Here is a 72089-nt window from a genome sequence, read left to right on the forward strand (position 1 = left end):
ACAAACTGAATCTTGTCAGAGGACTCCCTAATCTGAAATTCAAATCAGATGCTCTTTGTGAAGCATGTCAGAAGGGCAAGTTCTCCAAACCTGCATTCAAGTCTAAGAATGTTGTTTCTACTTCAAGGCCATTAGAACTCTTGCACATTGATCTGTTTGGACCAGTCAAAACAGCATCTGTCAGAGGAAAGAAATATGGATTAGTCATCGTAGATGATTATAGCCGCTGGACATGGGTAAAATTCTTGAAACACAAGGATGAGACTCATTCAGTGTTCTTTGATTTCTGCATTCAGATTCAATCTGAAAAAGAGTGTAAAATCATAAAGGTCAGAAGTGATCATGGTGGTGAATTTGAGAACAGATCCTTTGAAGAATTCTTCAAAGAAAATGGTATTGCCCATGATTTCTCTTGTCCTAGAACTCCACAGCAAAATGGGGTTGTAGAACGAAAGAATAGGACTCTGCAAGAAATGGCCAGAACCATGATCAATGAAACCAATATGGCTAAGCATTTCTGGGCAGAAGCAATAAACACTGCATGCTATATTCAGAATAGAATCTCTATCAGACCTATTCTAAATAAGACTCCCTATGAATTGTGGAAGAATAGAAAGCCCAACATTTCATATTTCCATCCTTTTGGATGTGTATGCTTTATTCTGAACACTAAAGATTATCTTGGTAAGTTTGATTCCAAAGCACAGAAATGTTTCCTTCTTGGATATTCTGAACGCTCAAAAGGCTACAGAGTATACAATACTGAAACATTGATTGTAGAAGAATCAATCAATATCAGGTTTGATGATAAGCTTGGTTCTGAAAAACCAAAGCAGTATGATAATTTTGCAGATTGTGATATTGATATATCAGAAGTTGTTGAGCCAAGAAGCAACGCATCAGAAGCAGAGCTTCTCAGAAGCAAAGAATCTGAAGATCAAGTATCAGCTTCTCTGGAGGATCTAAGCATTTCTGAAGAACCATCTGTCAGAAGATCATCCAGACTCATATCTGGTCATTCAGAAGATGTCATTCTTAGAAAGAAGGATGATCCAATCAGAACAAGAGCATTCCTTAAGAACAATGCAGACTGTCAATTAGGTCTTGTATCTTTGATCGAGCCAACTTCTGTTGATCATGCTCTAGAAGATCCAGACTGGATAATTGCTATGCAAGAAGAACTGAATCAGTTTACAAGGAATGATGTTTGGGATCTTGTTCCTAGACCAGATGGATTCAATATAATTGGTACAAAATGGGTCTTCAGAAACAAGCTCAGTGAGAAAGGTGAAGTGGTAAGGAACAAAGCCAGACTGGTGGCTCAGGGTTATAGTCAGCAAGAAGGGATTGATTATACAGAAACCTTCGCACCAGTGGCCAGGTTAGAGTCTATTCGTCTATTAATTTCTTTTGCCACTCAACATAACATCACTCTTTATCAGATGGATGTCAAGAGTGCCTTCTTAAATGGTTATATAGATGAAGAAGTTTATGTCCATCAACCTCCTGGTTTTGAAGACTCTATGTCTCCTAATCATGTTTTTAAACTTAAGAAATCATTGTATGGATTGAAACAGGCTCCCAGAGCTTGGTATGAACGCTTAAGTTCTTTCCTTCTGGATAATGGTTTCAATAGAGGAAAAGTGGACACTACTCTCTTTTGTAAAACCTTTAAAAGGGATATTTTAATTTGTCAAATATATGTAGATGATATTATTTTTGGAACATCTAATGCTACACTTGGAAAGGAGTTTGCTAAGTCTATGCAGGCTGAGTTTGAAATGAGCATGATGGGAGAACTCAAGTATTTCCTTGGAATACAAATAAATCAAACATCAGAAGGAACGTATGTTCATCAAACCAAGTATGTGAAGGAACTTCTGAAGAAGTTTAATCTTCTAGACTGCAAAGAAGCCAAAACTCCTATGCATCCAACATGCATCCTAGGTAAGGATGAGGTAAGTAAGAAGGTAGATCAGAAGTTATACAGAGGTATGATTGGATCTCTTCTATATCTGACTGCTTCTAGACCTGACATTCTGTTCAGTGTTTGTTTGTGTGCTAGATTCCAATCAGATCCTAGAGAATCTCATTTAACTGCTGTTAAGAGAATTCTAAGGTATCTGAAAGGTACTACTAATGTTGGTTTAGTTTACAGAAAATCTAAAGAATACAACTTAGTAGGATTCTGTGATGCTGATTATGCTGGAGACAGAATTGAAAGAAAAAGTACTTCAGGAAGTTGCCAATTTCTTGGAAGTCATTTGATCTCCTGGTACAGCAAGAAGCAAGCAACTATTGCTCTATCAACAACAGAAGCAGAATATGTCGCTGCTGCTGGCTGTAGTACACAGATGCTCTGGATGAAGAGTCAGTTGGAAGATTATCAGATATTTAAGAGTAACATTCCTATATTCTGTGATAATACTTCTGCTATATGTTTATCTAAGAATCCTATTCTTCATTCAAAAGCTAAACATATTGAGATTAAACATCATTTCATAAGGGACTATGTTCAGAAGGGTGTTATATCTTTAAACTTTGTTGATACAGACCATCAATGGGCTGATATCTTTACAAAACCCCTGGCTGAAGATAGGTTTAAGTTCATTCTGAAGAACATCAGTATGGATTTATGCCCAGAATGAGAAGATGAGAAGTTCTCATGTATGAGTATCTTCTGAAATGAATGTGGAACATTTTTTTTGGTCAGAAGTTCTGATTGAATTCTTTTAGAAATTATGATTCGGTTATTACTAACGTTTCATTGTCTAAGTTGATTCAGAACCTCTTTTAAAGCAAAACAGCCGTTACGTTTTTATCTCGGGATGGTAAACCTGTCGTTACTATTCATTGATAAACGCGCGTGCAGTTGAAGGGACGCCGACCATAGGTAACTGTGCTAGTCACCTCATTTGTCTTTATTATCTCTCCTCTTTTCACGCAACATTAAATGTTTTTCTTAAATTGCTTCACTTTATTTTCTTTTAAATACTCTTCAAAATGGTTTTTTGTTTTCCTATCTCTCTGTTTTCCTCTTAAAGATTTTTTTTCTCTCTCTCTCTCTCTCTCGTTTTTCATCTCTTCTCTCAAAACCTAGCGTTCACCCTAAGCCTGTTGAAGCACCATGACTCAAAGGCGACAGATCTCTGTGCATCTCGGGTTGGCTCTTCTAATACCGCTCAAGTCAGACTCTTCTTTGATGTTGTTATCAACTTTCATCCAAAGACAGAAGACTTTCTTGAGTTTTAGGAAGATATGCTCAACTTCTATGTTGAGTTTCTTGACCGAATGTTTTTTTTTTAATTTTTGTAGTCATTTCCTCTTTGTATTTGCTAGGAATGTTTCTCATCTTGTTAAACATAGGAACCTTTTGTAATATCTTTTGATTATCAATGAAAAGTTTCTTTGTGTTTTTCATTCCAGTAAATGTTTTCTTTTGTCGTTTTATGCATCTAAATCCTTTTAAATATTCTTTTTGATGTTATGACAAAAGGGGGAGAAGATAAATGATAAATGATTTGATTAAATCTATCAGTTGCTGGGTAAGGCTCCCACACATTCACTAACAAGAACTGCAAGTTCTATATGGTTTAAGTGTTTTGCAGGTACAGAGAAGTGAATCTTCAGAAGCAAACACTAGAAGCAAAACCATGGAAACTGAAGCAAGCTGAGTGCTGTCAAGCTTCAGGAATCAGAAGCATGAATCAGAAGCACTGATAATAGAATTTGAATATCATTGTCTATCCTGTTCTGACAAAATTCTATTTGCTCTGATACATATAATGTTATGGCTCTGATACATTATTTGCTCTGATACACGTTTTTAGCCTAAATGCTCTGATACATTTGGCTCTGATACATATCATGTATTTGAATATACATTTTATGTTCTAACTCGTTCATGCTGACTTTTGTCGTTTAGTTTTTGTTCTGTAACATTTCAGGATGTAGAGATGCTCTGATGATGCTCTGGTACATTCAACAATGTTCTGATACAAATCTAGCATGAAGTGATGTTGGTAGACATTCAAAGTTCTGAAGCTATCCGAGGGAAGCAGAAATCAGAAGATGTGAATGTTCTAAAAGATCCAGAAAACTCAAGTTCTGAAGCTGTCCTGAATGGAAGCAGAAGCCAGAAGCTGTGAATGTTCTGAAGATCAAAGAAATTCAAGTTCTGAAGCTGTCCTAGATGGAAGCAGAAGTCAGAAGCTGTGAATGTTCTGAAGATCAAAGAAACTCAAGTTCTGAAGTTGTCCTAGATGGAAGCAGAAATCAGAAGCTGTGAGTGTTCTAAGGATCTAAAGAAATTCAAGTTCTGAAGCTGTCCAATGGAAGCAGAAGTCAGAAGCTATGAATTCTCTGAAGGCAGAAGCTTATATGATCGTCTCTACCGAAATAATCAGGGAAGTCTTTTATCAAAGTTCTTCGAGTATTTATTTCAGGGGGAGATTATTTATCTCAGGGGGAGATTGTTAATCTCAGGGGGAGACATATTCATATGCTTATGCTATAGCTGTGTAATTTGTCTTTTGCCGTCTACTCTTTCTGATCGCAAATTCATATCATTTATATATGTTTTTGTCATCATCAAAAAGGGGGAGATTGTTAGAACAAGATTTGTTCTTATCAATTATCTTAGTTTTGATGATAACAATAATATGAATTTTGCTTAAGATAATATGGTACTCTAATCCAATGCAATTTCCCTTTCAGGAAATATATAAAGAGTACGCATAATTCAGCGCTCAGAAGATGTGTCTCAAATGGTTCAGCATGCAACATCAGAACATGGTCTGGCAAGACATCAGAAGATGGTCGAAGCAGAATCAGAACATGGGTCTATGGAAGCATCAGAAGAACATGAGATCAGAAGCACTGAAGATCAGAAGATGGTATCACGCTCAGAAGCACTTCAAGATCAGAAGATCAGAAGATGCTATGCACCAAGCTGTTTGACTCTGATGATATTCAAACGTTATATTCACAAACATCAGATCAGAAGAAAGTACAGGTGGCAGACTACGCTGACTGACAAAAGGAACGTTAAAGCTACTAAAGGCTAAGTCAGTAGACACAGTGTGAACAAGGCTCGAGGTAGTTGACAAAAGCGTATAACATTAAATGCAATGCTGTACGGAACACGCAAAGCATTAAATGCACTCAACGGTCATCTTCTCAACGCCTATAAATATGAAGTTCTGATGAGAAGCAAGGTTAACGATTCTGCATCAAAACAACTTATATCAAACTTGCTGAAACTCTGTTCAAATCAAAACTCAGAATCTTCATCTTCATCAAAGCTCACTACATTGCTGTTGTAATATCTTAGTGAGATTAAGCTTAAACTGTAAGAGAAATATCACAGTTTGTGATTATAGCTTTTAAGAAGCATTTGTAAACTCTTGAATAGATTACATTAAGTTGTAAGGAACTAGAGTGATCGTGTGATCAGTATACTCTAGGAAGTCTTGGCAGTTGGCTGAGCAGTTTGTAACTAGAGTGATCGGTTGATCAGAATACTCTAGAGAAGTCTTAGGAGTGAACTAAGCCTAGAGTGATCGTGTTGATCAGTAGACTCTAGAAAAGTCTTAGAGGGTATCTAAGCAGTGTTCCTGGAGTGATCAAGTTGTGATCTGTAGACTCTGGAAGACTTAGTCGTGGACTAAGTGGAAAACCATTGTAATCCGTGCGATTAGTGGATTAAATCCTCAGGTTGAGGTAAATCATCTCTGCGGGGGTGGACTGGAGTAGCTTCGTTAACAGCGAACCAGGATAAAAATAATTGTGCATTTTATTTTTATCGTCCAAGATTTAAAGTCACACTTATTCAATCCCCCCCTTTCTAAGTGTTTTTCTATCCTTCAACTTCAAAAATAATAAACAATACATTGGTTTTTATTTTTAATTAATTTATTTTGCTTCTATTTTCTTTTCTTTTAAATGTGTTAAAAAGCCTTTAACTCCTTGAGAACATTGCATGTGCATAATCATATCATTCATAAACATTGCATCACAGGTTTCGTAAAGTAAATGCCTCTTCTGTGTGCTGTTTATTTCAGTAACAAAGATGAATCTCGAACAATCTGTGAAGAATCTCCAAACTCAGAACAACCAATTCCAAGAAATGATCCTTAACTTGGCCAAGGGGCAAGAAGAATTGAAGGCACTTCTGATCGAGAAGGAGAAGAATCAATACAAGTATCAAGGTGGTCAAGATAATCAGAGATCCAAGCCTAAGCGGTCATTTACTCCGTTACACGTGCCGCTGTCTCAAGCTCTGCAACAACTGCTCAATCAGAACTTGATAACTCTATTGCCTCCATATTCACTTCCTGCTAATCCCACTCCTGGGTACAAGTACCATGCAAGATGTGCTTATCATTCAAACAGTCCTGGTCACGATACAGAGGATTGTGGACCATTGAAGCACATGATTCAAGACCTCATTGATTGCAAGATCATTGACGTCATTTCACCTGAGAAACCTCATATGGCCAATACTGGGTACAATCGGAAAGGTCACAATGAACCCAACCAATCTGTGGGGACAATTCAGTCCTTTACACCAGTTCCACAACAAGGACACAAGTCAGATACACCCAAGCGCCAATTTGCAAAGATCAATATGACTCTGGCTGAAGCGTTGCAACAATTGCTGAAGAAAGGGCTAATCACTTTGAAGGACCCTCCGAGGAATCCTAGTACTTCCTCTTCTCGTTATAATCCTAATGCAAGGTGCGCGTATCACTCTGATAGTCCTGGACATGACACTAATAACTGTTGGACACTGAAGAATAAGATCCAAGACTTAATCGATGACAAAATCATTGACTGCCAGTCTCCTGAGGAACCTCACGTTATGTACGACCAGAAAGATCACGATGAACATAACCAATCTATGGGGACAGTTCTGACCTCTACACTAGCTCCGCAACAAAGACGCAAGTCAGATACATCTAAACGTCAGTTTACAAAGATCAACATGTCACTGGCTCAGGCATTACAACATTTGCTGAGAGAGAACTTGATTACTTTAAGGGATCCTCCTGTAAAGCCTAACACTTCCGCCCCTAGCTACAAGCCCAATGCGAGGTGCGCATATCACTCCAATAGCCCTGGGCATGATACGAATGATTGTTGGCCATTGAAGAACAAGATTCAAGACATGATCGATGCTGGTGAAATTGAATTCTATCATCCCAAGACTCCTGTGGTGATTACTACTCCTATGCCTAATCACAAAAAGATTGATTAATACCTAGAAGGATGAACTTTTTAGATCATTAGATTTACTTTCATTTGCAATTTCTATTCTGTTTGTTTAAACACTCTAATTATGATAGACATTATCTGTTTTAATAATCATCATCAGTGCATTGCATATGTTTGTCTTGAATAAATTATTTCGCTATCACTCATTTTAAATTATGTCTTTACTTTGCATGTGTTTTGTGATATTCAACTCCTGCTAAGCTGTAAACCTTTTGAGGGAGGATGACGAAAACGATACCGCAACCTCATACAGTATGCTTTCGAGCGGACTATGCTGACGATGTACAGGCATTGTTTCAATTCCTAAATAGTGGAGATATAAGGATGTTAATCCCTCGTCAACCCCTTTGAGCCTAAGAAGTAGAAGTTTCCTTTTGGTACTAATTAAAACCCTTGATCATAACCTGGGGCAGGGCAGTTCTCAGTTAATTTGGATGTGCATTCTATTTTAAGAGAATCATTCAGTACACCTTTCAACAAAGGTCTCAATCACAAACGTTCAACCGCACACATCAAAGAAGTGTTGGAGATGTCAGTCAAAAGACAATGATGGTTCATCAATCATTAAGCAAGACAGTCAATATCAAAAAAAAAATGAAAGAAACATATGTACAAAGAAAAGCCTGCTAAGTCAAAAATCAAAAAGATGACTTAGGCAAAAATCAAGGCATCCCGCTGACTGTAAACTCAAAATAAACAGTTCAGGCAAAAGTTAGGGATATCGAAAAGACGAAAAAAGAGAAGTCAATAAATTCCTGAACAACACACTGCTGTGACTACTAAAAGAAGGAAGTGACTGCCGTCTCAAAAGTTCTCTTTGCTCGTGAACCATCGTCATTACCAAAGGTGTAAATCCAAAAGTCTCTTGGAATCTGAATGCATAAGACGAATCAACTGAGCTTAGGACTGAAGATCATCACGAAGAGGGGTGGGTACAATAAAAATTTGAGCCATTATCCTTTGTTTCTTAAACTGTGAACCAAGCCACGTTACAACCCTTGAAAGTCCTAACTGAAGCATGGTTAGTTCGAAAGCATACTGTCACCAAAAAGGTATCCCGACTCCTTAAGGTTTACTAAGATGCTGAGCGGATATTTCGCTTCTACAAAAAATAGCATGTTTTACAAATATCACGCTTTTACATGTTTTTTAAAAACTCAAGACAAACGTATGCATTGCATCTCATGAATTCATTATTAAACGTATTCTGCTACATAATTTCAAATGTTAGCATCAGAAAGAACTTGCACAGGGTGCAACTAATGACTGAAAGCTATCCCGACAGACAAGATTACGCCGAGAAGCAATGTATCCTACGTATACAAGGGGTATGGCATGCTTTGCCCAACCAATCTGGGGCAATCCAGTCAAGATTATAAGAATCTCTCAAAAGCCAAACAATCAAAGGCATACACCTCAAGTGGGTTTCAAACTATTTGTCCAAACAATCTGGGGCAATCAAGTCAAGATTCCGAGAACCTCTCAAGGATGCCAAAATAATCAGGGGCACGCATCCAAGAAAATCTGAAGCTACTTCTCAACCAACATAGGACATCATATTGGGCATATGATTACTAGGGGCATGTCTCCTAAAGTGCACATCTTATAAAGGCCTCGCAAGGCGAATCTTTCCAAAGTTCCTGCTAACTGGGGGCAAATCTATACAAGTCCAGTTTGACATTTTTAGTGATGTGTCCTAAATCAAGTAGTAGTTACTATAATACTGGGGGCAACTTTCACCCATGTCTCCCCACAAAGCCGGGTTCACAAGATCATATCCCCACAGAGTAATCATTAAGAAGATATCTTCAAACGCTCCCGATAGAGACATGGCTGCCCAACAGAGTTTACATCTTCAACACTGTCGCTCTCCTCCAACATGATTTATCAATATCTTTATCACCAATCAGGGAACATCAAGTCACTGATCATCTCCAAGCAGAAATCATAAATTCCCAGCTGAGCATCTTCAAGACAAGATCAGACAGTACAATTACAAGGACATAAAGATCTACTTTCTTAATCAAAGACAACATAAATCATATTCACATATCATATGTCATAAACATGTTCATACACTGCATACATTACCTCATAATGAACTCATACATAACATGCAAAAGCTCTCATTTATTTTGAGGGATTCATTACATAACCCATGCATCATGACATTGCATAAAGATTAACCTTACCTTTTTCAGAATACAGGTACCGACAAATGAACGAAATCTCCAACTTTCCAAGATCTAATTCAGCTACTACGAATGGTACTGACACGATCAACGCTCGAAGATCTAATTCATTTACCACGAACGGTAATGACACGATCACTTTCAAAGTCTAATTCAGCTACTACGAACGGTACTGACACGACAAAAGATCTAATTCGGTTACTACGAACGGTACTGACACGGTCAACTCTCAGAGATCTAATTCTATCATCACGAACGGTGTAGACACGGTCACTGACCTTCTCAGTCTAATTCAGCTACTACGAACGGTACTGACACGACAGAAGATCTAATTCAGATACTACGAACGGTACTGACACGATCAAATTTCAGAGGTCTAAGTCTATCATCACGAACGGTGTGGACACGATCACTGGCCTTCCCAGTCTAATTCAGTCACTACGAACGGTGCTGACACGACAAGAGAATCTAATTCTATCATCACGAACGATGAAGACACGATCATCTTTCCAAGATCTAATTCAAGTATCACGAACGATACTGACACGATCAATTCCCAAGGATCTAATTCATCTACCACGAACGGTAATGACACGGTCAACGCGCAAACAACATCTTCTCAAAATTCAACTACCAGATGGCATCCACAAGCCCATCTCCGACAAAAGTCCCTACTTCAAATAGGGAAAATTTCTTGGTATTCTTATGTTCAATCATCTTCCACCTTCAGATACCGACTGGCGCGCAAACCACTCTACATCTTCAGGTTTAAGATAATTGAACAGGGGCAGCTGTCATACCCCAAAATTTGCCCATGCTATTTTTCATACACAAAACCAAATCACAGTCTCCCACACAGAAGTTCTAAACTAGGGTTTGAATAATTCAGAGGAAAATCATTGAATCAATGGCTCAAGGTGGTTCCATAGGGTCACTAACATCCCAAAGTATCTCCATATAAAGTTTCAAGTCAAACAGAGCAAATTTAGTCCCTCAAATCCTGATTAGGTCAACAGTCGACTCCCAAGGGCAAAACAGTCATTATACAGTCAAAACTCAAGATATTTGGTCAACAACATTCTCATATCCCTAAAATCATCATTTGATCAAGGGTTGATCATGATGATGCAAGGAAAGATCAGAGAAGTCAAAAGTCAAGAGTTACTATTTTGGGCATGAACTGAAAAAGTCAACCAAACTTTGAAAATTCACCAAATATTCATACTTCATCAGAAAAATTCCCACCAAAGCTCATTTTGAAGAGAATTCATTCCTCTATCCAATGATCCAAGAATCAAAGCTCACAGGTCAATGGTTTAAGAATTATGGCCTCATACATTACAGGTCCTTTTCAAAAGTCAACAAAAGGACATGTTTTTCAAAAGGTCATAAAATGAGAATGGAAAAGAATTTTGATATGGGACCAAAGACATTGGTTAGAAGACTCTCTAAGGTTTCTAAAAAGTCTTAGAACACTTCCATACCTCAAAAATTGAGAGAGATAGGCCTTATTAAAGTTGGGTCATTTTGGAGGAAAAAATGTGAAGAAACTTGGAATTTTTGCAAATGGGCCCAAATTATTTTGCTTCAATCATGGTCCCCAAGTATTCAAGAGCCCAAAATCTCTTTGCCACGAAAATATATGATTAACATGATTTATTTTGATTTTTTTATTCTAATTAAAAAGAATTAAAATCATATAAATTAGAAGAAAATCAAATATTTTATAAAAGATATGATTTGGACCTATTTTCATTATCAAATATATCATATAATCATTACAAATTCGTGCAAATAATATTTGGAGAGATTAGATTGAAATTGAGCAAATTAAGAAAGTTTTCATAAGAGATTTTCAATCAAATTTCCAAAACTTTCAATTCAAGATTCAAAAGGATTTCCTTCAGTTTTATCAACCCTAATCAATCTCATATATATACTGATCAAAGCCAGATGCTAGGGGACACGAATTTTGGCTCTGAAGAACCCTAGAACCGAGTTAAAAAAGTGAAGAAAATTCAAGATTCAATTCTGAATTGCAGCCATTCTCCAGCCGATTTAAGGATCGATTTGCACTCCTGGGAAGTTGTTGAAGCTATCTGGACCCTTGCACACCATCAACACTCCCAGAAACACCTCCTCTAAGCCAAGGTTTTATCATAATTTTTTTTGATTCGGTTTGCATGATTCATAGCATATACATCAGTTTTGATTGCATATTATGATTTGTTTTGGTGTATAGATTGATTCTGGGTAATTTGTTGGATGAATATGTGATTATATCGAGATATGCCATTGTTAGAGATTAGGTTTCTTTTTTAGGGTTTTCTGCTACAGGTGTTTGTTTCCCAAATTGAATCCATAAAGGAACGCGCAAGGATCATATGAATCCAATGGCACCCTCGCGAAATATTTCCATGGCCGTTTGCAGGTATTCGTAGGAGAGTGACTTTTAGCTACGAAACGAACCGTCGCTATAGATTGTTGCAGAGTCTAAGACGACGGCCAGAGGTAGGGGACGATGGCGTGTCAGCCTCCTATTGGTCAATTCAGGCGCGCGTTTTGGGTTTGAAACGAAGAGACCCCATGCTTTAAGACGTACAATAGCGTGGTGCTCCCTCATCATCACAGCCATCCGTCTGATTATCCAATTGATCCAACGACCATGGGGATGCAGGTGCACCAAAGACCACCATACATGCGCATCACCAGATCACACGCTAAGTTTTCTAATTTTTTTTTCTTTTTAATTATATATTGTCTATCTATCTATTTATTTTATATACTTATATATATGTTTTCTATTAGTTTTATTTATAAAAAAGAAACAATATAATGTTTTTTTCAAAAGAAAAAACCTCTATTAATAATAATACTTGGTTTAATTTATTTACTTTCTCTAAAATATATATTATTTTCTTTTAATTACTTATTTATTTATAATATGTAATAATTTTATTTTTTATTTATAATTAATATGTTAGTTATTATCTTTTATCTATTTTAATTATATTTATCTATTCATATTTAAAAATTCACATGTATCTTATTTAATTCCAAAAAATGCGTAAAAATTATTTTCATTCTCGATTTTATTTTCTTAATCCTGATTTAATTAATTAGGTCGTGAGACCAATAATTAATTAAATCGTTAATATTTTCTTATTTAATTCGAACCCTAATCAGGGTTTACGAGAATTAACCCTACACTGATATATTTCTGTTCCATGCCTTTTTTAGGGTCGACTTTTCAAGTGCCTTTCGACTGTGCGCCTGATCAAAATACCAAAGCTAAGTACCCTACTTTATTCAAAGTCTATTTTGTTTCCTTTTAGTGCTTGCCTTTTTAACCCTTCTTGAACTGTGCCTACATTCACTTTCTTTCCCTTTTCTGCCTTGCCTTTCAGGGTTAACCTTAAAGGCGCCCTATTAACCATATCAGATCAAATCCAAAATCAAAGCTAAGTATTATTTATTATTCATTATTAATTTATTTATCTTTTATTTTATTAGGGTTAGCCTTAATTGTTCCCGAACCGATAATGCACTCACCCTCTTTTGTTGGCTATTTTTTTTCTTTCTTTCAGGGTTTGTCAAATGCCAAAGCTACGTCATTGGTAACGCTAAATCTTTTCTTCTTTTTTATTATTATTATTACTTGTGTCAAACCCTATTAAGGGATCCGCTGGTTACAATTCCCCTCTCCTCCGCTGGTTTCATTTTCCCCCTTCCCTTTATTGCTTTATATACTGCGTGGTTAGTAATTTAGGGAGTGCAACTCGTTAATTGAATTAGAATAACTAATTAAAAGATAAATATCTGAATTGAATCACGTGATTTGGTGCACACATGCACGCTTTTTGGGTAACCCTCTCTGTTGCCTGTTGCCTGTTGCCTTGTTGCCTGTTGCCTTTGTGTTTTTGCAGAATAAGCCACGTCCCTCGAATTCGAGGATACCTCAGCCATGTTGCCTCGATAAAAAGGTCACGACCCTAATGATGCTGCCTTCGATACACAAATGACCTCGACCCTCGGATGTTGCCTACGAAAAAGGCTGAGGTATCCTCTGGTCGCCTACGAATAAGGCTTATTCTGATCCTTACCTTAGACTACCTGCCCTTCTATGGCATGGGACAGTCTTATGGCAAAGGATGCTTCGATGACCCTTCAACCTCCAAACGAAAGGCTTCCTGCCCTCTTATGGCAAGGATAGACCCTTTCATTCTGAAAGGCAAAAAGAGACCTATCATCTGAGTTTAAGGCAATTGCCCCTAATTGCCTTGCAATGCTCAAACCTTTTTATTATATTCTTTCTCATAATTTTTCAAAAGGGCAACGCTTATTCACAAGCTAAAGTCCCTATTTCTTTCATCTACATTTTCTAAACAAACGAGCAAGCAAAGCAATTAAGAGCCCATGGAAAACCATGGATGCAAAGGGTGCCTTACACCTTCCCTTTGCATAAATTACCCCCCGAACTCAGATTTTCTTTAAAAGGTTTTTTTTCTGTTTCTTTTTGCCTTTCTGAATTTGTTTGGATAAAATAAAAGTCGGTGGCGACTCTTGCTTAACCGCGACATTCCGATTAATAAAAAGTCAGTTCACCGTGTTACACAATGCAATTTCCTTTTCAGGAAATATATAAAGAGTATGCATAATTCAGCGCTCAGAAGCTTTGTCTCAAGGGTTCAGCATGCAACATCAGAACATGGTCTGGCAAGACATCAGAAGATGGTCGAAGCAGAATCAGAACATGGGTCTATGGAAGCATCAGAAGAACATGAGATCAGAAGCACTGGAGTTCTGATGGTATCACGCTCAGAAGCACTTCAAGGTCAGAAGATCAGAAGATGCTTTGCACCAAGCTGTTTGACTCTGATGATATTCAAACGTTGTATTCACAAACATCAGATCAGAAGGAAGTACAAGTGGCAAGCTACGCTGACTGACAAAAGGAACGTTAAAAGCTATTATAGGCAACGTCAGTAGACACAGCGTGAACAAGGCTCGAGGTAGTTGACAAAAGCGTATAACATTAAATGCGATGCTGTACGGAACACGCAAAGCATTAAATGCACTCAACGGTCATCTTCTCCAACGCCCATAAATATGAAGTTCTGATGAGAAGCAAGGTTAACGATCCTGAACAAAACAACTCATATTAACTTGCTAAAACTCTGTTCTATTCAAAGCTCAGAATCTTCATCTTCATCAAAGCTCACTACATTGCTGTTGTAATATATTAGTGAGATTAAGCTTAAACGTTAAGAGAAATATCACAGTTTGTGATTATAGCTTTTAAGAAGCAATTGTAATACTCTTAGAATTGATTACATTAAGTTGTAAGGAACTAGAGTGATCGTGTGGATCAGAATACTCTAGGAAGTCTTAGAGGTTATCTAAGCAGGTTGTAACTAGAGTGATCGTGTGGATCAGAATACTCTAGAAAAGTCTTAGAGGGTATCTAAGCAGTTGTTCCTGGAGTGATCAGTGTGTGATCAGAAGACTCTGGAAGACTTAGTTGCTGACTAAGTGGAGAACCATTGTAATCCGTGCGATTAGTGGATTAAATCCTCAGTTGAGGTAAATCATCTCTGCGGGGGTGGACTGGAGTAGTTTAGTTAACAACGAACCAGGATAAAAATAACTGTGCAATTTATTTTTATCTGTCAAGTTTTTAAAGCTACACTTATTCAAACCCCCCCTTTCTAAGTGTTTTTCTATCCTTCAATTGGCATCAGAGCGCCGGTTCTAAGGTGCAAGCACTTAACCGTGTTTAGAAAAGATTCAGGAAGAGAAAAACGCTTCAGTAAAAGATGGCTGATGAAACTGCAAAGTCTACACCTGCATCTACATCTGGCTCTGCTGAGCAACACAACGGTAACAATGGTTATACTAGACCGCTGGTATTTGATGGTGAAAACTTTGAATACTGGAAAGATAAACTGGAAAGTTACTTTCTTGGTCTAGATGGTGATCTATGGGATCTTCTGATGGATGGTTACAAACATCCAGTAAATGCCAGTGGCGTAAAGCTGACAAGGCAAGAAATGAATGATGATCAGAAGAAGCTTTTCAGGAATCATCATAAATGCAGAACTGTTTTGCTGAATGCTATCTCTCATGCTGAGTATGAGAAGATATCTAACAGGGAAACGGCCTATGACATATATGAGTCCTTGAAAATGACTCATGAAGGAAATGCTCAAGTCAAGGAGACTAAAGCTCTCGCTTTAATCCAGAAGTATGAAGCCTTCAAGATGGAGGATGATGAAGACATTGAAAAGATGTTTTCAAGATTTCAAACTCTTACTGCTGGATTGAGAGTTCTTGACAAGGGATACACCAAGGCTGATCATGTAAAGAAGATCATCAGAAGCTTACCCAGAAGATGGGGTCCTATGGTGACTGCATTCAAGATTGCAAAGAATCTGAATGAAGTTTCTCTGGAAGAGCTTATCAGTGCCTTGAGAAGCCATGAAATAGAGCTGGACGCAAATGAGCCTCAAAAGAAAGGTAAGTCTATTGCATTAAAATCCAATATCAAGAAATGCACTAACGCTTTTCAGGCTAGAGAAGAAGATCCTGAAGAATCAGAATCTGAAGAAGAAGATGAACTGTCCTTGATCTCCAGAAGGCTAAATCAACTCTGGAAGAACAAGCAAAGGAAGTTCAGAGGCGTCAGAAGTTCAAAGAAATTTGAACGTGGAGAATCTTCTGACGACAGAAGATTTGACAAGAAGAAGGTCATGTGCTATGAATGCAATGAGCCTGGACACTTCAAGAATGAATGTCTAAAACTTCAGAAGGAAAATCCCAAGAAGAAGTTTCATAAGAAGAAAGGTCTTATGGCAACCTGGGATGAGTCAGAAGATGATTCAGACTCTGAAGATGAGCAGGCTAACTGTGCGCTGATGGCGACAGAAGATGACGGATCAGAATCTACATCAGAATCAGATTCTGAAGAGGTATTTTCTGAACTTACTAGAGATGAGTTAGTTTCCGGTCTAACTGAACTTCTGGAATTCAAGTCTCAGATTAGTCTCAAATACAAAGAGCTGAAAAAGCTATTTGAATTTGAAACAAAAAAGCTTGAGTTGGAGAATTCTGAATTAAAAGAAAAACTTTTAAAATTATCCAATAATGTTGGATCTCCTTCTGATTCAGAAAAATCCACTCCTAGTCTAAACCATATTCTGAAAGAATATGATTTAAGTTTCAGGAAGTTCTTATCTAGAAGTATTGGCAGAAGTCAGCTAGCTTCTATGATATATGCTGTGTCTGGAAACAAAAGAGTCGGCATTGGTTTTGAGGGTGAAACCCCATACAAACTTGAACCTGTTGATGAAATGAAATTCACATACAAGCCATTGTATGATCAGTTCAAGTATGGCCACTCCCATGATATTAGGCACACTTCACATGCTCAAAGTTTTCACATAACACACACCAAAAAGCATGTGACACAACCTAGGAAATATCATGAAACTCACATTAAAAATTATCATGCTGTTCCTCCTATTGCTTACAATGTTAAACCCAAGTTCAATCAGAACTTGAGAAAATCTAACAAGAAAGGACCCAAGAAAATGTGGGTACCTAAGGATAAGATTATTCCTATTGCAGATATCCTTGGCTGCAAAAAGGACAAAGCACAACATGTCGTGGTACCTGGACTCTGGATGCTCACGACACATGACAGGAAGAAGGTCTATGTTCCAAGACCTGGTGCTTAAGTCTGGAGGAGAAGTCAAGTTTGGAGGAGATCAGAAGGGCAAGATAATTGGCTCTGGAACTATAAAGTCTGGTAACTCTCCTTCCATTTCTAATGTACTTCTTGTAGAAGGATTAACACATAACCTCTTATCTATCAGTCAATTGAGTGACAATGGTTATGATATAATCTTTAATCAAAAGTCTTGCAAGGCTGTAAATCAGAAGGATGGCTCAATCCTATTTACAGGCAAGAGGAAGAACAACATTTATAAGACAGATCTGCAAGATCTTATGAGTCAGAAGGTGACTTGTCTTATGTCTGTTTCTGAAGAGCAGTGGGTCTGGCACAGAAGATTAGGTCATGCTAGTTTGAGAAAGATTTCTCAGATTAACAAACTAAATCTGGTCAGAGGACTCCCTAATCTGAAATTCAAATCAGATGCTCTTTGTGAAGCATGTCAGAAGGGCAAGTTCTCCAAACCTGCATTCAAGTCCAAGAATGTTGTTTCTACCTCAAGGCCATTAGAACTCTTGCACATTGATCTGTTTGGCCCAGTCAAAACAGCATCTGTCAGAGGGAAGAAATATGGATTAGTCATCGTAGATGATTATAGCCGCTGGACGTGGGTAAAATTCTTGAAACACAAGGATGAGTCTCATTCAGTGTTCTTTGATTTCTGCATTCAGATTCAATCTGAAAAAGAGTGTAAAATCATAAAGGTTAGAAGTGATCATGGTGGTGAATTTGAGAACAGATCCTTTGAAGAATTCTTCAAAGAAAATGGTATTGCCCATGATTTCTCTTGTCCTAGAACTCCACAGCAAAATGGAGTTGTAGAACGAAAGAATAGGACTCTGCAAGAAATGGCCAGAACCATGATCAATGAAACCAATATGGCTAAGCATTTCTGGGCAGAAGCAATAAACACTGCATGCTATATTCAGAATAGAATCTCTATCAGACCTATTCTAAATAAGACTCCTTATGAATTGTGGAAGAATAAAAAGCCCAACATTTCATATTTCCATCCTTTTGGATGTGTATGCTTTATTCTGAACACTAAAGATCATCTTGGTAAGTTTGATTCCAAAGCACAAAAATGTTTCCTTCTTGGATATTCTGAACGCTCAAAAGGCTACAGAGTATACAATACTGAAACATTGATTGTAGAAGAATCAATCAATATCAGGTTTGATGATAAGCTTGGTTCTGAAAAACCAAAGCAGTTTGATAATTTTGCAGATTGGGATATTGATATATCAGAAGTTGCTGAGCCAAGAAGCAACGCATCAGAAGCAGAGCTTCTCAGAAGCAAAGAATCTGAAGATCAAGTATCAGCTTCTCTGGAGAATCTAAGCATTTCTGAAGAACCATCTGTCAGAAGATCATCCAGACTCATCTCTGGTCATTCAGAAGATGTCATTCTTGGAAAGAAGGATGATCCAATCAGAACAAGAGCATTCCTTAAGAACAATGCAGACTGTCAATTAGGTCTTGTATCTTTGATCGAGCCAACTTCTGTTGATCATGCTCTAGAAGATCCAGACTGGATAATTGCTATGCAAGAAGAACTGAATCAGTTTACAAGAAATGATGTTTGGGATCTTGTTCCTAGACCAGATGGATTCAATATAATCGGTACAAAATGGGTCTTCAGAAACAAGCTCAGTGAGAAAGGTGAAGTGGTAAGGAACAAAGCCAGACTGGTGGCTCAGGGTTATAGTCAGCAAGAAGGGATTGACTATACAGAGACCTTTGCACCAGTGGCCAGGTTAGAATCTATTCGTCTATTAATTTCATTTGCCACTCAACATAACATCACTCTCTATCAGATGGATGTTAAGAGTGCCTTCTTAAATGGTTATATAGATGAAGAAGTTTATGTCCATCAACCTTCTGGTTTTGAAGACTCTATGTCTCCTAATCATGTTTTTAAACTAAAGAAATCGTTGTATGGATTGAAACAAGCTCCCAGAGCTTGGTATGAACGCTTAAGTTCTTTCCTTCTGGATAATGGTTTCACTAGAGGAAAAGTGGACACTACTCTCTTTTGTAAAACCTTTAAAAGGGATATTTTAATTTGTCAAATATATGTAGATGATATTATTTTTGGAACATCTAATGCTACACTTGGAAAGGAGTTTGCTGAGTCTATGCAGGCTGAGTTTGAAATGAGCATGATGGGAGAACTCAAGTATTTCCTTGGAATACAATTAAATCAAACATCAGAAGGAACGTATGTTCACCAAACCAAGTATGTGAAGGAACTTCTGAAGAAGTTTAATCTTCTAGACTGCAAAGAAGCCAAAACTCCTATGCATCCAACATGCATCCTAGGTAAGGATGAGGTAAGTAAGAAGGTAGATCAGAAGTTATACAGAGGTATGATTGGATCTCTTCTATATTTGACTGCTTCTAGACCTGACATTCTGTTCAGTGTTTGTTTGTGTGCTAGATTCCAATCAGATCCTAGAGAATCTCATTTAACTGCTGTTAAGAGAATTCTAAGGTATTTGAAAGGTACTACTAATGTTGGCTTAGTTTACAGAAAATCTAAAGAATACAACTTAGTAGGATTCTACGATGCTGACTATGCTGGAGACAGAATTGAAAGAAAGAGTACTTCAGGAAGTTGCCAATTTCTTGGAAGTCATTTGATATCCTGGTATAGCAAGAAGCAAGCAACTATTGCTCTATCAACAACAGAAGCAGAATATGTCGCTGCTGCTGGTTGCAGTACACAGATGCTCTGGATGAAGAGTCAGTTAGAAGATTATCAGATATATGAGAGTAACATTCCTATATTCTGTGATAATACTTCTGCTATATGTTTATCTAAGAATCCTATTCTTCATTCAAAAGCTAAACATATTGAGATTAAACATCATTTCATAAGGGACTATGTTCAGAAGGGTGTTATATCTTTAAACTTTGTGGATACAGACCATCAATGGGCTGATATCTTTACAAAACCCCTGGCTGAAGATAGGTTTAAGTTCATTCTGAAGAACATCAGTATGGATTTATGCCCAGAATGAGAAGATGAGAAGTTCTTACGTATGAGTATCTTCTGAAATGAATGTGGATTTTTTTTTAATCAGAAGTTCTGATTGAAATCTTTTAGAAATTATGATTCGGTTATTACTAACGTTTCATTGTCTAAGTTGATTCAGAACCTCTTTTAAAGCAAAACAGCTGTAACGTTTTATCTCGGGATGGTAAACCTGTCGTTACTGTTCATGGATAAGCGCGCGTGCAGTTGAAGGGACGCCGACCATAGGTAACTGTGCTAGTCACCTAATTTGTCTTTATTATCTCTCCTCATGTCACGTAACATTAAATGCTATCCATCATTTGTTTCATTTTATTTTCTTTTAAATACTCTTCAAACGCTTCTCCTTCCCTCTTATATTTTCTCTATTACACTCTGTCCTTGTTTTCCTTCTCTATCTCTTTGCATTCCTCATAAAGTTTTTTTTAAAATCCTAGTTCAAACCTAGCATTCATCTTGAATCCTTTGTCTGGATCTCTTAATCTTGCTCTAAGCCTGTTGAAGATCTATGACTCAAAGGCGGCAGATCTCTGCATATCTCGGGATGGCTCTCCTAATACCTCTCAAGTCAGACCTCTTCTGTGATGTTGATATCAACGTTCACCCAAAGACAGAAGACTTTCTTGAGTTATGGGAAGAGGTTAAGAATGATATTCTTAACTTCTATGTTAAGAGAAAGCCCCGTTTGCAACAGTAGCTCTCTGTCTGTGAACTGTCCCTCTCTTCCTCTTTGGTCTCTTGGATCTCTCCTACAGTGGAGGTTCTAGTCTGGAAGACAAGAAGACCACAGGGATTCTTGATGGGTTGACACAGAATGTGTCTTGCTAGGGTGCTGTTTTAAATTTTTGTAGTCATTTCCTCTTGGGATGACTTTTTATGTATTTGCTAGGAATGTTTCTCATCTTGTTAAACATAAGAACCTTTTGTAATATCTTTTGATTATCAATGAAAAGTTTCTTTGTTTTTACATTCCAGTGATTTTATTTGTCGTTTTATTCATCTGAATCTTTTGAAATATTCTTTTTGATGTTATGACAAAAAGGGGGAGAAGATAAATGATAAATGATTTGATTAATCTATCAGTTGCTGGGTAAAGCTCCCACACATTTACTAACAAGAACTGCAAGTTCTATATGGTTTAAGTGTTTTGCAGGTATAAAGAAGTGAAGAGAATCTTCAAAGCAAACACAAGAAGCAAAACCATAAGAAGTGTTATTCTGTAAAAAGAATAAGCTCATGGAAACTGAAGCAAGCTGAGTGCTGTCAAGCTTCAGAAATCAGAAGCAAGAAAGAAGAATGAATCAGAAGCACTGATAATAGAATTTGATCCATATTTGTCTATTTGCTCTGACAAAATTCTATTTGCTCTGATACATTATTTCAGCCTTTATGGCTCTGATACATATCATGTGTTCGAATATACATTTTATGTTCTGACTCGTTCATGCTGACTTTTGTCGTTTAGTTTTTGTTCTGTAACATTTCAGGATGTAGAGATGCTCTGGTACATTCAACAATGTTCTGATACAAATCTAGCATGAAGTGATGTTGGTAGAAATTCAAAGCTCTGAAGCTATCCGAGGGAAGCAGAAATCAGAAGCTGTGAATGTTCTAAAGATCCAGAAAACTCAAGTTCTGAAGCTGTCCTAAATGGAAGCAGAAATCAGAAGCTGTGAATGTTCTGAAGATCAAAGAAATTCAAGTTCTGAAGCTGTCCTAAATGGAAGCAGAAATCAGAAGCTGTGAATGTTCTGAAGATCAAAGAAATTCAAGTTCTGAAGCTGTCCTAGATGGAAGCAGGAATCAGAAGCTGTGAGTGTTCTAGGGATCTAAAGAAATTCTAGTTCTGAAGCTGTCCAATGGAAGCAGAAGTCAGAAGCTATGAATTCTCTAAAGACAGAAGCTTATGTGATCGTCTCTACCGAAATAATCAGGGAAGTCTTTTATTAAAGTTCTTCGAGTATTTATTTCAGGGGGAGATTATTTATCTCAGGGGGAGATTGTTAATCTCAGGGGAGACATATTCATATGCTTATGCTATAGCTGTGTAATTTGTCTTTTGCCGTCTGCTCTTTCTGATCGCAAATTCATATCATTTATATATGTTTTTGTCATCATCAAAAAGGGGGAGATTGTTAGAACAAGATTTGTTCTGATCAATTATCTTAGTTTTGATGATAACAATAATATGAATTTTGCTTAAGATAATATGGTACTCTAATCCAATGCAATTTCCTTTTCAGGAAATATATAAAGAGTATGCATAATTCAGCGCTCAGAAGCTTTGTCTCAAGGGTTCAGCATGCAACATCAGAACATGGTCTGGCAAGACATCAGAAGATGGTCGAAGCAGAATCAGAACATGGGTCTATGGAAGCATCAGAAGAACATGAGATCAGAAGCACTGAAGTTCTGATGGTATCACGCTCAGAAGCACTTCAAGGTCAGAAGATCAGAAGATGCTTTGCACCAAGCTGTTTGACTCTGATGATATTCAAACGTTGTATTCACAAACATCAGATCAGAAGGAAGTACAAGTGGCAAGCTACGCTGACTGACAAAAGGAACGTTAAAAGCTATTATAGGCAACGTCAGTAGACACAGCGTGAACAAGGCTCGAGGTAGTTGACAAAAGCGTATAACATTAAATGCGATGCTGTACGGAACACGCAAAGCATTAAATGCACTCAACGGTCATCTTCTCCAACGCCCATAAATATGAAGTTCTGATGAGAAGCAAGGTTAACGATCCTGAACAAAACAACTCATATTAACTTGCTAAAACTCTGTTCTATTCAAAGCTCAGAATCTTCATCTTCATCAAAGCTCACTACATTGCTGTTGTAATATATTAGTGAGATTAAGCTTAAACGTTAAGAGAAATATCACAGTTTGTGATTATAGCTTTTAAGAAGCAATTGTAATACTCTTAGAATTGATTACATTAAGTTGTAAGGAACTAGAGTGATCGTGTGGATCAGAATACTCTAGGAAGTCTTAGAGGTTATCTAAGCAGGTTGTAACTAGAGTGATCGTGTGGATCAGAATACTCTAGAAAAGTCTTAGAGGGTATCTAAGCAGTTGTTCCTGGAGTGATCAGTGTGTGATCAGAAGACTCTGGAAGACTTAGTTGCTGACTAAGTGGAGAACCATTGTAATCCGTGCGATTAGTGGATTAAATCCTCAGTTGAGGTAAATCATCTCTGCGGGGGTGGACTGGAGTAGTTTAGTTAACAACGAACCAGGATAAAAATAACTGTGCAATTTATTTTTATCTGTCAAGTTTTTAAAGCTACACTTATTCAAACCCCCCCTTTCTAAGTGTTTTTCTATCCTTCACTATCTATTCTATCTCCACTAATTAGGCCCATTAGCTATTATTTCATTATTCCACCAATAATTATAATAACCCAGTTAGTCAAATTAACACAACAATACACATAATCAAATAATTAAATAATTATTATACCACATAATAATTAAATAATTAATTAATTAATAAAAACACCAAATAAAATAATTAAATAAATAACTAATAAAATCAGGATGTTACAGTGCACTTTTACACTTTTTAGGGGAACCTTTGGTTTTTACCGGTTGTGAATGAGGTTTCATGTCAGTTGTTTCTGGAAATGCGATTTTCCTCAACAGTTCTTTAATGTGCAATCTTATAGTGTCATCCACTTTAGAAAAACTATCCATGATCACTTCCAACTCGGTTGCAATGGTTATACTCGATGTATCATCCTTCGTCGAATCGTGGTCATCAAATCGAAGTCTTTTCCAATGAGTGTATACCTCGTCCACGCGGATGGGGGAGTTTACCTTAATTTTTTAGAAATGAGACAAGCACATGGAAGCCCGTAAGATTTCCTAATTGTACATCCACACTTCGAACTATTCGGGCCCGTTGTCTCCGTACGCTTCGCTTCATGACAAATAAAGTTCAATCTCGCTAGGGATATGTTTGGAACCAACTATGAGTATAGAGTGTTATCTTTAAATCGGCGTTCTACCACAATTATGCTCTGACCAAAATTTGTTTGAATTTCATTATATTTTTTTGAAGCATTTGATTCACCGTGTCCCATTCTCTACAAAAATCTCCCGTGCTATCACCGTGTCCAATGTCACGGATACTGACTTTATCATCACCCACTTTGTACCTTGAAACATAGTGGTTATCGTCCAAAAATTTCAATAGTTTTTGCATTTCGGATTTCGGTCCTCTGCTCGCAATGTCCGTTTATAACATTCATTGTATATCTGCTTGATATTTGAAACACTTTGTGGACTTTTCCGTTTCAAATCTGCAAGTAAGTTTCTCGTTGCAACTTTGATTATCGACATTTCCAAAATAGTCTCTTTCTCCTATGACTTATGTCGACCTACAATTGGATGACCTTGTAGCTTGGTGTCCAACGCATAATTATGTTTACCATAAGTGACACTAAACTGTCATGTATCATCCATCCTACATGATCTACGCAATTTAAACGAACACTCACATTTTCTCGATTCAATGTCATCATGTTTTAACTTCCAAAATTTTAAAACATACTTTCCACCTCTCTCGCATCTCATCGTTATAATTTCTTGTCTTCTACTAGTGTCATTGTCGGGCCTTCCAATCATAATGCCAAACCTAAGTTTGCTTGCTTCCATTCGTACTCATTCAAGCATATGTTGACGAACGTTGAAAACTTGATCATTTGTAAGTTATTGTCGGACATCTATCGAAACAACAATCATTTTAACATCGTCCTTAACCTCGTCCGACTTAGCATCATCATTCACCTTGTCCGAAACAACTTTGGAAAACATGTTGGGGTGCACCATATATAAAACGGGAAAAAACAAAAAATTTGTTAAGAATTATGTTTCTGTAACAGACAGTTTCGGAAATGCACTTACAAATTAATTTATGTGGGTTTCGAAAATGCATTTCCGAACAGACGCACTGTTTTCTATCAAAATTACTATTACACCCCATATCTTATTGTAACACGTGATTGAATTACTACAAGCAGCTATTATGCACATTAAACATTTTTTATTGGACAAATCTGTTGAATATACCCTGCAGTGATAGTCCCTAAACATTGTTTTGAAAAAAGCTTGCTTAGATTAATACTGCATCGACGACGACAACCACCTCACCTCATAGGTTACTACTTTTTTTGAAACAATACTTATAAAGTCACCACCATGTCTACCACTCTTTCCCATTTTCGATTATGATAAAAGCAATTGTTTGCTTCTGATACAAGTTGCTTAATTTCTAACCAGCCTCTTCCAAAAAGAGCCAACCATCAACTAATCTATTTCTTGGTTTTACAGGTGGTAGGAACCCTGGATAAATATCTTATGGAGTGAAACATAATTATTTATATAATTCGGAATTATTCTAAGTGGCTCAAGAAATTCAGAGCATTACTCTTTACATGCCAAAAAGAAAGCAATTTGAGTAGCACGGAAGCAACAGCACGCTGTCTTCCACAGCAATAGGCTGCCTGAAAGGATTTAATTGAACCTACATAAGAGTACAAAAGATCATCAAAACTCTTGGTAAATGATATAAAGGATTATATTCGAAATACAAGACATCATAAATCAAATTAGAAGCTTACTGGTAATCTAAGAGGGCGTCCAGATACAGTCTTTATGCAACTTGCTGCAAGGTGACAAGCTTCCTCACAATAATCGGTAAAAACAGCTGGGACATCAATCTTTTCAATTAACTCCTGAAAATTCGATCAAGCAAACAAAGAAAACGAAGAAGGAAATGATGTAGACGTGGCTCATAGTTTTTGACCCGAAGGTAGCACAAAACTAAAACTAACTCCTAAACAGACGATAATCAAAAGATGGGAGACGTACAATACTTGGTAACCAACTGGAATAGGCAGCAATACCACCATTTGGTGCAATAATTAGGTGAGGAAAGGAACCCTGTAATCGGAATATTAATTACAACAAATTGTTGATTTCAAAGAATCAGACAGTAAATCAAAACAAGCTAGATTAAATTAAATGACAGCAACATACTACACCACTGAGAACAAGTATTACTAAACATTTGCATATATATTAACTCCTTTTAGATGCTGCAATGGGATACCTTAACAATGTCTTTGTATCTGTCGTGATAGAATCCTCGCCAAAGCTGCAATGTCAATGCAGAACTCATACCTGTTTGTGTCCCTAGGATCATATTTTCACTCGCTAGTTTGCATACACATTTGGTTTCATTGCAGCAAGGATACTTAGAAATCCTGATCTTTTCACCATCCCTGTTTACTGGGAGGAAGGAAGGACATATATTTAGACCAAGTAGTGACCAGGATCATATGACAGAACAATGAGTAACGAGCAATGCATCAGACCTTTGAGGGGGAATTGCAGGTCCAACAAGTTCTAAATGAATATGCACACCAGGGAAGAGGGCTTGTAATTCTCCAAACACAGCAAGTTGTAGCAGCTCCTTCTCAGGTCCTTCCATATAAAATTTCACAAAGCCAAAGTCATGTGCAGAGAAATAATACAAAATTCTTTATTATGAAAATACATACACAAGCCTTCTTAAACAGAATGATTAATAAAGTAAAGGTGTTACTTATGCTCAATTAAAATTTAATAACTGATAAAAATGAAAGTCGTTACTTCAGGTTGGTTGATTGATAAGTTAATACTTCCACCATCAAAGCCGTGATTTTCAGGTTGGTTGATTGATAAGTCATTACTTCCACTATCCACATTTTTAGTTTGAACATCCATAATAGCTCCTCTGAGCAACTACTTATGTTTTCTCCTTTTTATTTGGGGAAATAAAATAAAGCAATGATAAAGATGATAATTGACTAACAAACGCAAACCACAAGGTAGTATGTTTTTCCTGATAAGCTTCTTTGAAAGTTTATTTGAATAATAACTCTCTATATGTTCATAAATGTATGCGTAAAATTTAAACACTACCCCGGGATAGTCCAAAACATGTTTAAGGAAAAAAAGCACAAAAATACCATTGGTGGCACAATTACTAAAACCATCCATTTTGCCAAAAGAAAAACTACAGAAGTGCCATTGGGAGGGAAAAGGTCATGCAATTGTACCAGCTTGATAATTGGGATAGTTAGATCGATTTGATATAGTATAAATACATAGATAGACGTTGATGAAATATTTTAGAGACTAATTAAGCACTTTCCATTCATGAGATATATAATTAAAGAGAATCAATGAAGATGTCATACTAAAAATCAAAATGCTTAAAGAGAATTTGATTTACCAAGGTAATGTATATACAACTTATCACTGACTTCAAGATTCAAGGTTGTAATTCCAACTAGTTGAGCAGCATGATATACGGTAAGAGGCTGAAATAGATACGAGATAATCATGTAGTTTTAAAAAGACGCATTCATTCTAAATTCTAATAATACCCAATACAATCAAGGCAACAAATTTAGTGGCAGATTCTTTCGATTGATAGTTATTAGCGAAGATTTATACCTCGCAAGGAGATGTCAAACTTCTTATTTTAGTGACGACAACTATACATATAAGCAAACAAAAAGAGCCAACTTCACACCATCACAATTGCAAATAAGCAACTGTGATGACAAGAAATGAGACTTCAAAAAAAAAATTATACAATCATACCCAGTGAAGAAGTAGGGCAACAGGTGAGTCAAACTGGATGGACCTCCACTTATAGTAGTCTTGCCAACTATACAACTGCTCTGCTACCAGAGATTCAGGTCCTGAAAATTTACAATATGTAACAGCTTTGCTCTATTTAGATAACAAAACGAGAAATTTTTGAAGCATAAAATTACCACGACAAGGACACAAAACACTTGGAAGGTCCCAGCCATTGTTTAACCTGCAAAAAGCAAAATGTAAACATTATAACGTCATAAAGATCATTCGGTGTATGTAACTATGGCTTAATTTTACCAAGTTACTCTTCAACATAGACTATAACTCATCAATCAAAAATAGAAATTAGATTAAATCCAAATATCAAAATATGAAGGAAATAAGAGGAAACCCTAAAAGATCAAATGAAGAAGATGATGCTCCGCAACGGCATTCATGCATCCACATTCCTGCTCGATGAAGGCCTCTCTTGCTCAAAAATGAGCACCTAGTTTCTTGTTTTGCACAGACCTGTTGAAATTACAAAAGCATCAATTATATGAAACAAATAAGGAAAAACACTTGGGCTTTGTTTGTTAACAAAAGTATCAAAGAGTGTATAAGCTAGAAGAGTGATAATCTACGTAGCACTAATACCTCTGAAAAAGATGTAAAAGATGTGTCAGTGGCCATGTTAGACACCTACACTGACACTTGTAATTATTACCGGTGTTGTCGGAATCGTATTCGGGGTGTCCATGGTTCATAAGTGATAATAAGTAAAAGAAAAGTGATAACCTGAATTGTGGCTTCGTGAGAGAAAGTGAAAGGAAAATCATTGAGAACACCAACACTCTCCATCTGTTGCTGTAACCTATCACACTCGTTTTTGTGATGACTCCAATGTGCAATCTAAGGAACAAAAGAAGAAGCAACGAAGCTAAGTTAACCGAAACTAGTTGAAATTTAGAGAATAATAAGGGAAACAAAAGCATGAATTTGAAAATTGATGAGTGAGAAACGGAAGCAAAACCCGGTGAGAAAGGGAGCAATACGCAACGGCTTCACAGCGTGCACAGATTGTGGTTGCGGCGCTGCTGCACCGTCTTCCGCTTCCATTCGCCGCGCACTTCATTCTTTCCGGGCTTTATTTCGGTCCTAAATCATTTTGACATTTAAACTTAGATAGCTCGTATTTAATTTTATTCATAGGGTTAATAGACATTTGACCCATGCCATATAGACCAGATTCGATTTACCCCCTATTAATTATTTTTTTTGGATTGCCCCCTTAAAATTTTAAAAGTTCTATGATTTACTCCCCTAAGACCCCCTGTAAATTTGTTTTTTTGATTTACCCCCTGGTTTTTCACTGTTTTTTACACGCTTAGGGGTACCCTAAAAATACAGGGGGTAATAAAAAAAAATTAATAGGGGGTAAACCGAATCTCGCTTATATGGCAGGGGGAAATGTCTATTAACCCTTATTTATATGATAAATTATTCCTTTTTAGTATTTCTTTTTTGATATTTCTTTTTTTTTTTAGAAAACAAGTGATGCACTCACACTGTAAAATAGTTTTACACTGTCAATCAATCACAGCCATGCATTTAATTACACCCCACTTTTATTTTAAATTTCTTTTAATGACATGGCATTTTGTTGATTTTTTATTGGTTGAATGAGTAAAATAACTTTACACCGACATCGTATGAATATTATTCACTTCTTTTAAGAAACGAGGGTCGCGAAGCTCATATTAGGACATAGGTGTCAGTAAGAGCATCTTCAGCGGGGGTTGCGTAATGTACATTAGGATTCATAAGTTTTAGAACTTAGTATTTTTATCGTTGGAGTATATACACGTGACATTCTTCTTGCTTAAATATTTGTGTAAGTTATATCATGAAACAATCCAAAAAGTAGGTTGTTAATTGGTGGAGTCAAAGATAAATTGATTGTGCCACATATAGATTGCTTATCCAATTTACCATTGAAGTGAAATTGGATTAAATTGCTTAGATGTTACTTAAAAATAATGTGGTCCCACAAAAATAACTCAAGCAACCAAAAATAAGTTCTCCCATTGGAGATGCTCTCAGTATATTTATACAAATGTTCAAGTCACGGTAAACCTGAAAAATATTTATTAGTCTATTTAATTTGAACAATTGTTGAATTTGATGTAACAATCGCACTCCAATGATAATTACTTTGCCTAGAATCAAAATTATTTTGTACAACCATTTTGTAATCTATATGAAGCTCAATTCCTCGAAATTCAAATTGTTTTGCTAATTTTAATGCTTTTAACACACTTCAAAGTTTAACAATATATGCACTACAAGAACTTAAATATCTTGTGAAGCCTCAAAGTCACCCGTAAAACCTCTTAAAAGACCATCATATCCAATTATCTAGTCATTATTGCTAGCTCCATCTACGTTCAATCACACCCAAATTGAAGGAGGAAGAATTCGCCTTATTTGCTTAGCCTCTTGAGTCAACTTCATTTTACTACCATGCAGGTCCACTGCCAAAAAATATTAATGAGTAACTTTAGTAACAGACTTCATGGAATTCTAGGTCTCAGAACATTCTCAATATGTTGTTCTTTATTCCTCCACATTCAAACGATATAGCAAGAGATTTCCCAAAGTTCCCACCACACCGAATCTCCACTATACCAAAATTCAAACGCAAATTAATATTCACCCACTCATTAATATTACTAATGAAAGAAAAGTCTCTCATATCTAACTTAACAACATTAGTTCAAATAGAAACATTCAAAAGACTATCACGTAAAACATGTATAATGAATTTCAATTATGTTCCACAATGGCTACAATAAGGACTTTTTATTTGCATTTTATTATTTCTCTCATTGGTCATTATCCTACCATGATACACAAACCAAATAAAGGACCGTATTCTTTTAGGGACTTTAAGTTTGATATCAACCTCCAACTTTCTTTGCCATTTTGCCTACCGAAATTACACATTAATGTATAACTTGATGAAATAGTTTATTCACTTTTCTTTATCACTTGGCCAACAACAATTATCTTCTCCATAATTACAATCGAAAGGGAGAATAACTAGACTTTAAGTAACCATATTTTGAGAAAATATATGCTTTAAAAGATCCATATTCCATTAACCATGTTGATCTAATAAGTCTTCTATATTCTAATTGTTGTGAAAAACGATACCAATAACAAAGTATAATAGGGAATTAGGGAGGAGAAGACGAACACAAGAATTGGTTATAACTGCTATTCTTTTACTTTCTCTTAAAACAAGATTACAAGTTTACAAGAATAACAAATAACCTCTCTCACCCTAAATTAGGATTTGCAGCTTAGCAATGATGAGAGACTAGTATGCTATTTATAATAAAACCAAACATACTAACTAATGGGCTTTTTCAGCAACGCCTATTACACAAGTCACTTAATACACAAGCTAACTTAACAAATTAGGGTTTAAACATTAAAACCTAATTTAACATGCTAACAACCCTAGCATCTTCGACATCTGCATGCTAGACCCATCTTCGACTACAACATGCACACTTCGACACCAGCATGTGAACAACCTTTGACTTCATGCTTAACTCTGTCGAACTGTCGAACAAAGAAGCTACCCTTCGGCCATACTAGAGTTCGATCCAATATCTCACAAATCTCCACCTTGGACCCAACTCTACAACGTCAAGGGAACAAACTAGCTTTCTTCATGCAGCTTTATCAACTGCATACAGTGGAAAAACTTGCAACTCGGCAATGTTTTGGTGATCATATCAGCAGCATTGTCTTCAGTCGAAACCTTCAGCACTTGGACTTCTCCACGCTCGATTACTCCTCTGACGAAATGCAGCCTCACATCAATGTGCTTAGTTCGCTCATGATAGGCTGAATTCTTCGACAGGTGTATTGCACTTTGACTATCACATTTAACAGTGATACCTTGACCTTAAAGTTTCAGCTCCTTTGTAAAACCTTCAAGCCACAATGCTTCTTTCACAGCTTCAGTGAGAGCAATATATTCTGCTTCAGTGGTTGATAGAGCAAAAACCTTTGATTGCTGCTTTACTATATTCACCCAAGGCTCCACGATAAATTAAGACTCTGTTCAGAGACTCATTTATGTACCTTAAAATCCACTTCAATGCTTGCTAGTGAGCCTTTCCAGGATTCGCCATGTACCTGCTTACAAGACTTACTGCATATGATATGATGGGTCTAGTACAAACCATAGCATACATCAAAGAACCAACTATATTAGCATATGGGATTCTATTCATATAGGCTCTTTTGACATCAATACTGGGACACTGATCAATACTCAACTTGAATTGAGGGTTTGTTGGAGTCACAACTGGCTTCGAATTTGACATTCCAAACTTTTCGAGAATCTTCCGCAGATATGCCTCTTGAGATAAGCATAACTTCGACTTCTTTCTATCTCTTCGAATGTCAATTCCAAGAATCCTAGAAGCAGCTCCCAGATCCTTCATATCGAACTCCTTATTGAGTTCAGCCTTCACCCTCGTCACATCTTCGACATTGTTGCTTGCTATGAGAATATCATCCACATAAAGCAACAAAATAACAAATGAATTACCAGGTCGAAATCTGAAGTAAACATAGTGGTCAAACTGACTTCTAATGAAACTTATGCGTGCCATGAACTTGTCGAATCTCCTATTCTACTGTCGAGGAGATTGTTTCAGCCCATATAAAGATCTCTTTAGCTTGCACACATAATCTTCCTTCCCCTTTTCGACATACCCTTCAGGTTGCCTCATCAGGATTGTTTCATCTAGATCACCATACAAGAACGCAGTCTTCACATCCATTTGTTCCAGTTCAAGGTCGAACTGTGCCACCATGGCAAGCAACATTCGAATGGACCTATGCTTCACAACAGGAGAAAACACATCATTGTTAGTCGACATCTTCTTTCTGAGTGAAACCCCTTGCAACTAACCTTTCCTTGTATCTTTTCGATGTCACTCCTTCGATTCCTTCCCTAACGTTGAAAATCCATTTACAGCTAACTAACCTTGCCCCAGTAGGTTTCTTGATCAGTTCCCAAGTTTGATTATCATAAAGAGATTTCATCTCATCATCCATGGCCTTCAACCATTCAGTCTTATTTCGACTCCTCATAACTTCCTTGTAGTTTCTAGGTTCTTTGTCTAGAACCTCACTTTTAGAGATTAAGGCATAAGCTATAAGATCTGCATACCCAAGTCTCTGAGGTGCCTTGATGAGTCTTCTCGACCTATCTCTCGACAATAGGTAGTCATCGTCAGTTTCCTCAACTTCCTCAGCATCTTCTGCTTCTTCTTCGACTTCATCATGGATATGCAATTCAGCATGAACATGCTCCACCTCAACAGGAATCTACCTGTTCCAGCTCTTCGTCAGAGTTTCTGTACTTCGACCAACATCATCAGTTTTCTTAAAAGCCATTTCAGCTTCATTGAAAACTACATCTCGACTGGGGATACACCTCCTGTGACCTGGATCTAGGCACCATAGCCTATAAGCTTTAACTCCTTCAGGATATCCCATGAACATGCATTTCAGAGCTCTAGGTTCGACCTTGTCTTGCCTAATGTGAGCATAGGCTACGCAGCCAAATACTCTCAGTTTGTCGAGATCTGGTGGATGTCCCGACCAAACTTCTTCAGGTGTCTTCATATCTAACACTGTCGAAGGACATCTGTTTATCAGATATGTTGCTGTCGAAACAGCCTCAGCCCAGAACACCTTCTTTAACCCCGCACTAGTCAACATACATCCGACTCTCTCCAAAATAGTTCGATTAAACCTTTCAGCCAAACCATTTTGTTATGGAGTACCTGCAGTAGTTTCGTGCCTTGCAATACCAGAGGCAACACAAAAGCTGTTGAATGCCTCATTGCAAAATTCAAGGCCATTGTCGGTTCTTAACCTCTTGACTTTTCCGCCAGTCTGATTTTCAACCAAAGTCTTCCAACTTTTGAAATTCTCAAAAGTTCCATCCTTAGTCTTCTGGATGAATACCCATAATTTCCTGGAATAATCATCTACTATGGATAGGAAATACCTCGCTCCAGAATGTGATGCACACCTTGCAGGCCCCCAAAGACCAACATGGATATAGTCAAGGGATCCATGTGTTCTTTGTTTGCCTTTGTTGAACTTCACTCTACAAGATTTTCCAAGTACACAGGGTTCACAAAACTTCAGCTTTTCGACTTTGTCTCCACCAAGCAGATTTTGTTTCCCTAATTCGACCAGACCTCTTTCACTGACATGGCCCAATCTCATGTGCCAGATTTCTGTCTTCGACAAAGGTTTCGTGGATGCAACATTTGTCGAACCACTTACAACTTCAGCCTCAAGGGTATACAAGCCTTGTTTCATCACGCCTCTCAAGACTTCCTTCGACCCCTTCATGACTCTTAGGATATTTTTCTCTCCTTGGAAAACATATCCTTTCTTGTCGAATTCACCAAGAAAAAGTAGATTTCTCTTCAAATCAGGAACATACCAGACTTCAATCAACAACCTTATTGACTCATCATGGAGCTTGAACCTTATAGATCCAACACCTGCAATCTTGCAAGCCTTGTTGTTTCCCAGCAATACTGATCCACCATCTTGATCACATAACTCCTCGAACAAGTCTTTGTTTGGAGTCATGTGCCAAGTGCAACCTGAATCCATAATCCACTCTCTTCTCGAGTCACTGCTTGAAACCACAAGAACATCAGATGATTCGAAATCATCTTGAACAATGGCTGCATTGCCATTATCCTTACCTCCATGATCTTTCAGGCGTTCAGGGCATACCTTTCTTGTGTGACCCTCCTTCTTACAATGATAGCATCGAATGCCATATGCTTCGCCACTGTAAGACTTCGACTGGATTTTTCCCTTCTTGTCGAACTTACCATTCTTTCGCAAGAATTTTCCTTTAACAGCCAAACCTTAACCAACAGTCAAAGGTTTATGCTCCTTTCATTCATTCAAGTCCTTAGAATACAAGGCTGATTGAACTTCTTCAAACGTCAGAGACTCCCTTCCATACAAGAGAGGTTCTTTGAAGTGAGCATGTGATCGAGGCAAGGAACACAATAGTAATAGCGCTTGATCTTCATCATCGATCTTCACATCAATATTTTCAAGATCAAGAATCAGCTTGTTGAACATATCCAACTGCTCAACCAACACTTTGCTTTCAATCATCTTGAATGAATACAAAGCTTGCTTCAGGTAGAGTGGATTTACCAGCGATTTGGTCTTGTACAAACTTTCAAGTTTCACCCATAACCCTGATGGCGTCGTCTCCTTTGATACCTGCCTGAGAACCTTACCACCAAGACTCAACAAAATTGCGCTGTGTGCCTTCTCGATCATAGTCGTCTTCTCCGCTGCCGTTAATGCAGCATCCATGGCTGCCTCTCCCTTCAACGCTTCCAAACAACCCTGCTGAACCAGTAGGGCTTTCATCTTCAAGCGCCACAGACCGAAATCATTCACTCCGGTGAACTTTTCAATCTCATACTTTGTTGACGACATCTTCTCCACACTCACCGTACCAATGTGTTGTGAAAAACGATAAAAAACCAATTGGACATCCATCTTCTCCATATGATTTCCAAGGTCCCATATCAAACCTGTTCGCTTAACCTCCGTATCATTCACATCAACAAGATTTAAAGACTCTTGGAAAACTCTAGGATAAGAAAATGGTCACTCAAACCATGCATCATTTCTAACAGTTTCAAAAAAAAGATTCTTGTAAGAAGAAGTTGTCATAGATTGAACTAGGTGATCATCTTCCATCCACATGCCATTAGTGTCACGGAGCATTTGAATTTGAATTTTCCGTCTCTTATTAATAACTTTCAAATGATAGTACTTCGTATTATAATCTCCATTTAAAGAAAAAAAATTAAAAGCACTGAAACCACATAAACTCCTTGTTTTTTTAATAGAGTCGTATCCTTCCTTCCGTGCCAACTAATCCACCCGAGAGGAGTTTTTTAAGCTCTCCCACGTAATCTCCGAAAGTTGGCCCCGAGCTCCTTCGAACTCAGGACCTCAAGGGAAGCACGCCCTTGAGGCCCAAGCTCTTTGTTGAAGTATTTTTGACGATGAAGCTTGAACTTTAATTTAAAGAAAAATTTATTTGCGAAAAAAGAAAGAAAAAAATGACTTATGCATTTGTAATTTATAAATTTTACATAATTGAGTTCATCTATGGTATACAAATATGAGCTTTTATGTTTAATTGACATATTGTAAAATTTTACATTAATTGAGATATATAAATTATTTGAACGTTTCATAACAAATTATTTTGAAAAAAAAAGCTAAACATGTGTCTTAAATTAAAGTTATATATAAATCTAATTTTATAGGTTCTTTGTTTTCTTAAATTTAAAAATAAATTAAAATCAAATATTTTGAAAATAGTTTATTGGTCTCAATTACATTTGTATTTTGTTTAGAATTTAGAATTTAAGGTTTATCGTTTAGGCACAAAAGACCTGTCTTTTAACTCCAATTTGGTCGTGTTTTAAACTATTTTTTAATTTATTTAATTTTTTATTAAAGAATAACGTGTTATGATAAAATAATTTAAAAGATCTCTAATGTAATTGTGTTTTTTAAAGTAAAATTAAAGTACATGTTTATTTTTTATAATTTATGAATCATAAATCTCTTTCTAACAAAACTATAAATAGACGTGTGACTAGATCAATTTAATGATAACGTTTTGAAGACAAATGAATAACAAATTACGCAACTACTCCTTTTTTAGATCATAAAATCAATTCTTAAAAATTACATTCATAAACCTAAGAGATAAAATATTATTATTAATAAGTCTTTGAACTCTCTGTAACTAATCAACAACTTTTGATCCTAGGAAATCAAAAGTGTCAAAGGCAAATTGTGTAAAATTATGTTGATTGTCAGAACACGCTTTCTCTTGTTTGACCACTTTACTTGAAGCAACTTTGAGTAAAGTTTGTCTCATAGTAAAACTAGGTGTGATAAAACGGGTCAGATCCATCAGGTCGACTCGTTTGACTCGCCATTTTTAGTGGGTTGAGGTGGGGTTTTTGGCTCGATACTATAAGTTGGTTCGCCCCGTCTAACCCACTTTAAAAAGTGGGCCGAGGCGAGACGGGAGAGATTTTGTCCGCAGAATTTTTGTTAAAACTCTTCTCTTAGAATTATGTTGATTGAATTGTATTCTAAATTATTATACACACAAATTAAATTATAATTGTAAAGTTATTTCTATAACTTTCTAATATATGTGTTGATTGGAAAAACTTGAAATAAAAGAACAATTGTATGTCATGCAAAATTATTAAGTTGTTAATACATTAACTCACATGTTTTCTTTAGAAATTGATGTTGATTTTAAGAAAAGGAAGAATTTGATTAGTGTATACAAAGGAATTAACTATTAAGGAATCAGTCAATATAAGAGTCGATATGATGTAAACAGTGAGAAAGTCAGATGTTGATTTTTTATACACTATTATATTACACACTGTGATAGTTTATGCAGTGTAATTGTTACCATTGTTTGTCATGTGTAAATTCTTAATTGGGTTCTTTTAGTAGTTAGTTTTTAAATATGATTAGGATGATATGTATTGTATATTTATTTAGACATATTTTTTTTATCGTGCTTAAGTTTATTTCATTATTTTTTTGTTGTAATTGATCATAATTTATTTTATTTTTTAAACTGTTCAAACTTTAAACATGTTGAAGTTCTATTATGGATTGTTAAAAGAAAATTTTTCGACCTCTTTGATAATAATAATTTTTTTTTTATAAAATATGTAGTAAATCAAATTATAAAATAAAAAAAATAAAAAATTGGTGGGTCAGCCCGCCAACTCGTTAATAAAGGGACATACTTGACTTTTGAACTCAGACGCTTAAGTTGACCTGCTCCGTCCTTCTTGGACGAGATTAAACGGGACGCGTCTAAATGGGACGTGTCGCTCGCTTTTCCACCCCTAAGTAAAACCATCAGTCCCTAGACCCACTAGTGGAGAACTCCAGTCAAATCCACCCAAGCATGTTTCCCTCTTATCCACATGTATACCAGAGCATCTCTTGGCCTAAGTGTCGATCTCCCCTTATGCATCTTAGTAAAAAAATTCGCAAGCACATTTTTCTTCACATATACTTTGACCCATGGAGACATATAAAACAAAACATCCATAACAAGGGTGTGTCAGTATATTTGAAGACTGAAAGCTCCTTCCAATGAATCATGAATTTTCCAAATGTATCCAAACACGCCTTACGCCAAACAAGAAAAACCTCGTCAATAGAAAATAAAGGAATCATAAGATGGTATCTTAGGATAGTACGGTACTCCTCCGGTGATATATGTTGGTCTAGCTTATCAATAGGAATAGAAAAGAAAAAGTCTTGAGCATGTGCGGCTTGTAAACAACCAAAAATTGCCTTTTTGTCTTTTGATCATGTCAAACTTTACATCCATGTCCTTAATAATTTTACTAAAAACGGCATTCGCCAAAATATGTTATGCATTAGGAGAGATGATGTCCTTACTAGTAAAATTATTAAGGTCAAAATATGGAATCACAACACTAAAACTGTAACACCCGAGGCCAAAGAAGGCGAGGGATGGTAACACCGCAAGTAACACTCGAGGCCGAATATGGAAAGAAGAGGTCGCCACATCGAAATGAGAGGGATCCTGAGGCCGTGCAGGTATGAGACTGCATGGTTGAAGGAAAGCTTAAAAAGGATTTATGGGTACTACCTATACCGACAAGATGCATCTTCTTTTCGGTAGCTCATTCCGTAAGAACTCCACAGTTAAACGTGCTTGACTTGGAGCAATTCTAAGATGGGTGGCCTTCTGGGAAGTTTCCCGTAAAGCGTGTGAGTGAGGTCAAAGCATGCTGAAAAGACCCGTGTTGGTTTATGGGGTCAGTCAATCATCCTGAAAGCAGTTTAGGACGGTTCGAGGACGGACCATGCGGAAGCTGGTGGGCATGTAACACCCGAGGCCAAAAAAGGCGATGGATGGTTACACCGCATTGTAATACTCGAGGCCGAATATGGCAAGGAGTGGTCGCCACATCGGAATGAGAGGAATCCTGAGACCGTGCAGGTATGAGACTGCATGGTTGAAGGAAAGCTTAAAAAGGATTTATGGGTACTGCCTATATCAATAAGATGCATCTTCTTTTCGGTAGCTTATTCCGTAAGAACTCCATAGTTAAGCGTGATTGACTTGGAGCAATTCTGGGATGGGTGACCTTCTGGAAAGTTTCCTGCAAAGCGTGTGAGTGAGGTCAAAGCATGTTGAAAAGACCCGTGTTAGTTTGCGGGGTCAGTCAATCATCCTGAAAGCAGTTTGGAGACCATGCCGAAGCTGGTAGTCATGTAACACCCGAGGCCAAAGAAGGGAAGGGATGGCTACATTGGAATGAGAGGGATCCTGAGGCCGTGCAGTTATGGAACTGCATGATTGAAGGAAAGCTTTAAAAAGATTCATGGATACTACCTATACCAACAATTGGAGCAATTCTAGGATGGATGACCTTATAGGAAGTTTCCCAGAAAGCGTGTGAGTGAGGTTGAGGCCGTGCAGTTATGGAACTGCATGATTGAAGGAAAACTTAAAAAAGATTCATGGGTACTACCTATACCAACAATTGAAGTAATTCTGGGATGGGTGACCTTAAAGCATGCTAAAAAAACCCGTATTGATTTGTGGGGCCAGTCAATCATCCTGAAAGCAGTATGAGGCGTTACAAAAACCATCTAAAGCTTTGTCAAAATTTTAACTCTAATGGGTAAACCTTTTAATTAAGTCGCCATCCCGAACAACATTCCCTCCAAGCAACTTCATCCCCAACATCGGGCTCCCAATGTTCGACGGAAACAAATCCTCACGAAATTTACTACCATCACATGAAGGTCAAAAGATCTTAGTTTTAGAAATATCCCAGTCTTACTTCCTAATCATGGAGCTATATCCTGAATGATGTCAAGGACTTTAAACACTTCCTATGAATCTCCTATAATAGTCCCATCATTAACATACCATACATGAAGAAGAAGCTTACAACTGTCTCTAACCTGATGAATGATTGGGTGTAACGCAAGAGCAAAAATGAGAGGCCTTAACATGTCACCTTGTCGCACTCCAGTGGTTGACACAATATGTCCATCCCAAGGTACAACCTTGCTACTTGGCCATAAAGAAACTTAACCCACAAAAAAATAGATGAACATTTTACCATCACCTCGCGCAACAGGGCTGATCGATCTACCATGCTAAAAGCATTTGAGAAATTTGCAGAGAGCATAACCAAGGGATCATCTCTATATCGCTTGCTTAACCCTGTTGACATTATGCAAAATGGCTGCAACACCACCCGATATTCAACTCCAAACTAAAAATCATTGAGATAACGTGACTCTTTCTTTCTAACCCCTTTCCTAACAACATTTTTAAGAATAAATGACGAGTACAAAACTATTATAGATAATATTTAAGATGGTATGGAGCATATATTTAAATTATTTTAAAATTTATGACTTATAAATTATAATATAAAATTATTAAGAATAATAATTTTTTTAAGTTTTACAAAAATTGTATTTGAAATTATATTAAAAAAAATTGTAATTTATTTATTATTTTGTTAAGGATTGCGATAAATTTAACTTTAAATTAACGTAAATCGGAATCAAACAAGCATCTCACAACTAGTTAATAATTACAATCGAGTTTGTCAAAACTATTCCTTACACATTCCTTACACATTCAACTCTAAACCAAAATAATAGTTGATTTTGGCAAAACTTAACTGAATTGTAGGAATGCAAAACTTAACTGAAGTTATCATTTCTTCACTCATCATCATCTTCTCCTCATGCGACGGTGTTTTTTATTACTTTGTATGATTTGTTAAATTCTGTTTGGATAATTTGTGACCTGATTTTAATGTAGGTTTGTGCAGGTTCGTTGATGAAGCACAAGTTTGTTTGGCCATAAAAAAGAAAGGATGGCAATGACAGAGATTGATCGGTTCTTTGTAGTATGGTATTGTACAGTTGAATGCTTTTGTCTATTTTGGTACTGTTGGAATGTTTTTGTCTTTGAATTGTCAATTATTATGAGGGTTCAGTCTATTTTCTGGTCTGGATGCTTTTGGTTGTGAATTGCATTGAAGTTGGTTTAGAGTTGAATGTGTAAGGAATGTGAAATATGGACCTGTCATGGTTTTCTATTGAATGTATGACAGCTGAACGATTGTTTTGAACTGTTAGGTTTGAATTTGTGGTGTTAAATGTTGCTGGTTTTGGAATTGAAACAAGGGGATGCTATATTAGCAATGTTAGTTTGAAAGATTATATTGTAGAATTGGTGGTAAGTAAGTTATTTAACACAGTTTGAGTTTAATAATGTTTTGGATTTAGTTTAAACTAATATGCCATGATTGAATTGAACCGAGTTTATTTTTTTTCACAGGGATGATGTCTCTTGGGATATCAAAGCTGTAAATTTAAGAACATTAGGAAGAGTGGCTCTCATTATTACAGATTTTCGGAACAGTGGTAACTTGACCAGAACAATGAAAACTATGCTTGAGGAAAATGACAGCTTGCCCACTTTCATCCTAAGGGAAGTTTGTTGTCTAGCCTCTATAATAACGACAGGGTCCGTGTACCAATTAAGCGATAGCTTAACATGCAATAGAAAGCTCAATGTTGCCCATGTTTGTTAGAGGAAGCTGAGGTCTGTATGCAATAATAATTAATTTCATTCCTTGACTGTACTGGTATATGTACTATTTCTGAGATTAATTATTTTGGGGTTCTTGCTATCGTTAGGCTTTGTTTGCACATTCACAGATCTGTTCAATTTCGGTTCTGTCTTCGGATTTTGAAGTTAATTATTCAGTTATAACACTATTATATTTCTGGATATCTAAATTTGTAGAACAATTCTATGTTATAGTTATATATTCGCATGATTTTAGTCGATTTACTTGATTTTGATTTTTTGGTTGCTAAACACTTCATTGTTTCTGTTATCTATTTGCTGGAGTATAATTGTCGTATGTATTGCACATTACGAAACGAGGTGATATTGTGGATGAGAACATTGAGAAGATTAAGAAGCTTGATGTCGAACTCAGTAGATACAAAAAACAGATCAAGAAAACAAGGTTTGGTCCTACTCTTGAAGCTATTAAATCTAGAGTCATGTGAGTTCTTAAACAAAAGAAAATGTTAGTCTATTGTTCTCTATTTTCTCGAGTCGATTGTTCTTTGTTTGCTTGAGTAAATGTTTTAAAGTTATGAGGAGCATCCCAAAGGAATCAGTGTTGCTTGATTAAATGTTTTAATTACCTTCTTACAGATTAGGATTATATATTTACCTATCATTCATTAGCATTTTCATGGGCTATGTCGTATAGTTTCATTGACATGTTTGCATGTTTTTATTGCACAATTCTCTTTCAGATAATCAAGACACTAACCAGTGGAGGCATGGCATAATGGAGTTCTTTGTGGTCAACTGTATCATCTTTTCTTTCTTAGCCCTGTAGAAAATATGAATATACTTTTCTACATGTACTTGAACAATACCCGGTTCATTGTTTGAGGTTTGGATCTGCATAAACCTGTTCCTTTAGGTAGCAAAGCGTCCCATGGGTGTCGAATCTGTCGATGGATGAAGGAGAGCAAAATGAGTTTGCATCGTTTCTTTCAGGGATGCCGTTGTCGCCTTCTGGTGGTAAACCGTCGCTTAGATTTACTGGGAGAGACAGTGTTAATCCACAATTAGGTGATAGAGATTCGTTTTGAGCAGCGCTTGAGGTGGAGGAGAAACCATGTGGACATCATAGGTTTGATAGGGCCGGTGCTGATATTAGTTCATGGAAAATTACTGTTTTGGATGATGTGCAACAATTGACTTCCTCTAATGAGTCTTATGGTCCTACTTCCATGGAATCAGTATCTAAGTTTAAGTGGCCGAAGAATGGTTATAGGAAGCTGAAAGTAATGGATAGTCATCAAGAAACCGATAATGCACTACTACCGTCATCCGAATACAATGGGGTGTGTTCTTAATCTTCTTTTTTACTCAATTAATAGATATTTGCTCGAGTTATTTTCAATGCATTGACCAAATTGATTAATACTTATTTTTTCACTCAAAAAGCCATAGATGATTGCAATGAAAAAAGTAATATTCGCCTTCATAATTTTGATGGATGTTATAGTAAGCCACTCCACGGGTGGTATGGAGCTTTCTAAAGACAACTTTAAAGATCTCAATGCCAAAGAGGAAGCTATTGGTGCCTTGCATCGCTTTACAGTTCCAACTTACTTGGAGCGGCAAAAGATTGCAGCTGAAATTGGTATTATAAATGTTTTAGTGCAGTTGCTTGAAAGTGGAACAACCTTGAGAAAACAACGTCCGACGTTGTGTCTCGCTGAATTTTCTGAAAGCACGGTTAGGCTCAGCTGCACCAAACAAAGTGTTCTACTCCTTTCACAAGGAAGATGATCAAGGAATAACTGTCACTTTTCTGCTAAAATGTTTTGGAGGCTTTGAGACTGTTAGTTGTTGGAGACAAAGTTCATCTTATAATATTTTTAACTTTCGTTAAATTAGTTGTGATTGGGAGGAGATTCTCACCTGGTCACTTTAAGTTCTTTCCAAACATATGATGCTTCATTAAGCCAAATGATGCTGGCTCTAACCTGGCTGCAACCTTTAATAAAACTGACGGGTTGTTCCAAAAAATGATCAATAGATTACATCTTTTTGACATTGCATTCATGAGTAGTTTCAAAGAAAATATTGAACAATAATTTTGCACATCTATTTTAGGTTGACGTGTACCTTTTAAAATAAGGAAGTAAGGAAATTAGTAACATATTATTTGACTAATTCAAATTTACTATACGGAAACTGAGTGTTAATTTGTATTCATGATATGAATTTTGTTCACTTTGAGCTGTCTAATTCAACTTAATCTAAAAGATATTAAATTGGTTTTTATTTTCATTTTTAATGGATGCTGCAATAAATGTGTTTCACTTGATTTTGTTGTATTTCATCTGATTGATTCAGGAGAAAACATTAACAATTTTCGTCATTGTATTTCTCATCGTGATAATTGCTCAGTTCAAACCTACATCACATGTCAAGAACTCTCACAATGTGTATTGACCAAAACTAATTTCTTTCCAAATACCAAAAATTAGAAACGTATATGGCAATAATTAGAAAAGTTTATGGCACTAACTTTTGGCAATTCATTTCATATGAAAAACTTAAGTGGTCCCCCCTCCTTTAATAAATGTTGAAATTTCTTTTTGATCTTGACATGCTCTGATTTTTCCATGCCACTAGGCTTTTATTTGTGTTATAAATAAATATGTTAGTAACTATACATTACATGCAGTTGAGATTTGTATTGAAAATGTGTAACGTTAACTTATTTTTTTAAATATTTTTATGAGCGTTCCACGGGGTTTGTCCACTAAGTCAGAGAGATATTGGTACAATTTTCTTAATAATAATAAATATCAAACATTGGTTGAAATATAGTTAAATCTAATTGATATTTATACTATTGAAAAGTATGACTTTAATATTTGTATCTATTTTTTTCATATTTTTCATTGTATAAATATTGTATGATATTTTTTTATTAATTATACAATTTGTTTCTTATTTATAAAATGTATACTTTTAACCAGACAAGTTCATCAATAATCAATATATATATATATATATATATATATATATATATATATATATATATATATATATATATATATATATATATATATATATAAAATAATTGAAATATTAAAATTAAAACTTTAACGGATCAATTCCATTTAAATACAAAATAATATAGTACGGGTATACACATAAATAAAATAATGAATATTAGCGAGAACATGAAGTTACTGATCAAAATATTGAATATTCACGGGAACATGAAGTTACTGAATAAAATATTGAATATTAACGAAAATATGAATTACTGATCAAAATATTGAATAACAAGTGGAACATGAAGTTACAAATCAAAATATTGAATTTTAATGAAAACATGCAGTTACTAATCAAAATATTGAATATTAACAGGAACATGCAGTTATTGAACAAACTATTGGATATTAATGGGAACATGGAGTTACTACCTCTGGTCCCATTTATAAGAAAAGACTCTCTTTTTAGATAATAAATAATGAATCTAGATAGTATGTTATCCAGATATATTATTTATTTAATGTATCTAAAAAGAGAATCTTTTCTTATAAATGGGACCAGAGAGAGTATTAACTAAAATATTTAATATTAACGGGAATTAGTGTTAGTAAGTTGAAAGTAAATGTGAATAAGTTTATTGCATTGGACAATCGACATTGTGTTGTCTGTTCTTTTATGCAGATCACATTTTGTTCTACTATCAGTAAAACATTAATAATTTAAGTCAAATAATTGATCTTTCCAATTTTTATTGCATACTAATAAAACAACATATAAACTTTATTTTCTTAATTACTTTTTATTTTCAATATTCAATTATTTTAATATTAGTATTTTTATAACTTTTCAATTTTAACCCAAATTTAATCTATTACTAATACCTTTTGCGGATAATGTTTTTGACTATTAATGGGAATAAATTTGAAATATTAACAAGAACACGAAGTTATTGATCAAAATAATTAGTATTAACGGGAACACGAACTTACTGATTAAAATAATGAATATTAACGGGAACATGAAGTTACTGATCAAAATATTAAATATTAACAGGAACAAATTTGGAATATTAACGGGAATACGGAGTTACTGATCAAAATAATGAATATTAGCAGGAACATGAAGTTACTGATCAAAATATTGACTATTAACGGGAACATGAAGTTACTGAACAAAATATTCAATATTAACGAGATCATGGGTTATTGATCAAAATATTGAATATTAACGGGAACATGAAGTTACTGATCAAAATATTAAATATTAAAGGGAAAATAATGTTTATTAATCAATATATCTCAAACTTTGGCCCAACCTATTGAAAAGAAATTTCTATATTTTACACATTTGTTTTTTGGACATTTACTTCTACAATAATATTTATATTGAACAAAATAATATTTTTCCTATTATCTTTTATTTCCTTTAATCACAATGCGCGAAAAACGACGGGTACCCGTGCGAACGCACGATTAAGACACTAGTTATTATTAATAAGCCTTTGAACTCTCTGTAACTAATCAACTGCTTCTGATCCTAGGAAACCAAAAGTGTCAAAGGCAAATTGTGCAAAATCATGTTGATTGTCAGAACACGCTTTTTCTTGTTTGACCACTTTACTTGAAGCAACTTTGAGTAAAGTTTGTCTCATAGTAAAACTAGGTGTGGCAAAAATTAGTCGGGTCGGCTCGTTTGACTCGTCATTTTTAGTGGGTAAGGCTGAGGTTTTTGGCTCGATACTATAAGTTGGTTTGCCCTGTCTAACCCACTTTAAGAAGTGGACCGAGGCGAGACGGGAGAGATTTTGTCAGCGGCATCTATCATATAAGAAAATTAAGTGGGCTGGAAATTTCCATTTTGCCCTGCTGCTCCTCTAAAGTCCTATTGTTATAGGCATCCTTCGGTCAGTTCTAGTGGTTACTAGCCTTTTCCTTCAAGTCCTGTGGTTACAGGCATCCTTCGGTTAGGTCTGATTGTTATTGGTCCTTTCCTTCAAAGTCTGGTTGTTACCAGCAAAAGTCCTGTGGTTACAGGCACCCCTTGGTCGAGTCTAGTGGTTACTAGCCTTCTCCTTAAAGTCCTGTGGTTACAGGCATCCTCCGGTTAGGTCTGATTGTTATTGGACCTTTCCTTTCAAGTTCGATTGTTATCGGCAAAAGTCCAATGATTATTGGCATACACTTTTAGATCTCGAGTCACCCTTCGGCTGTGTCTCTCGTTGAAGCCTAACTGAGGTTAGCAAACAAGGATCGGTTTCCCCTTCGGCTGGTTACATCCTTTATCGAGTCACCCTTCGGCTGTGTCTCTTTTTGAAGTCTAACTAAGGTTAGCAAGCTAGGATCGGATTCCCCTTCGGCCGGTTTCATCCTTTATCGAGTCACCCTTCGGCTGTGTCTCTTTTTGAAGTCTAACTGAGGTTAGCAACCTGTTTAAAGGTCCACCTTCGGCTGGTATCCTTTGATAACATTCAACACTCTTTGATTTACCGCAGAATGCAAATTTTGATGGTACTTTCGGGTATTCAATCCACTTACACCTCTCATGTCCAGAACTTGTATCGTTTATACATTCAGGTCTAAGAAGATTGAATAGGGGCAGCTGTTGCACCCCAAAATTTGCCCACATATTTATTTCTAACTGGCTTAGACTTCTCATTCACATGCATCCGTCATTAGGCCATCTAACGTTCACACATTCATTAATCAAATAACTTTGCATTGGATCAAGGATATTGAAAGCTATGGTTTTATATGGTCGTTCATGGTGGATTTCTTTCTCCTAAGGCTACAAAGTTTTCCTCTATGAAGATTCCCCAAAAATCAAGAAAACAATAAAGAGTTTCTTATATGTGGCATACGCAATCATTAATTCACCGAGATTTATTGGGTTCCTTGTTGTGCTTCAACTCTTATATTCTTAAAGGATCCCTTAAGGTAGTTATGATGCAAGAACCGTGGTTTATGGAGTAGTGGATCCATCTGTCTTTTAATACATAAAGCCCATATCCTGTATGACATGACGGTTTCAAAGACTGGGGCATTATTCTTCCTAATATTGGTTGCTTGACTCACATTTAGATTAAAGAATTTGAATTGAGTCAGAGTTTATTGAAGAGGCGAAGTGATTTGGTTTTTGTCCATTAAGGGTCGAAGTGGATTTGAGTTGGAAAGATAAATAAAAAGGAACCAAAGTTCTTAAATTGGGTGCAAGTTCTTGAGAAAAAAAAGAAGAATGATTTGTGTACTAGAAAATGTGTCTTCGAGATAAAAAATATCAAGATTATAATAGCGTTTTGAGCTCCATTCAACATCATCAAATTCATTCAAAAGTACAAAAGAGATGTAGTTCAAATTCAATGTCATTCAATTTTGGTCTCGAATTGGGCTATCATTCAAGGTTCTTTACAAAAAGAGAAGTATCAATTGCAATCTTCAGGGAGCTTCTACAATATTCAGTCCAATCCATTACAAGAAAAAGAGGTCTGCATCACTTACAATTTCAAGCCCAAAGATTATTACATTCAAAATTACAAAAAATTGTTTGACTACAGACTAAAGTCTTTACACCATCCTGAAACTTATTTCCAACAAGCCTTCAACACCACATGTTCCTATTCTGCTCATAGTTTGCCTTGAACAATATGCGTCAAAACGATACGTGCTGAATATGTGAATTTCATTTGAACCATGACTGCCTGGAAAGACAAAAATTCCCTGCAACATTCACACAAGAAAAAGACCACGTCAAACCAAAACCATACACTAAAATCATGCTCAAACCCTCCTGCACATAAGAATAAAACCAGTTCAAAACCATTTGTAGTTCCAATCCATACACACATACCTGAACAAATTCAAAATCCAACAGTCTGCATATCTCCATTCTATCCAGTTCAGTTTGCATTCATAAGTGGTCCAAAAAAAAACAACATAAACAGCATATACAACTCAGCCCTGCAGGAAATTCAGAAAAAGCCATAACATATTTGTTCAAAAAGAAAAAACCTTCAGCCATAACCATTCACACAAAATCAATTAACTTCCCCTTAACAGCTTTTTTTTTTCCAGCAACATAACAGAATTTCAAACCAATCAAAACCAACTTGCAACTGACCTAACTAACTTCAAAATTCAGTTACAGAATCTAACTAATCCTAACAAACTAATTGCCAGCTCATCAAACATATAACAGAATTTCAACAAGAAAAGGGAGGGAAGAATCAAACCTGAACAGCTATATATATGAAACTCTCCCAATCTTCAAACTCTCGACGATCATTTTCCACCAATCCTCTCATCTTCATCTTCAGCTATTCATTCTCTCATCTTCATCTTCCATCCATCCCTTCACATCTTCATCGAGCTCAACCATTTTCTTCTTCACATTCTCCACAATCATATTCTTCCATTCTTCACAATCCTCATCTCTCCACTCTCAATCTCTCTCCAACCTTGAAACAACCTTCATCACCATACTCATTCTGTGTCCGCCCTTACTTCATTCTGCATCGCGTAAACGACGAAGTTCAGAAATCAAAAAAAGAAGAAAGGTGAATCGGATGAGCACAAGCCAAAGACGAACGCGATTGTTTGCCTGAGTTCATAGAAATCTTGGCAACCACCGCCAAATCGCCTTCAGCCATCTTCGTCTCTGCAACCACCGCCGGTCGCCTTCAGCTCCTCATCCGCAACCACATCAACCACAGGCAAATACAGAAAGTTGTGTTAACGAAGAAGATGAGAAGAATAAGCTAAAAAGAATCAAGATCTTACCGGACTCAAGATTCTTTTGTTCGCCATTGTTGAAGCGAAGAAACCAAGACCGATCGGAGAGATGAAATCGAGAGAGATGAGACACAAGAGAGGAAAGGTTGATTCGGTTTGTTAGCGGCGGTAGCGGAGCTCTTTCGGAGAAGATGAGCTTGAGAGGCGCCGTCGCTGCCGTTGTTGAAACGAAGGGGCCGATAGTCTGAGAAGTCGATTCGGCGCAAGTAAGACCTAATCCCTCTTTCTATTCGTTCCTGATTATTTCCTTTTTTTTTATTGAATTTTGTTAATAGTTTCTGAATAACATTGGTAAACCGAATCAATAATCCTGGGCCGAAATAATTTTGACACCCCCATATGGCCCATGGTACATTCTTTTCTGCAATCAAACAACACTCCGTGGGCCTTTACTATCTCGTACCCCCCTGGCCCATGATGCATCTTTTTTGGCTGAAAACTATAACATACAAGAAACTCTGTCTGGGCTTGTCACCCTGGGCCCTGCGCCTGGATCTACTTACACCCCTGGTCTCCCATATTAACACCCCCTGAGCCCATTAATTCATGCTAGAACTTAGTCTTTTTTCACATAGATCTTCCCTTTTTTTTTAGGTAATTGTTGACACATAAAACCATAAAATTTGCTAGTTCTAATTAGGTTTTAGGGAAATTTTAGTCTTTAGAATTTTCCCATAAAAAAGGGGCATAAAGATGTTAGTTTAGGGTAATAGATTTTTAGTACAATTTAGGCTTGAATTAAAATTCCCTTAACATGTAAAAAACTCATAAAAATAGTAGTATTGTTTAGAAGAACTTTGTACTAATACTTGAATTGCTTCTCTTATGCTTTTGTATCATTTTCGTGCTATTTTTGTATAATTGTTGTGTAATTTTGTTACTTGTTTTTGGCCATATTTTTGGCCTATTTTGTTAATACCATTTTAACTTTCCTTTTAGAACTTAGTCACCATGTTAACATTAGACTTAGAATAACACTTAGATTAGAGAATAGGTTAGTTCCCCTTTGTTCATTCTTTTTCTTTTCAACTTTAAAACATTAATAAATAAAGATGCGAATCACATTAAGAAAGTGATAGAGAAATGAGTGGGATTCATTCCCTAATCTGTTTCTCAATCACTTAGTGGCATAGAAATGAGTGGGATTCATTCCCTAATCTGTTTCTCAGTCACTACTTAATGGGAGAGAAATGAGTGGGATTCATTCCCTAATCTGTTTCTCAAACATTAATTAATGGGATAGAAATGAGTGGGATTCATTCCCTAATCTGTTTCTTGAACATTATATAATGGGATAGAAGTGAGTGGGATTCATTCCCTAATCTGCTTCTCGATCATTATACATTTTTATGTGATTCAAATCGCAAAGTAAATCCCTTTAAAAAATACCCAACCAAAAACACCTAAAACACTTAATAAAGGCTCGAATTAAAACAAAGTGATGAAGTGGTGCGAAACCTTGTATTGGGTTTTGTTCATCATGTAGTTACATAAAAAACACAAACCCAAGTTCATTCTCTTTTGCCTTGTTAGGCGCTTAAGAACAAGTTAAGTCCTTTCCAAAACTAGGCGTATAAGTCTCCAAAGGTCGAGTATCGTGGATTGTGACCTTAACCTCTGTTCAATTAAAAAACACAAAACAAATGGAAACTATGGAGCCGAACTACGGTCGCTCTGATTCCTTTAAAGGGATACGTAGGCATTGGGTCGCGGGGCCTAAGCGAGCACACTTGTAAATAATTCCTTCTTTTCCCCGTACTTCTCTTGCATGCATTCGCATTTAGTTTAGACATAGATATACACCCTTTAGATAGAAACAAACGTAGGTGGATACCATCGAGTACGATGGGCGTGAGGGGTGCTAACACCTTCCCCTTGCGTAACCGACTCCCGTGCCCTATTCTCTGGTCGAAAGACCTTGTTCTTGTTCCGAGTTAGGTTTCTGATATTCCTTTCCCTTATGGGATAAATATATTAGTGGCGACTCTGATTCCATTTTTCGCGGTAGCGACAGCTGGCGACTCTGCTGGGGATGTTGATAGACCTGTTGCTGGTCCATCCTTAGTGAGTCGATCCTAGCCTGCGTTTGTTTGTTTATTTACTGGGTGTTTATTTGTTTTTATGTCCATACCTTGTATATATGTTTACATGTTTACTTTTCTGCTTGCATATCATGTTTATTTCTGTTTGCATATCATGCATATGGATTATATTCTGTGTTCCTTGGGGTCTTCTGTTATGTTTTGCAGGTTGGGTGGGTTGTTCTATGAGGTAAAAGGCCCAATACCCAGGCCAGAGTGGACACATAGGATACCTAGGATAGAGTGGATAGTCATGACGCCAACAGAATGTCAGGTTCTGTTGATTGCGATCATGAGACCCACGACCAGCCGAGACTCGAATGGGATACCGTTGTTGGCATGTATTTGCAACAATGATGGTGTTTCAAGGGAGTTGTTAACGCTGGAGACCTTTTGACCTACCTTGACCTAGATTCACCTGTGAGTGGGGTGGGATATACATGACAGGTACCGTTGGTGACTATTCTTTTCTGTTGGTGACTATTGGTTCTCCTGGTATTCAAAAAGGTGTCGGACCTTTGATCTCATGACATCTGACCTATATCAGTTATTCAAAGGATTGTATAGTGGTTACTCTGATTATATGGACCTTGATCCCATGCTTTTGCATTGCATAGCATCATTACTTTATCCATTTCATTTGTGGGGGATTCTAAAGTCTATTTCCAAAAAAAAAAATGGAAAAAAGTAGAAAAAAATAAAAGATGGAAAAGAAAAAAGAAAAGATACTATATGCAACAAAAAAAAAAGAATAAAAGAGAAACAAAAGTTGATGAAAAGACTTTAGGATCCCTTAGAAATGAAACATGCATTCATACTATCATGCATTTCATAGTTCTCTCAGAAGCTTATGAGGGCCCTTTCTACTCAAATGCTAAACTCAACAACAAAATGACTTCTCACCGCTATGTGCTTGAAATTTAATAATGGAACAACTCCGTGAGGTCTTGACTAAAATGAGGACAAAAATGGGGGTTGACATGAATCAGTGTATGGAGGTTATTCAAGCCTTTTCTCTTTGACAAGAAGAATTGAGACAAGTTCCTCAGAGGCCAAATGCAATGTTAATCTCACCTCAAGAGAAGGTCTTTTGAATCAGCATGTCTGAAGTAATGTTGAGATTCCTATTCTTGGTAAGGAGAGTTCACATCATTGAAGTCTTCAAGTTTCCGAGTACTGAAAATGAAAAAAGGTTTCACCTCTTGGAGAAAAGGTTGAAAATCATAAAAGGTCGTGACTCCGTTGAGTTAGACATTGTGTGTTTGTACCTAGTGCCTGATATCAAAAAAAAAAACTGCAAGGATCATTTACTCTCACTCCGAATGGTTTGGATATTGAAGCTAAAGTGATAATCATCTCTTGTACATATGTGGAAGTTGCTTGGGGCTCCCGATTGAGGGATAAGCAAGACATTGTCTATCTTGAGTATTGCTTCATTTGCATTGCTCGAATCCCTAAAGCACTACAAATTCTTGTGCAACTTCGTCAGAATATTTTTTCATGTGATAATCAAGAGGGTTCTACGAAGACATTTCACATTCTCAAGCTTTTGCTTCATATCATGAGTCATCTCTTCCCGAAATTTTCTTCTCAGTGACATTTGATCGTCGACAGAGAAAGAAAGAATATGAGACAGAAATAATATGGGAAACGAAGTGATGTAATTTCAATGCCTTGTACTCAGTTATATCCTTGATTGTTGGTATTCCAGTTGGTGTTTTGGGCTTTCCTTACCGCACGTAGCTCTCCTGAGTGTGATGATCATACTATCTTCTTCCATTTATAATGGTGATTACTATTCTAGCATCTATATTTGGGGCTCCCGACCGAGGGATAAGCAAGACATTGTCTATCTTGAGTATTGCACCATTTGCACTGCTCGAATCCCTAAAGTAAGGCAAAAATGCACCACTCTTGTACGCCTTTGTTGGAATATTCTTCTGGGAAGTAATCTAAAGGGTGTGGAAGGAACATATGATAATTCTAAGTGGCTACCATGCTGGGGGCACCTAACCATTCAACTGAAGGTGGTAGGACATTCAAAGTCAGAATTCAAGTCCTCATTGATTTCAGAACGATCATATTCACTTCAAGAGGTTTATGCTTATATTGAAGTCTCAATAGGGTATCAAAACCGCAAAAGGCATTCGAGAACAATAAGCCCATACGGAGTCAAGTCTCCTCAACAAGGGCATTCATTTAGTTCTTTATTGCATTCTCATTGGTAACATTTCATTGTTTGTTTAAGCATTTCTAGCATGTAAAAATTTGTTAATTTCTGAATGAAAATCATAATGCATTGTTTATGTTTGTCTTGAAGTAATCCATTCGTTTTCACTCAAAAAAAAAGTTTTTGGCATTACGATACCAACTTTATTAATCTCTTGCTTAGGCAACGAGCGGAGGGAGAATGATGATGATAAAAAATGCAAAATCCCTAATCGTGTGTTTTTGAATAAAACCCTACTGATGATGTACAGGCATTGTTTCAAATCCCCAAACACCGGAGATATAAGGGAGATAGACCCTCGTTAACCCCTTTGAGCCTTGAAGGAGGAGTTTCTTTTCTGATCAGAAAAAACCCTTATTTTTAACCCTGGGGCAGGGTAGTGTTCATTTAACTTGATCAAGTACTCAAAACTCACAAATGGTATGCATCTAAGGATATAACAATGGTTATCCTTCAAAAGGTTGAGGAAAGTTAAAACCGTGATGGTTATCCTTCACCTACCAAGAGGACAAAAGATGATGATACCACAATGGTAATCCTTCATCTATCATGGAATGAGGCAGTCGCAATCACTTCCAACGAATCAAAGACAATGCGAGGTCACACGACTTGTTCAAAAAAAAAAAAGAAAATGAAAAAAAAATGAAAAAAATGAAAAGAAAAAGGATGAAAGAAAAGAATATAGCAATAAAAAGAAAAAGAATGGTGAAAATAAAGCAAGAACAAAGTCGTGTGATAATGAATCAAAAGAAAAAAAGGTGAGCGACTGCCATGTCCGAAAAAACCTCATTGATTGCTCAACCATTTAAAAACTCCTTGTGAGGGATGAGCACTCATGTTGAGTTAATTGAACTTAGGAGTGGAGAACATCACGAAGGGGGTGGACACCAAATAATTTTGAGCCTAAAAATCCTTTGTTCTGAAAACCATGAACCCGACCAAGTTACAACCCTTAAAAGTCCTAATTGAAGTAGGGTTTATTTCGAAGACGCACTCCCATGAGATAGTGTTTACTGACTCCCAATGAAGCATAACACATATAGGTTGGTATCGTATGCTTGCTTTATCTTTCATTCACATTGAGGTTGTAACCTCATTTCATAAAAAAGTTTCTTCAAACTTCAAGACTAGCATAGGGTTTGCATTGTAATTGTCATTCTTAGAATTAACATTCTTTTGCATGAAAACATTTGCTTAAACATCAAGGAAATTTCCATGATGAGAATCCATGAAGAGCTTGATCATGTCAAAGTAAAAGAGACTCGAGAACTCCGTAGAGCAAAGCTTACCATTTCAGAGCTTGACAATCAAGGGGCATGTTGCCTGAATACTCTATTGAGCATGAGCAGTGGATACTCTCTTTGATTGATTACCTTGAAGGTTTTGAAAACTCTATTGAGTGTGGTAAAGTTGCTTCCACAGTTTGTTTGATCTTCAAGGGAAGTAAACTCGAGAATTCTGATAAGATGTACATAATCAGGGGCAATCAAATCGAGGTGTGACCTCTCAAATCCAATTAATCTGGGTTAATCAAGTCGAGGAATCTCTCTCTTGATTTCAATCAATCTGAAGTAGTGACGTCGAGGAATCTCTCAAGCTCACTCAATATGGGGCAATTACGTCGAGATTCGACAAATCTCTTCAAGGATCCGTGGATCAAGAGAAAGAATATTTCAAATGTATGAATATGCTGGGGCAAATTTTCTCAAGTAATTGGGGTGTAAGGATCCTTCTGAGGGAAATGTCTTCGTGAATCAGATACCTTTGTAAGTCAAGTAGCCTAGGGCATGATCTTTTTGGTTTGTATTGAAGGAACCGTCATTCACTTGTAAAGTGCAGTTGACCATCACAGAGTTGATAAGTATCATAATGCTTTTCCCCAACAAGTTACTCTTTCCTCAAGCATAGGAGTTTATTTCTCCTAGAAAAGTCTCTCCCCGAGCATAGGAGTTTATTTCTCCTGGGAATTCATTCTTTCCCCAAGCATAGGAGTTTATTTCTCCTGAGATTTAATTCCATTCCTAAGCATAGGAGTTTATTCCTCCTAGAAAAGTCTCTCCCCGAGCATAGGAGTTTATTTCTCCTGAGAATTCATTCTTTCCCCAAGTATAGGAGTTTATTTCTCCTCGGAGTTGTTCCAATCCTCTCAACAAGGGTTCCTCATCAGAGTTCTCATCTCCAATATGGTAAATTGAGGGAATCTCCTCAAGCTAAAAATTCTCCAAGTCATGGCACATGGTGTGAAGTCAGAAGTCATTCTTCAAGTCAACGAAGAAGTATATCTTGCAAGTCAAAGTCCAATATCTATTGGCACCCCCACAGAGTTCACAACACTAAGGGGATTCTCCCTTGTGTTTACCTCTCCCGAGGTCAAAGACGAAGTTCGATCAACAAGTCAGCGAAATATGCTTTAAAGGGCCCTCGTCATCTTTGCATATAGTAACCATTGCATTCGCATTGCATCAACAAAAAGCGTAGCATTTCCATGAATATGGAGCATTACGCCATAAAAAAAAATCATCAAACATGCATAAGCCAAGTTTGTTTGTGCTCCAAAGGCACAAGGTAATATATATCCCCAGAAGAAGTCTCACTTTCTCTCTCCCGTGTGGATTGGATACGATGTCTTTTTCCGTCAAGATCATTATCTGTGGTTATTTCCCGATCCATACTTGGTGTGTGGCAATTCGAATGGTTGTCATTCTTGTAGAATTACACCCCGCCTTTCAGCCTGTGGGATCCATGTAGTTCTTATGCTTCGCGAGCATCAATGTTTCCTTGCAAACCCAGTGTTTAATAACATCCCCGATAGAGTCTAGCCACCACCGGTCTTCGGTGAAGTCCAATGATTATTGGCATCCCTTTCAAGTCCTATTGTTATAGGCGTCCTTTGGTCAGTTCTAGTTGTTACTAGTCTGTTCCTTTAAAGTCCTGTTGTTACAGGCATCTTTCGATTAGGTCTAATTGTTATTGGTCCTGTCCTCCAGAATCTGGTTGTTACCAGTAAAAGTCCTATTGTTAGAGGCATCCTTTGGTCAGTTCTAGTTTTTGGCTCGATACTATAAGTTGGTTTGCCCTGTCTAACCCACTTTAAGAAGTGGACCGAGGCGAGACGGGAGAGATTTTGTCAGCGGCATCTATCATATAAGAAAATTAAGTGGGCTGGAAATTTCCATTTTGCCCTGCTGCTCCTCTAAAGTCCTATTGTTATAGGCATCCTTCGGTCAGTTCTAGTGGTTACTAGCCTTTTCCTTCAAGTCCTGTGGTTACAGGCATCCTTCGGTTAGGTCTGATTGTTATTGGTCCTTTCCTTCAAAGTCTGGTTGTTACCAGCAAAAGTCCTGTGGTTACAGGCACCCCTTGGTCGAGTCTAGTGGTTACTAGCCTTCTCCTTAAAGTCCTGTGGTTACAGGCATCCTCCGGTTAGGTCTGATTGTTATTGGACCTTTCCTTTCAAGTTCGATTGTTATCGGCAAAAGTCCAATGATTATTGGCATACACTTTTAGATCTCGAGTCACCCTTCGGCTGTGTCTCTCGTTGAAGCCTAACTGAGGTTAGCAAACAAGGATCGGTTTCCCCTTCGGCTGGTTACATCCTTTATCGAGTCACCCTTCGGCTGTGTCTCTTTTTGAAGTCTAACTAAGGTTAGCAAGCTAGGATCGGATTCCCCTTCGGCCGGTTTCATCCTTTATCGAGTCACCCTTCGGCTGTGTCTCTTTTTGAAGTCTAACTGAGGTTAGCAACCTGTTTAAAGGTCCACCTTCGGCTGGTATCCTTTGATAACATTCAACACTCTTTGATTTACCGCAGAATGCAAATTTTGATGGTACTTTCGGGTATTCAATCCACTTACACCTCTCATGTCCAGAACTTGTATCGTTTATACATTCAGGTCTAAGAAGATTGAATAGGGGCAGCTGTTGCACCCCAAAATTTGCCCACATATTTATTTCTAACTGGCTTAGACTTCTCATTCACATGCATCCGTCATTAGGCCATCTAACGTTCACACATTCATTAATCAAATAACTTTGCATTGGATCAAGGATATTGAAAGCTATGGTTTTATATGGTCGTTCATGGTGGATTTCTTTCTCCTAAGGCTACAAAGTTTTCCTCTATGAAGATTCCCCAAAAATCAAGAAAACAATAAAGAGTTTCTTATATGTGGCATACGCAATCATTAATTCACCGAGATTTATTGGGTTCCTTGTTGTGCTTCAACTCTTATATTCTTAAAGGATCCCTTAAGGTAGTTATGATGCAAGAACCGTGGTTTATGGAGTAGTGGATCCATCTGTCTTTTAATACATAAAGCCCATATCCTGTATGACATGACGGTTTCAAAGACTGGGGCATTATTCTTCCTAATATTGGTTGCTTGACTCACATTTAGATTAAAGAATTTGAATTGAGTCAGAGTTTATTGAAGAGGCGAAGTGATTTGGTTTTTGTCCATTAAGGGTCGAAGTGGATTTGAGTTGGAAAGATAAATAAAAAGGAACCAAAGTTCTTAAATTGGGTGCAAGTTCTTGAGAAAAAAAAGAAGAATGATTTGTGTACTAGAAAATGTGTCTTCGAGATAAAAAATATCAAGATTATAATAGCGTTTTGAGCTCCATTCAACATCATCAAATTCATTCAAAAGTACAAAAGAGATGTAGTTCAAATTCAATGTCATTCAATTTTGGTCTCGAATTGGGCTATCATTCAAGGTTCTTTACAAAAAGAGAAGTATCAATTGCAATCTTCAGGGAGCTTCTACAATATTCAGTCCAATCCATTACAAGAAAAAGAGGTCTGCATCACTTACAATTTCAAGCCCAAAGATTATTACATTCAAAATTACAAAAAATTGTTTGACTACAGACTAAAGTCTTTACACCATCCTGAAACTTATTTCCAACAAGCCTTCAACACCACATGTTCCTATTCTGCTCATAGTTTGCCTTGAACAATATGCGTCAAAACGATACGTGCTGAATATGTGAATTTCATTTGAACCATGACTGCCTGGAAAGACAAAAATTCCCTGCAACATTCACACAAGAAAAAGACCACGTCAAACCAAAACCATACACTAAAATCATGCTCAAACCCTCCTGCACATAAGAATAAAACCAGTTCAAAACCATTTGTAGTTCCAATCCATACACACATACCTGAACAAATTCAAAATCCAACAGTCTGCATATCTCCATTCTATCCAGTTCAGTTTGCATTCATAAGTGGTCCAAAAAAAAACAACATAAACAGCATATACAACTCAGCCCTGCAGGAAATTCAGAAAAAGCCATAACATATTTGTTCAAAAAGAAAAAACCTTCAGCCATAACCATTCACACAAAATCAATTAACTTCCCCTTAACAGCTTTTTTTTTTTCCAGCAACATAACAGAATTTCAAACCAATCAAAACCAACTTGCAACTGACCTAACTAACTTCAAAATTCAGTTACAGAATCTAACTAATCCTAACAAACTAATTGCCAGCTCATCAAACATATAACAGAATTTCAACAAGAAAAGGGAGGGAAGAATCAAACCTGAACAGCTATATATATGAAACTCTCCCAATCTTCAAACTCTCGACGATCATTTTCCACCAATCCTCTCATCTTCATCTTCAGCTATTCATTCTCTCATCTTCATCTTCCATCCATCCCTTCACATCTTCATCGAGCTCAACCATTTTCTTCTTCACATTCTCCACAATCATATTCTTCCATTCTTCACAATCCTCATCTCTCCACTCTCAATCTCTCTCCAACCTTGAAACAACCTTCATCACCATACTCATTCTGTGTCCGCCCTTACTTCATTCTGCATCGCGTAAACGACGAAGTTCAGAAATCAAAAAAAGAAGAAAGGTGAATCGGATGAGCACAAGCCAAAGACGAACGCGATTGTTTGCCTGAGTTCATAGAAATCTTGGCAACCACCGCCAAATCGCCTTCAACCATCTTCGTCTCTGCAACCACCGCCGGTCGCCTTCAGCTCCTCATCCGCAACCACATCAACCACAGGCAAATACAGAAAGTTGTGTTAACGAAGAAGATGAGAAGAATAAGCTAAAAAGAATCAAGATCTTACCGGACTCAAGATTCTTTTGTTCGCCATTGTTGAAGCGAAGAAACCAAGACCGATCGGAGAGATGAAATCGAGAGAGATGAGACACAAGAGAGGAAAGGTTGATTCGGTTTGTTAGCGGCGGTAGCGGAGCTCTTTCGGAGAAGATGAGCTTGAGAGGCGCCGTCGCTGCCGTTGTTGAAACGAAGGGGCCGATAGTCTAAGAAGTCGATTCGGCGCAAGTAAGACCTAATCCCTCTTTCTATTCGTTCCTGATTATTTCCTTTTTTTTTATTGAATTTTGTTAATAGTTTCTGAATAACATTGGTAAACCGAATCAATAATCCTGGGCCGAAATAATTTTGACACCCCCATATGGCCCATGGTACATTCTTTTCTGCAATCAAACAACACTCCGTGGGCCTTTACTATCTCGTACCCCCCTGGCCCATGATGCATCTTTTTTGGCTGAAAACTATAACATACAAGAAACTCTGTCTGGGCTTGTCACCCTGGGCCCTGCGCCTGGATCTACTTACACCCCTGGTCTCCCATATTAACACCCCCTGAGCCCATTAATTCATGCTAGAACTTAGTCTTTTTTCACATAGATCTTCCCTTTTTTTTTAGGTAATTGTTGACACATAAAACCATAAAATTTGCTAGTTCTAATTAGGTTTTAGGGAAATTTTAGTCTTTAGAATTTTCCCATAAAAAAGGGGCATAAAGATGTTAGTTTAGGGTAATAGATTTTTAGTACAATTTAGGCTTGAATTAAAATTCCCTTAACATGTAAAAAACTCATAAAAATAGTAGTATTGTTTAGAAGAACTTTGTACTAATACTTGAATTGCTTCTCTTATGCTTTTGTATCATTTTCGTGCTATTTTTGTATAATTGTTGTGTAATTTTGTTACTTGTTTTTGGCCATATTTTTGGCCTATTTTGTTAATACCATTTTAACTTTCCTTTTAGAACTTAGTCACCATGTTAACATTAGACTTAGAATAACACTTAGATTAGAGAATAGGTTAGTTCCCCTTTGTTCATTCTTTTTCTTTTCAACTTTAAAACATTAATAAATAAAGATGCGAATCACATTAAGAAAGTGATAGAGAAATGAGTGGGATTCATTCCCTAATCTGTTTCTCAATCACTTAGTGGCATAGAAATGAGTGGGATTCATTCCCTAATCTGTTTCTCAGTCACTACTTAATGGGAGAGAAATGAGTGGGATTCATTCCCTAATCTGTTTCTCAAACATTAATTAATGGGATAGAAATGAGTGGGATTCATTCCCTAATCTGTTTCTTGAACATTATATAATGGGATAGAAGTGAGTGGGATTCATTCCCTAATCTGCTTCTCGATCATTATACATTTTTATGTGATTCAAATCGCAAAGTAAATCCCTTTAAAAAATACCCAACCAAAAACACCTAAAACACTTAATAAAGGCTCGAATTAAAACAAAGTGATGAAGTGGTGCGAAACCTTGTATTGGGTTTTGTTCATCATGTAGTTACATAAAAAACACAAACCCAAGTTCATTCTCTTTTGCCTTGTTAGGCGCTTAAGAACAAGTTAAGTCCTTTCCAAAACTAGGCGTATAAGTCTCCAAAGGTCGAGCATCGTGGATTGTGACCTTAACCTCTGTTCAATTAAAAAACACAAAACAAATGGAAACTATGGAGCCGAACTACGGTCGCTCTGATTCCTTTAAAGGGATACGTAGGCATTGGGTCGCGGGGCCTAAGCGAGCACACTTGTAAATAATTCCTTCTTTTCCCCGTACTTCTCTTGCATGCATTCGCATTTAGTTTAGACATAGATATACACCCTTTAGATAGAAACAAACGTAGGTGGATACCATCGAGTACGATGGGCGTGAGGGGTGCTAACACCTTCCCCTTGCGTAACCGACTCCCGTGCCCTATTCTCTGGTCGAAAGACCTTGTTCTTGTTCCGAGTTAGGTTTCTGATATTCCTTTCCCTTATGGGATAAATATATTAGTGGCGACTCTGATTCCATTTTTCGCGGTAGCGACAACTACCTAGACTTTTTTTCCACCTTTTTAGAAGATCTAGACTCTTTATTTATTTACAAAAGTACAATAAGATATCAGTATGTGTAGTCCATTGTATAATGTAGTCATAAGGTGTCATTGTCAAAACAAGGCAAATAGGATGACCATAGGTGTCATTAACTGTTGTCCATTGTACTTTTTTCTACACACACTCTATTAATCTATCATATAAGAAAGTAATTGTTCTTGGAAAACCCATTTTTCCCCTTTCTAAAATCCTCTTCATTTGGACTACACACGTGGACACTCTTTGCATCTGGTTGCCTACTCTTTTCAATTTCACAAAATCTTTTCTATTTTCCCCATATTTTTTCCTTCTCCTCTTTTTTGCTTCTCTTTTTTCGCAAAGCCCTATTCCCCTTTTCACTCAATGATAATCTCTCCCAATCAAACTCAACTTTTTTGATTGCTTGCAACTATGGATTTGCAAATTTCAATACAAACCTCATCTCTCTTTAGTTTCCTCCAGATCCAACACTTCCATGGTAGGTGTCGCCCTCGGTTTTTTATATCTCTTGTGAGAGATAAACGAACTGACTCTTCTTTTTTTTTTTTTAGTTTTGAAAATCAGAGAGTCGCCACCGAATTTTATTTTATCCAATTAAGGAAAGGTTTATAAAAGAAACAGAAAAAGACCTTTAAGAGATTTTGGGTTCGGAGGTAGGTTATACAAAGGGAAGGTATTAGCACCCCTTTGTATCCATGGTTATCCATGGGCTCTTAATTGCTTAGCTCACTTGTTTTGAATCATTTGTCTTGCCTTAAAATGCTTGTATGTGGTTTTAAAATATCTTTGTAAATTGGCTTTGTAATGATCCTTGTGCGGATGTATACAAAGTGTTTTATCTTTCGAAAGATGTTTTGAAAAAAAGAGCTTTAACTTCGTAATGATCCTTGTTTGGATATATACCAAGTATTGTCTTTTTTGAAAGTTTTATTTTGAAAAACAATGATATATGAGACATTTGTTGTTTTGTTTTGAGCAAGCAATTAGGAGATCTACCCTAAGTTTATAAGGTCCTTTCCTATTTCTTTTAGAAAATTCTGCTTTGACCAGATGTAAACAAAAGTTTGGATTTGCATTTGAAACAGTAGAATTGGTTTTTGAAAAGAGTAACAGAGGGATTACCCTAAGAGGTGCAAGTGTGATTGTGTTTTGATTCAGATATTTTTATCTTTGAAGTTAGTGACCTAACGCTTCAGTTTTTATCTTTGACATACACGCAGTTTTATATGTACAGGAATTAAAATGCGGGAATGTAAAATGCGGAAAGTAAATCTACGCTATTACATCGATTGTGCGAGAAATGTAAACTACGCTATTTACATGATTTTGACAACCTATACTCTTTATCTAGGAATTTAAATTGCAATACGATAAAAGAAATATTTTTGGATTTTTTGTATGGTTGATTTTAATTAGAATTAATGCATAATTAATTTAATTAAAATGAGAAAGAAGGTAAAAATAAAATTTAAACCTAAAAAATTAAGTCTAAAATATGTTCAAAATGTTTGTTAATTAATTTTAAAACAAAACTATTTTTTTTGGGATTTTTGAAATTGTTTTTGAAATTATTAAGTTAATTAACATATAATTATGCAAATAATTATACACATATATTAAACTTAAAGAGAAAAATATTCTAAATATGTACAAAATTAGCTTATAATATATAAACTTAATTTAATAAAAAGAAAATATTTTTTTCTGATTTTTTTTTATGGTTTAGAAATATTTAAAATGAAATACTTAAATATATATTGATTAATTAAACAAAATATTTTTATTATTAAGAAAAATAAAATATTTTTGTGTCAAAAATTAAAATAATATTTTATCGACTTAAAAATATTTTTTGTATATTTTTCTGATTTTTAAAACTATTTTAAATTAATTTTGCAAAGAAAAATAAATAAAATAGAAAAATGTAAAAAATATATTAAATCTGGATCTTTGTGGCTAGCTGGTAAGTCCATATCATGGACTAGCGTGTCTGGGGCATTGGATTGAGGGACTGACATGATCTGATGGCCACTGAAGCGAAGGAGCATGGCACGTGTATCACCTGCAAAGCACTGAATCAGAGAAAATTTAAATTAAAATGCGCGCGCGCCCTGGCCACTCAAGTGAGGACACCTCATCATCTTCAACCTCTCGCCACCACTTTTAACAGCGCTTTTGTAAAAACAACGCTGTAATAAGTGAGTCTCAAACCTGCAAAATAGCGAATAGGGGTAAACTCATGCAAAAAAAAATCGCGACCTATTCATTCTGCTAGCCTTGATTCACTGAGTTTAGATATACATCTTGTTTCTTCTAATTTTTCCTAAATCGAATAACCCCAAAATGGAGCCCAAGAACCCTAGAATGGCAACTTCGTGTACAAGCATCCAAACCTCAATTAAACTTCCAGAAACGATCAGTACATCAAACTAAACTCAAATATATGTCTACATCTTATTAAACATGCATGAATGATCAGATATGAGGTGATTTATGTTTGAACAAACCGTGGCTTGTGTGGCTCGATTTGTGAGGCTTTGATGCTTAAAATTTATTTGGATAGGTTCAATGAAGTTCAGAGATGATGTTTGAATACTTGGTTTGGATTGAAACTAGCTGAAACTTAAAATTCGAATTTCAAATTTCTTGCAAAATTTCAAGTATGATACAAGTGTGTTACAAGCATGGATTTGGTTCTGCAATTGTGTGTGTTTGTTACTGAAGTGTCCTACTTCATTTATAAGCAATGAATGAGCTTCAAACTTAAGCTACCAAGCATTGGTGATCTTTGAACTTTTGAATTCTTTAATATAAAAAAGTTTGAATTCTTTGGCCATGGCTTTGAATTTTCTTCAACCTCTTGCTCTAGGCCTGCTATGTACTTCCATTGCTGCAGAGTTGAATCATTCTTGGTGGCTTTAGCTTAAGAATCAAGCATTGTATCATTATCCTTCACCATTTCTTTTTCAATTTAACTTTAAATGTAATAAAATTAAACCAAACAAGAAATAAAAATGCTATGGGCCTTAGGTTGGTCGTGGGAGGCCCTTAGCATCATTAGAATCATGTTTGGATCATGAAAACTTGGCCCCTTTTGGAAAAAAAATATTTTTGATCAATGTTGGTTTCATGCATTTTCCCAAAATATAGCCAACTTCAACAAGGCATAAATCCCTCAATTTTTATCATATGAAGGAGTTCTTGTACTTTTTAGAAACCTCAAGATGTTCTCTACAAGCCACTTTGGAAACATGTTTTCATTTGGAGAAGTTATCTTAATGTTATGGCCTTTGACAAAAAACCACTTTTTGTTGACTTTGAAAATGACCTGTAATTTCTAAGCTCATATTTTTCAAATGGTGAATCCAATGACCATGGGATCAATTGCATTTGAAAGATAATTGAATTTCCTTAAAACAAGCTTTGGTTGGAATTTTTTGAATGAACGAGGAGAGAGTTATGGCCGGTCAAAGTTCAGTTGACTTTTTAGGAGAAAACCCTAATTTTGAAACTTAGGGTTTTTTTGATTTTTGATCTTTCCTTGATGAATTATGATCAACCAATGATCAAATGATGAATCTTTTGAAAAAATGTGGATGTTGACAAAAAAAATTCATTTTTGACTGTCTGTTGACTTTTCGGTCAAACTGGTCGTCTGTTGACTGTTTGAGCTGCTGACTGCGCGTCTGAGCGAATTGAAGTTTGAAAATTTGTATGGTGGTACTTTAAGATATATGGAGGTCCATGAAATCCATTTGAGGTCTCAAAAAACTTGTTCTCCTGAAAAAACAAAAACCCTAGTTAAGGACTGTTTGTGTAGGAGACAGTTAAGCGTACCTGATTTTTGTGGAGTGCTGAGTCTCTGCTGATCATGTGATTGTCAGAAGACTTCTAGAACAAAAATCTTGGAATTTTGAAATGCAAAAGATTGATTTGATTGATGGTACAAAACACGGAGAATTGCACTGTCAGCGGGTTTGACTGTCAACTGACTGTTCAGGCATTAACGTAGCAGTTAAAGTTAATTCTTTTCTTTTTGTTTTTTTGTTGTGTTAATGGTGAAAATTTATTTACATGAGTTTTAGTTGTTAGAAAAACACAGACATAATAAATAAATAAAATATACTGTACGCGAACAAAATTACTGATAATAACCTTGAAAAATATTTAATGCACAGAAAGATAAATATTTAACTGGCAGAAAACACACAAAATATTATCTGGATAATTAAACTACAGTACGACAGATAGTACGACATTTAATACTGACAGTACAAATATTACATAATATAATGAACAGTACGACAAATAAACGGTACATTATTTGAGAACAAAAGATACGACAAACTTTAAAAATGACGATTAAAAACCCATGCTATAAATAACAACATATAGATGATCGGGAGTGTAAACAACCCAGGTCCGCATTTTTCAGGACTATGCAGACAAAAAAGGACATGATCACCACCAAGACGGTGATGACCATAAGAAAACACGTATCCATCCATTTCGCCATTTTTGTCGGGGAAGAAGAGAAAATAAATATGAGGTAGAAATGAGAGAGATGAGTTGAAATTTGATGTGAGAATTTATGGAAAAAATGAGAGGTATTTATAGAGTGAAAAGAAGGATAGAGACGTTGGGGAATGAAGTGATTCCGTACAAAAAAGGAAAATTTGAGTGGTAGTAGGATTTGAAAGAAAGTGTATGGTAAGGTTTGAAAAGAGAGACGTATAGAATAAAGTTAGAATTTTATTTTGAAAGAGATTTGAAAAGAAAGGAAAATATTTTGAAAATAATAGAATATAGTATAGAAATTAGTGGGAAACAAAAACTAATAATAATTTACTCGTTACCAGTACAGTTTGAATCCTCGAACTTTGCGCCTGCAAAAAATTTAATTCTGTACCAATTGCGTCAGTACTATTTATCTGCAAATAAATCTCAAATAAATAGCGTGTGTGAAGTGATAAACAGTAATTGGCGTTTGTGTAAGAATAAATTCAACAGCGAACCAAAATACCGTATAAGAAAAAATTCTAAAAACCGAGTATTCATAAAATCAGGATATTTATGGAATAAAATCCAAGATTATATGAAACTCCCAATTTTTAGACAGAAGTCTGTTGCCTTCTTTTTTGAAAAAGATGCGGACAAATTTTGGGGTATAACAGTTTCCCCTATTCAATCTTCTTAAACCTGAAGAGACTGATTGGAATCTGAAGGTAGAAGATGATTGAATATTTAGATGCCCTGAAAATTTGCACTTACCTCCACCGGAAGAGATGTTAGATATTGCATTTGAATGTTGTCTGAGAAATGTTGTTGGCAGATCGAAACATTACCTGAGATGGGCTTTTAGATGCCATCTGGTAAATGTGTTGATGGTTTGTTTATCAGAATGAATCCATTGATTATATCTTGATGAAGGATTTGAAAACCTCTGCGTTGACCGTTTCGGAACCGTCCGAGGTTACCGCTTTAAGTCTTAGAGGTTGATCGTTACGGAAATGTCCAAAGTTTTTCCGCTTTAGATTTCGAAAGTTGATCTATGTGGAACCGTCTGAGGTATCAGCTTTAGATCTTTGAAGTTTGATCGTTGGTGGAACCGTCTGAGGTATCCGCTTTGGATCTTGAAGAATGATCGTTGTGAAACCGTCTGAGGTATCGACTTAGATCTGAAGGTAGATCATTAAGGAACCGTCCAAGGTATCGACTTAGATCTGAAGGTAGACCATTTAAGGAACCGTCCAAGGTATCGACTTAGATCTATGTTGCTTGTTTTGAGTTGATAGGTGATTTGGAAAGAGAGATCTCTTCAGAATGAATCTTTGGCTTGATTATATCTGAGAGGAATGTTCGTCTGAATAGAATTCAGGGGAACACTGCATGTGATTAAGAACAACTTTTCTGAGGATATCCGTCCACCTGAAAAAAAATCAAGTTAGTGACATGCAATGTTATGATGCATGTAATGTATATTTGAGATTCTCAAACTAAACGAGAAATGTGCATGTTATGTATGCGTTTGTCATGAAACATTATATGCTATGTATGAATATGCGTATGATGTATGATGTATGGACATGACTTATGCAGTTTAGAGCGTATCAATCTTCTGGTTGGGAAAATAAATCCCTGTTTGTTATTTTGGAAATGAAGGCATCGTGATTGTTGATGATCTTTGCTATCTTGTTCGAGTACACTTAGCTGGGGAAATTCCTCACCGACCAGAGTACTCTGTTGAGGGATCTTTGACTACTGCTTAGGGATGAAGGTAATTTTGCAAGTTCTGATTTTGATGCACCTTGAATGGGAATGAGAAAGATGCGTAATCCTCCAATGCACTATTTGACCAAGCCTTGGTGTGGAGGATCACACCTTCTGGGGATAGTGATCTTGAACAGCCCTGTTGGGGAATAAGGTTTCTCGAATCACTTTGTGGGAGAGAAAAATCTCATTGAGGAATTTGCTGAGAAATGCATCTCTGTTGGGGATTTTTCTTCTGATGCTAGTTTCGGGATGATGTCCAGATGATTGGGACATTAACTGAATGCTATTCATGTTTTTCTTATAAACATCAATCATATTCAAATGCATATGTTCATTCAAAATTATCATTGGGACGTTTACGTATTCAAAACAGAAAAAGTGAAAACATTGATTTTGAGCATGAGCTGCATTGATTTTGAAAAAGAGCCATAATAGGCTGATTAGTACAAGGAGACAAAAATCCTAGAAGTAGGAAATTGTCATAAAGCTTTGGAAAATATTTATAAAGATAAATAGCTATGTGAAAACAATCCAGTCAAGTTTCAATTCTGCTATTGCCAATCTGTCTTCGAGCATCTCATCCCTCACTTGTTGGAAGAAAGTGATTGGACTGATTGGTGCCTTTGATGTGTTGAACCTTGAAGGTGAGTAGGTAGCCAAACGGGACATAGTCGTACGCTTTATTCCCTAACTTTTGCCTAGGCTGCCTTTTCAGGTTTTCAGCCTACCGGGATAATTATTTATTTAGTCTCTAATTTTTGCCTGGATCGCCTTTTCAGGTTTTCAATCCACCGAGACGCTCATTTTTGCCTAAGTCGCCCTTTTAGGTTTTCAACTTAGCGAACTTTTCTTTAAGCGAAATACTTTTTGACTATGTCCGCATTTACACGGTGTGGGAAATCCTCACCGTCCATAGTGGTAAGCAACATGGCTCCGTCGGAGAATACTCTTTTGATTACAAATGGTCCCTCATAAGTGGGAGTCCACTTGCCCCTGGGGTCACCTTGTGGTACGATGATGCGTTTGAAAACCAAATCACCGGTTTGATATGCCTGACTTATGACTTTCTTGTTGAAGGCTTTGATCATACGTTTCTGGTACAACTGACCATGACAAATAGCCGCAAGCCTCTTCTCATCAATCAAGTTTATCTGGTCCAACGGAGTCTGAATCCAATCGTTTTCATCTAGATCGGCTTCTTTCATAATCCTTAGGGAAGGAATCTGAATTTCAATTGGAAGAACGGCCTCCATACCATAGACTAAGGAGAATGGAGTTGCCCCTGTTGAAGTACGCGCTGATGTGAGATAACCATGAAGAGCAAAAGGTAACATCTCATGCCAGTCTTTGTAGGTTACTGTCATCTTTTGTATGATTTTCTTGATGTTCTTGTTGGCAGCTTCCACCGCGCCATTCATCTTTGGTCGATATGGAAAGGAATTATGATGTTTGATCTTGAACTGTGTGCAGAGTTCAGTAATCATTCTGTTGTTTAAATTTTTGCCATTGTCTGTGATGATCCTTTCAGGGATGCCATACCGACAAATGAGATTGTGCTTGATAAACCGGGCCACAACATTTTTGGTGACTGAAGCAAACGAGGCTGCTTCTACCCACTTTGTGAAGTAACCAATAGCGACTAGGATAAAGCGATGTCCGTTGGAGGCAGTAGGCTTGATTTCTCCAATCATATCAATACACCACATTTCAAAAGGCCAAGGAGTCGTCAGGACGTTTAACAGGACTGGAGGTACATGTACTTTGTCGACATATATCTGGCATTTGTGACAGGTTCTGGAGTGACGATGGCAGTCTGTCTCCATGGTAGACCAATAATAACCTGCTCTTAAGATCTTTTTAGCCATTGTATGTCCACTTGAATGAGTACCAAAAGCACCATCGTGTATGTCTTCCATAATCTGTTCTCCTACCTTCTTGTTTACACAACGAAGCAAAGTCGCGTCATGGTTGCGTTTGTACAAGATTCCATTACTTAGAAAGAATTTAGCTGCAAATCTTCTTAGAAACTTTCTATCGTTAATGGATGCCCCTTCAGGGTATTCCTGGGCTTCGAGATATCTTTTTACTTCAAGGAACCATGGTTTTTCTTCCACTCCTTCGGTATCAATCTCATTGCAATAGGCTGGTTCATCCTGTCTGTAAATGGTGATCATTGGCGCCTCATTGTCCCACCTGACTTTGAACATAGATGACATGATAGCTAGAGCATCAGCTAGTTGATTTTCTTCGCGCGGGATGTGTTCAAAAGTGATTTCTTCAAAGTAAGGAATCAAACTCAACACATATTCTTTGTAAGGAATTAGATTCGGGTACTTCGTGTCCCATTCCTCTTTGACTTGATAAATTACAAGCACCGAGTCTCCGTAGACCTCCAGGAACTTGATTCTTAGATCGATTGCAGCTTTGAGACCCAGAATACATGCTTCATACTCGGCTATATTGTTAGTGCAATTGAAGCATAATCTGGCAGTGAATGGTGTATGACCTCCTGTGGGAGAAATTATCACAGCTCCGATGCCATTGCCAAGTGCATTAGAAGCTCCATCAAAAACCATAGTCCATCGGGATCCGGGCTAGGGTCCTTCCTCCGGTCCTGGTTGTTCGTAGTCAGTAACTAGCATAATGTCTTCATTTGGGAAGTCAAAGTTTAACGCTTGATAATCATCCACTGCTTGATGAGCCAGATGATCAGCTACCACACTTCCTTTAATCGCTCTTTGAGAAGTGTACTGGATGTCATACTCTGTTAAGATCATTTTCCATCTTGCTATTCTTCTAGAGAGAGCAGGTTTTTCAAACACATACTTGATAGGATCCATTTTGGAGATCAGGAAAGTGGTATGGTTTAGCATATACTATCTTAGTTGGCGAGCCGCCCATGCTAAGGCACAACAAGTTTTCTCGAGTAGTGAGTATCTTGTTTCACAATCGGTAAACGTTTTGCTAAGATAGTAGATTGCATGCTCCTTCCGGCCAGACTCGTCATGTTGCCCCAGTACACACCCCATTGAATCTTCTAACACAGTTAGGTACATTATCAGAGGTCTCCCTTCCACTGGTGGTAACAAAATTGGCGGTTTTTGGAGATATTCTTTGATTTTATCAAAGGCTAATTGGCATTTGTCATTCCATCTTTCCACTTAATCTTTCTTCAAAAGTTTGAAGATCGGCACACAAGTAGTAGTCATATGGGCAATAAATCTGGCTATGTAATTCAGACGTCCCAAGAATCCTCTGACTTGTTTCTCGGTACGGGGTATGGGCATTTCTTGAATGGCTTTGACCTTGGCAGGATCAATCCTCAATACCTTTGCTGCTGACAATGAAACCTAAGAGTTTACCGGATCTTACTCCAAAGATACACTTGTTCGGATTCAATCGCAATCTGTACTTCTTGAGTCTGTCAAACAGCTTGTGCAGATGACCCAGATGTTCTTCTTCGGTGTTGGACTTTGCAATCATATCATCCACGTAAACCTCTATTTCCTGATGAATCATATCATGGAACAGAGCTACCATTGCACGCTGATATGTTGCTCCTGCATTCTTTAAACCAAAGGGAATTACTTTGTAACAAAAGGTTCCCTAGGGTGTTGTGAAGGTTGTTTTTTCCATGTCTTCGGGTGCCATCTTGATTTGATTGTACCCTGAGAATCCATCCATAAAGGAGAATACCTTGCATTGTGCAGTATTGTCAACTAGTACATCGATGTGAGGTAAAGGGAAATCATCTTTGGGGCTTGCCTGATTCAGATCTCTGTAGTCTACACACATTCTGACTTTCCCGTCTTTTTTAGGCACAAGCACTATGTTAGCTATCCATGGAGGA

At 36.7% G+C, this 72089-nt stretch overlaps 1 protein-coding gene across 1 annotated transcript; it reads right to left on the reverse strand.

Moving 5' to 3' along the window:
• Nucleotides 1–24813: 24813 nt before the first annotated feature.
• LOC131646284 (uncharacterized) lies at nucleotides 24814–29065 on the reverse strand. The gene is made up of 11 exons (XM_058916369.1): nucleotides 28911–29065; nucleotides 28676–28789; nucleotides 28290–28408; nucleotides 28075–28121; nucleotides 27899–27999; nucleotides 27525–27612; nucleotides 26623–26731; nucleotides 26358–26529; nucleotides 26117–26188; nucleotides 25867–25980; nucleotides 24814–25769 (listed from the first exon to the last, which is right to left on the reverse strand). Exons 1-11 carry the CDS (start codon nucleotides 29010–29012, stop codon nucleotides 25677–25679), a joined length of 1131 nt encoding a protein of 376 aa, XP_058772352.1. The 5' UTR covers nucleotides 29013–29065; the 3' UTR covers nucleotides 24814–25676.
• Between the last annotated feature and the right edge of the window lie 43024 nt (nucleotides 29066–72089).

This window comes from Vicia villosa, linkage group LG2 (genome assembly GCF_029867415.1).
Source record: "Vicia villosa cultivar HV-30 ecotype Madison, WI linkage group LG2, Vvil1.0, whole genome shotgun sequence".
Lineage (NCBI taxonomy): Eukaryota > Viridiplantae > Streptophyta > Magnoliopsida > Fabales > Fabaceae > Vicia > Vicia villosa.

Excerpts from the sequence above, each read along its gene's own strand:
- LOC131646284 (XM_058916369.1), bottom strand. The coding sequence starts at position 29,012 with ATGAAGTGCGCGGCGAATGGAAGCGGAAGACGGTGCAGCAGCGCCGCA. Across the intron at positions 28,122-28,289 it reads TCTTCATTTGATCTTTTAGG|GTTAAACAATGGCTGGGACC; the intron begins GTTTCCTCTTAT and ends TGCTTTTTGCAG. Across the intron at positions 26,530-26,622 it reads CCTGCAATTCCCCCTCAAAG|GGATGGTGAAAAGATCAGGA; the intron begins GTCTGATGCATT and ends CCCAGTAAACAG.